This window comes from Homo sapiens, chromosome 1, assembly GCF_000001405.40.
Source record: "Homo sapiens chromosome 1, GRCh38.p14 Primary Assembly".
NCBI lineage: Eukaryota > Metazoa > Chordata > Mammalia > Primates > Hominidae > Homo > Homo sapiens.
In genome coordinates this window covers 168,637,908-168,694,853 of record NC_000001.11, presented here as the reverse complement: position 1 = coordinate 168,694,853, position 56,946 = coordinate 168,637,908, and the positions used below count along the sequence as shown (strand labels likewise).

The 56,946-nt window shown below is 39.2% G+C and overlaps 1 long non-coding RNA gene across 1 annotated transcript; it reads left to right on the top strand.

Annotated features, from left to right (window-relative positions):
- The first annotated feature begins 28,302 nt into the window (after window positions 1-28,302).
- On the top strand, window positions 28,303-56,730 carry LOC105371604 (uncharacterized). Its single transcript, XR_922259.3, has 3 exons — window positions 28,303-28,416; window positions 53,579-53,705; window positions 56,088-56,730. It is a non-coding gene; the product is annotated as an uncharacterized LOC105371604 (long non-coding RNA).
- Window positions 56,731-56,946: the final 216 nt, after the last annotated feature.

Genomic DNA, 56,946 nt, shown 5'->3' with positions numbered 1-56,946 from the left:
TCCATGTCATTGTTTCTGACTCTCTGGCAATTTTAATTTATAATAAGATGCTTCGGTGTTATTTTTCACAAAGGGAGCCATTAATATTTTAGCAATTTCAGCCTGGTTCAGGATGGAAACCAGGAAATAGCCTTAGTTGGGTATGTGGAGCACAGCAGGAAAGGAGACAAGCAATGCTGATTGGCTGACTTGGCATCCATGAAGAAAGCAAATGGCTGGTGAGAGGATGGGGAGCTGGGAGGGTGCAGGGAGCATGGCTGGGGGAGGAGAGGCTGCAGCTGGGAGTAGCCAGGAGACTGCAAGAGGACATAAGTCAAGAAAAAAAACTTCTTTAAAGCAATTCAATAAATAGTGCCTGTGCCAAGTGGAATAAAAGGAGTTTCTACTAAGAAGAAAACTATTATTTGCACGTAGATAGGCCAAGGACAATGACAGAAAAGACATTGTCAACTTGGTTTGAATCTGAATAATTATACTTTATGTTATAGGTCTTTCAATAAGAACTAAGTGTCAGAGTGAATACTAAATCCCAGATCTGGTAACTGCAAGTTTTGTTCTCTGTTTTTTCATTACTCCAAACTTTCTACTAACTTGCTCCACAGTCTTGGATAAGTCACCTCTCCTTTCTAGGCCTACTGTTTAAAATGAGGACATTTATCTAGGTAACCATTGTGGTTTCTCGCAATTCTAAGAATCTCTGAACTCTATCACCTCCTGAATTGTTTATAAAGGGATTTTCTAAGGCATTTTCTTCCAGGAAAGGAGCCTGGAACTAAAGATGATAACCTAGGGCCTACCGCTGGCTCTGACAGAGGGTGGCTGTGTAAGATTAGAGAAATCCCCAAGCCCCCTTCCCCTCATCTGCCCAGTACAGGTAGGAATTCCTTTCTAAACAACTTTACAAGATGCTGGCCACATACAATGAGATAATAGAAAGAGGAGATACATGATTCCTGCCTCACAAGGCCTTCAGCCTAATGGTGAGATGAGAAGATAGATGATGACAATAACTGCAAGAAAGTTTCCTGAGGAAGCCGAGTCTATGCTTGGCCCTGAAGGACAAGTAGGACTTCTGAGGTGAGTAGAAAAGACTGTAAGCTCTGGCGTCAGACTTCCTGGACACAAATCATGGTCCTGTCACTTCCCAGCTTTATGACCTTGGCCACGTCACCTACCTTTCCTGAGACTCTATTTCCTTACCTGTAGAAATATAGTACTTACAACACAGGGTTACTGTAAGAATTAAATGAGATCACATAGTGTCTTGCATATAATAAGTACCCAATAAATGTAGTCAGAGAAGGAAAACAGTGTCAGTATATATTGGAAATAAAATTCCTTAGGTAAGCCGGATTTTAGTAAACGTCAATAATAGGAAACATTTATCAAGCAAACTTAAGTCCCACTTACATTTGCTCAGTAACTGAATCAATAAATTATCAAGTGTTTATTATATACCAACCATTTTACTAGGCACAGTTCCTGCATTCTGGAGAATTATAAACTAAAGGAGTTAGTCAAGCAAACAAACCGTGACAGTACAGTTTGATAAGTCAAGGGCAGGCGGCATTTCAATAGAAGGCGGTGAGAGGTCAGGATAGGAAAGGGGATGGTAGAATTTAAGGCAATGGAAATGATATTATGGAAGGCAAAAAATAAGGTATGCATTTGAGAAAGGTTCTCCAGGAAATACTGGCCTTACCAAGGGGGCCTGGGAGGTCCAACATACAGTCATATTGCTCTAAAGAGAGATTGGTTTCTCACATCAGTACCATAAGGCATTCCACAATTTGGTCATGTTAGTAGTAACTTATTCTATCTATCTGGAACTCAGATGGCCTGGAGAAGTTCTCTCTCCATCCTGGCCCTTCATCCATATATATGTCTTCATGCTTGATTGCTTTAACCCAAACATGAAACTCAACACTTTTGTAAGTTCCTTCAGAAAAATTCATTCTCACAAAAGCATTAGTGCTCACAAATGCTTAAACAGATCTGGGATTTAGTCCCCACAAACTCAAAAACAACAACAACAACAGATTCTGCATATTTCTGTCTTTATAAATGTTCTTGTTCACCGGGAAATCAAGGATTTCCATCTCTCTAGCTGGTCCCCCAGCTAGCTCCAAGCCTACTTGGTTCTTCTCTTATTAATCAGAGAAAATGTTTCTCAACATAGTCCATGACCAAACAGTTGTGCACATCACGGTGGCCAATAGAACAGAGATCACATAGTCAATAGCATCCACTCTCCTTTTAAAGTCTCAGTCAGTTTTAATTAAACCACTTCTGTTTAATCGAACCACATTATTAAGCAGTGCTATCTGAACCTGGTTACCATCCTGAGATCCAGAATTGGTGAGACTGGATAGGCAGAACCCTTGACAAAATGTTGCCTAGACATACTTGGGCATAGCATCCCTTTCCTACTAACTTGTTGAATCTCTGTTATTAAATGCATTCCTTTATAAAGCAAGAATTAAAAAACACACGTACCTTAAAATTTATGGTAAGAAATAATAACATATTCATGCATATCTCAGATTTTCATATCCCACCCATATCTCAATTTTTCATAGAATGAAATATTTCTAAAAAGTCAAAACCAACCAAAAATCCCTATTAATTTTAAAACCTATTCATTAGATGCCACTGTGTCTTGCTAAGCACTTGAATCTACCTTTGTGTGACCTTCTTCTTCCTCTCACACCAATGCAGGCCTATTTATCCATAAGAAGCCCAGTTATAAATGTGAATGAATGACTGTATCAGTGAAAAATGCTCAATAGAAATATTGCAAAATGCAAATTATGAATTTGCATTGTAGCATTTTTTATTCCTTTGTTCTTCTATATACTTTTCTGCCTTCCCCAACTTATAAAAATAATTATCATTGATTGTATTTATAATCAAAAAAGAAAAGTAATTTTAATCTTATAAAACAAAAAAAGTCACCGGCTTCCAGGCAGTTCAGTCCTAGGACAATGTTTCAGCTGAAAGGTGACCATATGGTTACTTCATGGAAAGAAAGAGATTATGAAGCCAGGCCCTTTCATCTAACCGGCCGCCTAATGGGTTATAATTTAATATGCAGAATTACCTGCTCTTTCCAAGGTCTCTAACCATCCCCAGAGACAATGGAACAGATGTGCAGCCTGTCATAAGGCCAATGTGAAACTAACATTTACAGCAGAAGCTGGAAATCTTCTCCCCACGTCTTCCACGCATGGAAGTCCTACTTCAGGGCCAAGTATAAATTCAGCTTCCCCAGGAAACTTCCCTTAGCCTTCCAAGACTGGGGCTCTTCACTCCCTCAGCATTCTGTGTCTTTATCTTCATGTCCCTGAGGACAGGAGTCTCATTTCCGTTTGTTCATTGGTAAATTTCCCATGCCTAGCTAAGTGTTTCACACATAATGGGCATCCAAGACATGTATTTTTAAACTAATCTGGATTTCTGGTTGGTTTCAATAGATCGATCAACACTCTAAGCAACCAAAAACTGAAAAAACACTTTGAAAATTATGAAATTCTATTAACAGGCAAGGTATTATGATGGTACTGTGGTTCTGATGGAGGTTAATACCACTCTTACTCTCTTTATTCATCATTATTGGGTAATCATTCATTTAATCCCTTTAAGAGCTATTCACTAATGATAAGTGAGTTGGAAAGTATAACATACGATCACAATGATCACTTACACATTCAGAAAGTGTATTTTACCATCCTGGGTAACATAACAATTTTGGTGTTTTTATGAACTGTGAACTGTATCAAAATCAACACGTGAGCAGCTAGCACAGTACTAGGCACTTGGCAGAAATGAGGGAAAGTCTCACTGAATAACTCCTTGGGAGACTGGGGGACCAAGAGGCAAAGGGGCTCAGGTTGGTAAAATAGTGTAAACCTGTGAAAATTTGGATGCTGTTTTTAAGTCTCATATAAGCATATGAGTTCTAGGGGTGGGGTGGGCGGGGATTTTTGTCTGATATATCCCCCGCACCTAGAATAGGGACTGACCCATGGTAGAAATTCAACAAATATTTAATGAAAAAATAAAAGTAGAGCCCTAAGACAGACCCTAATGCAGATTATGACTTCATTAACATAGACCTTATAGCCTTTTCTTTTTCTTGTTACTCCCACTGAAAGTGTACCTGTGGGATCACCTCATGATTAGATGGACCAATGCAGTGAAGCTGGTTTTTCAGAATTAGGTAGCTTTCTTTTTATATGGCTGTCTAGCAGGCATTCGTAGACCCTGCTGGTGTCTGGAATCTGTCTTCTCTGTGTCTGGTAGATTTCAGCTGACCTGGGTGTCTCTGTGGGCCTCTTTTGTTGGCAGACTCAAAGGTGAACTCATTAGCCATTACCCCCTTGGAAATATGTTCTGGGAAATCAAACATGCTCTGAGTCACATCTGTCTGCCGCCTACCACAACAGTGTAGTATGCAGACTGGTTCTGCCAATAGGCTTCTGGGAGGAAGAAATGGAAAATCTGTCATGGTATGAACTGCACAGCTCAACTTGGAGAAGGACTTCAGTCCACAGAAATTCACAGAGTGAAGGCAGGCTCTTAGTTCTCTTCATGCATAGGTAAGCCTCGAGAAAATTCCCAGGTCCCTGCAGAGGAGGAGAAAAAACGGAAAGAGGTGGACAAGTGGATTGTGTTGGGCAGGGCGGCGACACTCAGTGCTTTCCAGAACGGCACTTTGGCTTGTTCTAAATGGATAATGTCACATGGCTATGCTTTTGTACACATAAGGTTGATCGCTACTTCAACAAGGTGCCATTAATCAGCTTCCTTGCTCCTGGTACAAACTGAAGAAAGCCAAGAAGCATAAAACACATGCCTTTCCTCAGAGAGATTTTTTATTCTAGAGAGGGAGAAAAGAACAAAAAACTGGAAAGGTTAATGAATAAAAGAAGGCTGCTCACAATCCCACACCCAGTGAGTAATACACAAAGAAAACCTTATGCTATTGCAGAGAGCAAAGGATCACTATGAGCTGGAGAAACAGAAGGCATTAGGACAGGTAGAAGATGAAGAAGACTTATGCCAGCAGCAGAGACTGCCTGAGCAAACCTATGGAAGTGAGGAGGCTCCTCAAGAAGCCAAGAAAAACCTTGGGTCTCCTGAACCCAATTCTCAGGCTGGAGCCCAGTGAGGCAAATGAATTGCCCAAGGACACCTATGAGTAAATGTTGGGGACACTTAGAATTCAAGCCTCTGGGATCTGAGCTTGGTTATATCCTCTGTCAGGTCCCTGTCCAGTGAGTGGTTTAGTGAGGCGAAGAGAGAGGGAGAGAACATGCATTGCAGGCTCTTGCACTCTATGCTCAAACAGGCTTTCCCATTTGCTACTCGCAGATACCCTAGACTGGCATAGTTACTGCCATTTTATAGATAGGTTCAAAGGTCCCCAAAATAATAGGTGACTTGCCCAAGGTCACACAGCTAGTGGAAATGGATGTTGAACTGAAGTCTAGCTGTTTACAAAGCCCAGTCATCTCAGCTATGTCAACTTGGAGTCAAGGGTTTCCACTGGGAGTAAGGAGAGATAACTGCTTTAAACTCTGCTTTTTAAATAATGTTCAATTTGAAATAGTTGAATAATGTCCAATTTTAAAAAATGATTCAAAGATTTATTCCAGTATTTTAAACATTGCCTCTGGAGGGAGAGATGGCACTGTAAGGTGGTCAGGAGGACGTTGTTGGAAGTTAGAACACCAGATGAGTTGTCTGAAAATAATAATGTTGCTACTCGACTGTTTTATATTACTGTAAACATTACCCACTATAATAAAATCAGACACAGGTTCAACATCTCCTGTAGTAATAATAACTCTAGTCTGCCTTCTAAAATGACTCCTAAATAACAAACCCTCCATAAACTCAATCTAACCCAAATAAACAGAATTGCTGTGACAACCGAGATCATAATTGTCTTTGTTTGATCCTTCAGCCTCCACAATTGTGCAGGCTCTCCACACCGAGTCATGGCCTTGTTTATCTTTGCTGTGTGTGCTCTGGGAAGCTTTCTGCCTAGAGAATTAGCACACTCAATAAGCATCACTGTTCTCTTCAGTTGATTAAACTCCAGCATACTCGGTCTGTTAGCAAAATGTGTTGGGCTGATATCACAGTTCTAGCTCACCTCACCTCATGTTGCTCTTTTTCAATTTTATCTTAGACTGTGCAGGTTTTCTGCATCATAAACCAAATTAATCACTGAGATCTGATAGTTATAACAGATTCTAGACACATAAATTATTTTTCATTAGCTTTAATTGCCTGTAAAGGAATTTGGACACTTAATCTAAGGAAGTGAAATAATGTGGTTCAGCTCTATTAGACAATGTAAAGCTCTCACTTATTAAAAAATAAAAAGTGTAGAAAGGTAAGCAAATTTCCAGTAGCTGCAACCTTAAGGTCCTTCCACAGGAAGCCAATCTCTATGGCCACCAACAGAGCTGTCTTTGATGTTACGTGCAACTTCAGTCCACACTGGCTTCAGTGCCTTCAGAGCAGGTCTCTATCTCCTGAAGATCCAGGTCTTTGATTCTCCTATGGCTCTAAATATATATACCAAATAATAATGATGACTACAATTAATTATTTTTGTGCATACTCTGAGCCACGCTCTTTACTTAACCTTTATATGCACCTCATATGAATACTCAAGTAGATTTCCAAAGTGGCTATCATTATCCTTATTTTACAAAGGATAAGACTGACACAGAGGGATTGAATTCCTTTCTCAGGGACATAACAGTACACACTGAAGCAGAACTCAGACTCAGGCCTGGATGAGTCCAGAGCCTGTGCATTCCAGGATATTCTGTGCTCTCCTGAGACTCCAATATAGACTGTGCCATGCTGCCTCCTATAGGAGTAACAGCCGCTCCTGGCGTGTTTTCTCTCACCACCTAGGGCTCAGCCAGCATGAACACCACGTCAACTTAACATGAAAGCTAACTTCAAACATTGAGTCTAGTAGGTCCTTTCCTGGTACACATGGTTCATGACTGTATCCCCAGTACCTCACAGAGTACCTAGTACATTGTTGATGCTCAGTCACAAATATATGTTTGTTATAAATAAATAAACCCAATAAATAATAAATAAATAAAATATAAATATATATACAACATATGAATGGAATAAACTCACTAAGTGAACATTTTTGGAGTGAATGAATGACTTAGTTGATTATTCTTGGTAGATGCTCTAAGTGGCAGTCCCTTCATTCACCTGTTCTTCCCCCAGACTCTTCATTCGTAGTCTTTCAATCCATATTCTTTCACTGTTGCTTTCATTCCCATATCCCCAAACATTTACACTATCTGTGACCTTAGAACTTATACCCCATGGCTCTAAAAAAATGAAAAAGTATGACCACACATATTCCATTTTTTCATAGACTCATGCCTGACCTCCTCACCTTAACTGAACCCTGGCTTTCCCTGCAGTCCTCTTGGTCATGCATTCACATAGGCTCTGAGTCCTGTGGAATCTCTAGAATAATTTTCACCTCCTAAGTAATTCTTGAATTTGAGCCCTTTCATCTATTCTCCAACTGTCTCCTTTATTCAGATCCTTATCCTTGCTTTCCTGTCTCCTTTGGTCTATGCTTTTCTTTAGGAAGTCCATTTAATTGCTGGAGGGAGATTTTTCCAAAACATAAATCCAATAGGTTGTATCCCCACTTAAAATTTTTCCTAAACACTTTCCAAGCAAACCACATAGTCTTTCAGTGGCATAGCACCCTTCACACACACCGCCAGGTTCCTGTGCTCCAGATATGCAGAATTAGTCACGTTTCCCTGAAGAGACCATGTGTCCCTATGCCTCTGTGCCTGTTCACATACAATTTCCCATGCTTGGATGCCTCTGTACCTGTACCTTCTTTCCCTGGAGGACTTTCAGTGGTGTGTTTCCTGGTTTCCAAGGTGAGTTAATAGTTCCTCACTGGTGCTGCCATATACCTGATTATACCTACGTCATAGCACTTGTCACATTTCTGCATTTTTTTCTATTTTCACAGTAACTAAATGTTCTCATTGTCTCTTCATACCCAGTGCCCAGCATATGGTAGGTGTTCATTAACTATTAACTATATAAATATTTAAAGAATGAAAGGAGAGTCTTCTGACACTAGGCAGTCTACAGTTCCATGGAAAATAACCACAAGTAGAACTCATCATCTCTATTCCAGACTACTGCAATGGCTTTCTACCTAATGTAGCTGTCTTTGTTCTTGCTGTCCCCTTCAAATTCCACTTACACACAAATGCCAGAGTGATCTAACATGGAAATCTTTGACTCCAATGCTTACACTTGCCATGTTCCTCATAGTAGATGGGTTTAAACTCAACTTCTTAAAAAGGCATTAATGTCCTCCATGGAGTAGTGTCCTCTGTCTCTCATCTCCTCACTCCCTGCCTTCCTTGATCCCTCTCTGGCTGGTTAGGAGACAGGGAGGAAATACAGGAATCTTAAAATACTGTGTACAGAACACCATCACTGCCTTTGCCATAATGCTTTATGGTGACTTTATGAAAATTATGTTCCCATGGCCAGACAGTAAATTCCTTGAGGACAAGGATTGTATTATATTTCTCTCTAAATCCTTGGTAGACAGCACAGTTTCTGACCCATAGTAGGTGCTCATTTATGGGTATTGAATTAATAGTATCTAATGATAGGCAGAATAATGAGTTGGCATGAAAAATAGCACAATGTGTTGCAAAGGAAAGCAAACTTTTGGACAAAGATCAGGTCTTCCAGCAGACAATAAGCTAAATGTATGACAGAATGATACAGGACGTACATTTCTCATTAAAGTTCTTCAACTGAGAACAATATTTTGTGAATATACTTTGGTTCAAATCAAAATCTTATCATAAAAGGTATGTTTAAAATAAAAATGCAAATTATCTTCATAAATTCAGCTAATTTCATAAAGCAAAAAGCTTCTAGTACACATTTTCAAAACTAATGATACATAACATTAACATGAGTGCATTTACTGGTAGAATACACAGCAGCTAATGACATTCCATTACATGTTCTCTCTCATTGGTAGCCACCACTCGATGTCTCCTATGATTAGGCAAAGATTCAGTCAATTGGTCAACAGTACGAAGTAAAATCATCTTGTGGGGACAGCACCATATTTGTTGCAATAGGGAATAATAAAATAACAGATTTCTAACACTTAGGCATTTCACAACTTATTTAGTGAAAATAAAGGGACACCCATGAGCAATAAGAGATAGCCTATAAATACAAACTGCCTCCAGTCAAATGTGTTCTACACATGATTATTACTAATAAACACAAACACAATGAACAACTGTACAGTTCTTCTACAGGCCTGTGTGGTGGTACTACTGCCCCCATCTTACCATTGAGGGGGTAGGCATCCAAACCTTGTGACCTGCCCAAGTTTACATTGCTATATGAAATAGAACTAAGACTTAAACTCAAGTCTTCTGACTCCTCAATCCAAGCTCTTTTCAGTACCATGCAAGAGGCAAATGTCAGATTTTCCAAAAAAGTATCCTTCGTCCTTCCAAGTTCCCGCCAAAATGAGATTTTATAGACTAGCTCTGTTAGGCAGATTTGGTTACATGTATTGGACTAGGCAATCTATAATGTGTCTTCCAATTTGAAAAGTACATAATCCTCTCTAGTCTGTATTTATGGGCACCTTCAATTCAGCCATAACTCAGCCATTGTGACTGAACTGTTTCATCAGGCAACCAATCAGGGCAATGAAGAAACAAACAATATATCTGACTTATTTAACTGAACAACTTAAGCACAATGGTTAAACTGCTCAAGAGTGGAAAAAAAAAACAGTCTTAGCCAAGCTTAATATTACCTCATTCCTTCAGTGTTATATTTAACACACTGAATCCCTGTTTGTAAATGGCTCTATCCCCTCATAAAAATTGCATTTTGGCTATTAGAGTTTTTAATAAAATTTATTTTGATGACAAACATTTATTAGACTCTTCTGGCTTCCTTCATATCTCTGTACTCTTACATAATACCCTATAGTTTACTTTTTTTAATTTTTATTAAGTTACTGAATGCATTGTCACTGCTATTATTTAAGCATCACATACATTAAATGTCTACAGAATTCTCCACTTTCCTATGAGACCATAAATGTGTCTTGAACTATTAATCTGAATCACTATTCAAAGAGAATCTTCCGGGGATGTGGGGCGAAGATGACCAACTAGAAGCAGTGGTGATTGGAGGCTCCCATCGAAAATAACCAAAACAGTGTGTGAATCTAGCACCAGCAATCCAGGTATCCAAGTTCCATCATCAGGACTGACTAGGCAGCTGGCATGACCCACAGAGAGAAAGGAAGAACAATATGGTACAATGGCTCACCTGAGAGCCACATGGGGCATGGGAGCCCCCAACCCCCAGCCAAAGGAGACAGTGAGTGAGCATGCTACCCAGCCTGGGAAACTGTGCTTTTTCCATGGAACTGTGCAATCCATAGATCGGATAGGAAGTCCCCACTTGTGAGCCCACACCACTGGGGCCTAGGGTACTAACCAGGGAGCCATGTAGATTCTCAACAGCCACTCAGCTAGAATCTGCTTAAGCCTACAGAGTTCCCAGGGGGAGGGGCAGCTGCCTGTTGTCTAAGCTGTCTGAACTCTTAGGGGAGAGGTGGCAGCCAACACTGGGACTGCTAGCTGCCTAACACACTAAGCTCCCAAGGAAAAGGAAGGGCAACAGCCATCTCTATAGCTCCAGGCTGCGCTTTTCCCCTGCTGGAGCCAGGGTGGCTAGAGGGCTTGGCCCAAGACTAATCCCCAAAGCCCAACACACTGGCTGTGGCAGACTGCAGCCAGAGTGTGCTGACTCTGACCCATCCCTCACTGGGTGGGGCCTCTCTGCAGGAACTCCAACAACTCCAGCCAGGGGCTCTGATCTCCCTGGGCTTGAACCCATAGGGGGAGGGGTGGCCATAGTCTCTACAGACCAGCAGACATAGCCTTTCCTCCTGTTAGTTCTGAGGAATCTGGGCAGCCCAGACAAGTGGGATTCCCCCAGCACGGCACATCCACCCCACCAAGGAATAGCCAAAGTGCTTCCTTAAATGGGTCCTACTCCCTATACCACCCAACTGGGTGAGACCCTCCAACAGGCGTTGTCAGACACCCTATACAGGAGCGTTTCTACTGGTATCAGGTTGGTACCCCTCGAGGTCAGAGATGCAAAAGGAAGGAGCAGGCATCCATCTTTGCTGTTCTCCAGCCTCCTTGAGTGACAGCTCCGGGCGCAGGAGCAAACCACGTGAATAGGGCCTGAAGTGAACCCCCAGCAAACCACAGCAGCCCTGCAGAAGAGGAACCCGAGCATTGAAAGAAAAACAAAAAAGTCTTCACAAAACCTCATCCAATGGTCAGCAGCCTCAAAGATCAAAACTGGACAAACTCATGAAGATGAGAAAGAATCAATGAAAAAATGCTGAAAACTCAAAAGGCCAGAGTCCATCTTCTCCAAATGTTAACAACAGTTCTCCAGCAAGGGTGCAGAACTGGATGGAGGATGAGATGGAAGGATTGACAGAAGCAGGTTTCAGAAGGTGGGTAACAACAAATTCTGCTGAACTAAAGGAGCATGTTCTAACCCAATGCAAAGAAGCTAAGAACCTTGATAAAAGGTTAGAGGAGCTGCTAAGTAGAATAACCAGTTTAGAGAGGGACATAAGTGACCAGATGGAGCTGAACTTTGTGAAGCATACACAAGTATCAATAGCCAAATCAATCAAGCAGAAGAAAGAATATCAGAGTTTGAAGACCATCTTGCTGAGATAAGGCAGGCAGACAAGATTAGAGAAAAAAGATTGAAAAAGAAAAAACAAAACTTCTCAGAAACATGGGACTATGTAAAACGACCAAACCTATGATTGATTTGAGTACCTGAAAGAGACGGGGAGAATGGAACCAAGCTGAAAAACACACTTCAGGATATTATGCAGGAAAACTTCTCCAACATAGCAAGACAGGTCAACATTCAAATTCAGGAAATAACAGAGGACACCACTAAGATACTCCATGAGAAGATCAACCTCAAGAAACATAATCATCAGATTCTCCAAGGTCGAAATGAAGGAAAAAATATCAAGGCATCCAGAGAGAAAGGCCAGGTCATCTATAAAGTGAAGCCCATCAGACTAACAATGGATCCCTCAGCAGAAACCCTACATGCCAGAAGAGACTTGGGTCTGATATTCAACATTCTTAAAGACAAGAATCTTCAACCCAGACTTTCATATCCAGCTAAACAAAGCTTCATAAGTGAAGGAGAAATAAAATCCTTCTCAGACAAGCAAATATTGAGGGATTTCATCACCACCAGGCCTGCCTGGCAACAGCTCCTGAAAGAAGCACTAAATATGGAAAAAAAAAACAAAACAAACAAAAAAAAAAACTGGTGCCAGCCACTGTAAAAATACACCAAACTGTAAAGACCAAAGACACTATGAAGAAACTGCATCAACTACTGTGCAAAATAACCAGATAGCATCATGATGACAGGATCAAATTCACACATAATAAAATTAACCTTAAATGTAAATGGACTAAATGCCTCAATTAAAAACACAGACTGGCAAACTGGATAAAGAGTCAAGACCCGCTGGTGTGCTGTATTCAGGAGACCCATCTCAGATGCAAAGACACACATAAGTTCACAATAAAAGGATGGAGGAAAATTTACCAAGCAAATGGAAAGCAAAAAAAGAGCAGGGGTTGCAATCCTAGTTTCTGACAAAACAGACTTTAAACCAGCAAAGATCAAAAAAGACAACGAAGGGCATTACATAATGGTAAAGGGATCAATGCAACAGGAAGAGCTAACTATTCTAAGTATCCAATACAGGAGCACCCAGATTCATAAAACAAGTTCTTATATACCTACAAGGAGACTTAGACTCCTACATAATAATAGTGGGAGACTTTAACACCCCACTGCCAATATTAGACAGATCAACAAGACAAAAAATTAACAAGGATATTCAGAACTTTAACTCAGCTCTGGATCAAGTGGACCTAATAGACATCAACAGAACTCTCCACCACAAATCAACAGAATATACATTCTTCTCAGTGCCACATGACACTTATTCTAAAATCTACCACATAACTGGAAGTAGAACACTCCTCAGCAAATGCAAAAAAACTGAAATTTTTTGCATAAACAGTCTCTCGGACCACAGTGCAATCAAATTAGAATTCAGGATTAAGAAACTCACTCAAAACCACACAACTACATAGAAGTTGAATGACCTGCTCCTGAATGACTCCTGGGTAAATAATGAAATTAAGGCAGAAATCAAGAAGTTCTTTGAAACCAATGAGAGTAAAGAGATAACATACCAGAATATCTGGGAGACAGCTAAAGCAGTGTTAAGAGGGAAATTTATAGCACTAAAGGTCCACATCAGAAAGTTAGAAAGATCTCAAATTGACACCCTAACACCACAATTAAAGGAACTAGAGAAGCAAGAGCAAACAAATCCAAAAGCTCGCAGTAGACAAGAAATAACTAAGATCAGAGCAGAAATGAAGGAGATAGAGACATGAAAAACCCTTCAAAAAAATCAATGAATCCAGAAGTGTGTTTTTTTTAAAAAATAACAAAATAGACCACTAGCTACACTAATAAAGAAGAAAAGAGAGAAAAATCAAATAGACACAATAAAAAATGATAAAGGAGATATCACCACTGACCCCACAGAAATACAAACTACCATCAGAGAATACTATAAACATCTCTATGCAAATAAACTAGAAAATCTACAAGAAATGGATAAATTCCTGGACACATACACTCTCTCAAGACTAAACCAGGAAGAAGTCAAATCCCTGAATAGACCAATAACACGTTCTGAAATTGAGGCAGTAGTTAACAGCCTACCAACAAAAAAAAGCCCGGGACCAGACGGATTCACAGTCAAATACTAACAGAGGTACAAAGAGGAGCTGGTACTCTTTCTGAAACTATTCCAAGCAATGAAAAGGGGACTCCTCCCTAACTCATTTTATGAGGCCAGCATCATCCTGATACAAAAACCTGGCAGAGACACAAAAAAGAAAAACCTCGGGCCAATGTCCCTGATGAACATTGATGCAAAAATCCCCAATAAAATACTGGAAAACCAAATGCAGCAGCACATCAAAAAGCTTATCCACCATGATCAAGTCAGCTTCACCCCTGGGATGCAAGGCTGGTTCAACATAGGCAAATCAATAAATGTAATCCATCATGTAAACAGAACCAATGACAAAAACCACATAATTATCTCAATAGATGCAGAAAAGGCCTTCGATAACATTCAACATCCCTTCATGTCAAAAACTGTCCATAAGCTAGGTATTGATAGAACATATCCCAAAATAATAAAAGCTATTTATGACAAACCCACAGAAAGGGCAAAACCAGAAGCATTCCCTTTGAAAACCAGCAAAAGACAAGGGTGTCCTCTCTAATCACTCCTATTCAACATAGTATTGGAAGCTCTGGCTGGGGCAATCAGGCAAGAGAAAGAAATAAAGGGTATTCAAATTGGAAGAGAGAAAGTCAAATTGTCTCTGTTTGCAGACAACATGATTCTATATTTAGAAAACCCCATCATCTCAGCCCAAAAATTCCTTAAGCTGATAAGCAACTTCAGCAAAGTCTCAGGATACAAAATCAACATGCAAAAATCACAAGCTTTTCTATATGCCAGCAATAGACAAGCAGAAAGCCAAATCATGAATGAACTCCCATTCACAATTGCTACAAAGAGAATAAAATACCTAGGAACACATCTAACAAGGGACATGAAGGACCTCTTCAAGAACTACAAACCAAGGAAATAAGAAAGGACACAAACAAATGGAAAAACATTTTATCCTCATGAATAGGAAGAATTAATATCATGAAAATGGCCTTACTGCCAAAAGTAATTTATAGGTTAAATGCTATTCCCATCAAACTACTATTGGCATTCTTTACAGAATTAGAAAAAAATACTTTAAATTTCATATGGAACCAAGAAAAAGCCAATATAGCAAAGACAATCCTAAGCAAAAAAAACAAAGCTGGAGGCATCACTCTACCTGACTTCAAATTTTACTACAAGTCTACAGTAACCAAAACAGCATGGTGCTCATACCAAAACAGACATATAGATCAATGGAACAGAACAGAGACCTCAGAAATAACACCACACATCTACAACCATCTACAAACATCTGATCTTTGACAAACCTGACAAAAACAAGCAATGGGGAAAGGATTCTCTATTTAATAAATGGTGCTGGGAAAACTGGCTAGCCATATGCAGAAAACTGAAACTGAACCCTTTCCTTACACCTTATACAAAAATTAACTCAAGATGAATTAAAGACTTCAATGTGAAACCCAAAATTATGAAAACCCTAGAATAAAACCTAGGCAATACCACTCAGGACATAGGCATAGACGAAAATGCCAAAAGCAATGTCAACAAAAGCCAAAATTGACAAATGGGATCTAATTAAACTAAAGAGCATCTGCATAGCAAAAGAAACTATCATCAGAGTGAACAGGCAACCTGCAGAATGGGAGAAAATTTTTGCAATCTACCATCTGACAAAGGTCTAATATCCAGAATCTACAAGGAACCTAAACAAATTTACAAGAAAAAACAAACAACCCCATCTGAAAGGGGGCAAAGTATATGAAAAGACGCTTCTCAAAAGAAGACATTTACATGGCCAACAAACATATGCAAAAAAGCTCAACATCACTGATCATTAGAGAAATGCAAATCAAAACCACAACAAGATAACATCTCATGTGAGTTAGAATGGTGGTTATTAAAAAGTCAAGAACCAATAGATGCTGGTGAGGCTGTAGAGAAATAGGAATGCTTTTACACTGTTGGTGGGAATGTAAATTAGTTCAATCATTGTGGAAGACACTGTGACAATTCCTCAAGGACCTAAAACCCAAATACCATTTGACCCAGCAATCCCATTACTGAGTGTATACCCAAAGGAACATAAATCATTCTACTATAAAGACACAGGCACAGCTATGTTTATTGCAGCACTAATTGCAATAGCAAAGAGATGGAACCAACCCAAATGCCCATTAATGATAGACTGGATACAGAAAATGTGGTACATATACACCATGGAATACTATGCAGCCATAAAAAAGAATGAGATCATGTCCTTTGCAGGGACATGGATAAAGCTGGAAGGCATCATTCCCAGAAAACTAACACAGTAACAGAAAACCAAACACCACATGTTCTCACTCATAAGTGGGAATTGAACAATGAGAACACATGGACAAAGGGAGGGGAACAACACACACTCGGGCCTGTCATGGGGTTGGGGGAGAGGGGAGGGATGGCATCATGACAAATAGCTAATGCATATGGGGCCGAAACCTAGATGACTGGTTGATAGATGCAGCAAACCACCATGGCACATGTATACCTATGTAACAAACCTGCACGTTCTGTGCATGTATCCTAGAACTTAAAGTAAAAAAAAAAAAAAAGATATTTTTAATAAGAAAAAAATAGAATATTTGGGTTTTTTTAGTTGTAAAATAATTTACTAAAGACACTACTGTTAAACATCAAACTAATAATTTGTTGCCAATAAGGTACATCATTGTAAACATAACAAAAGTTTAAGAGATATATGGCTAATAAGCAAACAATACAATTTTAAGTGACAGCTTTCCTACTTACAAGATCATGTCCCTTCGAGCCATTACAAGGGCATACAGTGATGCCATTGCTCCCAACAGTTACCTGGGAAGGGAGCTTGGACCTCCAAATTGGTTTGAGATCATGACTGCCAAGATCTTTAAAAGCTCGAAAAGTCTTCACTCATAAAGGTCAATTCAAAAGCTCCTGGGTTTAGAAATCAAGATATTTGCTTTATACTTCCACATCAAAAAGATATAGAGTCAACCCCAAAGACAGTATGTCCAGGCATGAACTGGCGAGCTCTGCTGCTAGCCACAGCATCAAAGAAAATGGAGAAATCAGTGAAATGTGGCTATTGAACATAAGCACCATAATAAACATAGCTCATATAGCTAAAACCTAGATTGTTTCCCCACAAGATAACATTCATTTATAGCTCTAATGCTGAAAGAGCAGCTTTTTAATGTAACAGATGATCTAGGTACAGAAGTCACAGGTTTCTCTTCCTAGGATAAAAAAGTTCAACAAAATACAAAATAAACAGCATCACAGAGGCAATAAAATCTCATTGTACTGAAACATATACAAATTAAGGCTACCTTGATATATGAACGATTTAGAAATTATGATGGAACATTCCCATAAAATTATTTACATATAAGAATTCAAGCAATTTGTTAAAGAATCAGTAGTGGGCCTCAGTTCAAGCAAATTAATATTATCATCATTACATTCAACTTAATACACTTAGCCGCTATAACTAAAGTAACTGTAACCTCACTTCCTGAAATACCACTAGTAATGTTAAGAATCCAAACCTGTCAAAGGGCAAGGTATTACAGCATTTGCCTCATGAATGAAAAAGTCCAATAATTTCAACTTAATTTTTCTAACTAGAACAAGATCCAAACATGGGAAGTTTTTTTTTTCTTCTTTGCTTTTGCGGCTTTAATGCCCTTTTGTTTTTCTGAGCAAGCTGAATACATTCCCTGATAAACACCATCACTGGACAAAGGATCTAAACATTGAGATTTTTACTAAATCAATGTTTCAAGTTGGCACAATGTTCCTACTAAGTTTCAATTAGCACATCTTTCCAATGTCAGGGAAAAAAAGACAAAGGCTACTATGTCCTATAAAGAATGGTGAAATATTCCTAAAGCTGTGAATTTATGAAGAAAAGGTGATTGTCCCTCAAAAAAGAGAATATTTGTAGAGCCTCTTGGAGATGTTTGAGGCAAATTTTCAGCTTTCATCCAACTCCCATATGGTCATTCTTTTTCCCCAAGGTGAATCCTGAGAAGCCAGGGACTGTGGCTTGCTTCCTCAAAGTACCATCAGTAGGAATAGCTTTGAAGGATCTCAACAAGACAGACCTCCTAATCGCAGACCAGAGATTTTAGCCTCAGCTTTGCCCTCAGACCACATGCTAGCTCCACTCTGCATGTGCCAGCTGCCTTCTGCATTCTGCATTGACCTGACTTCCGTATCTGTGCACCTGGTGTAATTGCTAAATTCCTAGGCAAATGTTTTTTTCTGAAGGACGACATTTTAATTTAAAATGCAAATAATCTGCTTCTAACCAAGATCACAAGCCTTAGGTAAATTTCATTCATCAGAGAAAATCAGGAAGGAAATTTCTTCATGATGAAGGCTCTGGCTTCCAGGGGCTAAGTGTGAAACCTCATGCCTTGGACCAGGTGTGTACAGTTATAGAGGAAGTTTTGTAGGAAAATATTTCGCCAACCAGGTTGGGAAAGCAGCAGCACAGCAGAGTTGGGGGGTGTGGGATACAGAGTCAGATTACCTGCCTCTCTTCCCCCTCTACAATGTTCAATCTGCACAGCTTTGGGCAAGTGACTCAGTCCTCACGAGGCAGAGATTTTGTCTGTAAAATGAAGATAATTATAATAATTCCTCTGTACCACACTGCATTCTTGTGAGCATCAGCTGAGACAGGATAAAACATACTCTGAACACCATATGCTGATTCATTATTAGTATCAATTCTACATTCTTACTTGCCGTTTTAGGTTGCCTGAGTAAATCCTTCTTTTCAGCTCCCTAAATGCCTTCAACTTTGAATTAGGAAGGAGTTTGGAAGCTAGTACTCACTGAGCACCAGATGTGAGTGCTACACTCTGCTAGGGGCTACAAGGGTTAACAATAAATAAAAATATGTACATCATATGATGGTCCTGATCTTAAATATCTCATAATCTAGTCACGGAGATAATACAGACACAAAAGAAACAAATACTGAAAAAAAAATCAAGACAATGTCAATTTACATCTAATTAGGTAAGATCACTGCTGTATGGATTCACACATAACAGAGGTGAAAGATGGACAGTGCCGAGGTCTGGCATAGTAGGAGGGTAAGACTTTGTGAAAGAGGCACAGGAGCTTGGGTGTGATACGGGCATTCAGAGAGACGTAGCCAAAGGAAAACTCATCCCATAATTGAGCCACTCCTGAATTGAGGCCAGAAAAGAATGACACCACAATTGAAGAGGAACAAAAAAACAGAATCCAAAATGTAGGCCTTAGCACAAGGATCCCTATCTTCCTAGAAGAAGATGGAAATGTTGGCAAATATATAAGGAAACACTTTCACTGAAGTTGACCTCAAGGATAAATAAGAAACTATAACAGCCAGGCGCAGTGGCTTACGCCTATGATCCCAGCACTTTGGGAGGCCGAGGTGGGTGGATCACGAGGTCAGGAGATCGAGACTGGTTAACATGGCGAAACCCCGTCTCTACTAAAAATGCAAAAATAAATATAAAAAAATAAGCCAGGCGTGGTGGTGGGCACCTGTAGTCCCAGCCACTTGAGAGGCTGAGGCAGAAGAATGGCGTCAACCCAGGAGGCGGAGCTTGCAGTGAGCCAAGATCACGCCACTGCACTCCAGCCTGGGCAACAGAGCAAGACTCCATCTCAAGAAACAAAAAACAAAAAAAAGTAACTATAACGTACTCTGATTGACAAGCTTGGTGAAAAGAAGAGGTGGGCCCTCGGAGTGACACTAAATACAATGAAATACTCATGCATGTAATGCCATAAGACAAATTAGGAAAAAAAATATCTTACTAAAGGATTACATTTCATATTTTCCAGTATCCATATCTTTTTTAAAATGAGTATTTTTTGAGTGTGTAACACATTCAAGTTACCATACTAATGTATAATTTAATACAGCCACCAAATGAACTAAGGATTTTTATATGCCCGTTTTACAGATGATAAAACTGAAGCTAGAGAGCAGTGGATTAACTTGCCTACATAAGTGGCAGAGTCAGGATTCCAAGTTCAATCACCTTAATAAATATTTCTTATATTTCTAGTTTTATGAGCTAATTGTTTATTCAGGTGTTGAAGCACTGCCAATATTTATGGGAGTAATAGCTAAAATCAGGTATCAATCCATTCTGTAATTTTGTTTTCTCTGTGAATTGGGATGTAGCCACTATTATTCTGCATTAGTGGTGGAACACTTTAGCACTAAACATTTTAGTTTTGGAGCGTGGAATATGCTCTCTAGGAGGTTGGTTTGAAGACCACTGCTAAGCAAATGAAAAACTTGGAAAAAGACAAAAGCAAAGATGCTTGCCTGGCACTGAGAACACTCCTGGCAGCAAATGAATTTACTCTCTAGCATTTCTACAATGCCAAGGGCTGGGATCCCAGACAGCACCAAGCAAAGGACTGCTGTGCTTTGTGAGATGTAGTCACCATCAAAGACAGCTGGGTGAAATATGGTTTTAACAATCCCATCTTTTTAAAAACATTACCCTAAATTCCAGCTGGTCACTCTGGATATTTTTCCCTCTGTTTCCCCCATCAAACTGAAAATCTTTCCATGACAAAGGAAAACCATCCTGCCCTCCCACAGCAGCCTCTTCTTCCCGAAAGTTGTGTACAGGCTCCATTAACTTGAGCAGCTCTACAGTGAAGATGAGGGAGGCTGGAATACATGAGGCTTTGTAAATAAAGCCTTTTCTTTACATTTTCACCCAGACTCCACTTCTCATCCCTGGAGGTACTCAGGAATGTGTCCATAGGCCATGGCACAATTCAGTATGGCTAAAATATTATTGAGAAAATACATGCACTTTTTTGTTGTTATTTTGTTTTTATAAAAGTGTTTAAAACTTTGCAGAAACTTTTTGATTTTGCTAGTAAGCACCTTATAAATGAACAACACAGAAAATTGGGGAAATTCAGACAACAGGTCATTAAGACAGTCTTCTTCCCCCAAAACAAAATCAGTAGAGAAAAAGTGAATCTTTTAAATCCTAAAAGAAAGTTAGGTTGCTCGCAAGTCCTCATTTGGCTTTTTGTTTGTTTTTCTGCAAGTAAGGCCTTTCAGTCAGAGGCAGCCCTATGAAAATGGGCCTATTAGGCAAAAGTTAGCCCCTCACTCAACTAGATAGAAGGATTTAGTGCTCCAACACCTTTTGTAGATTGTGTACCTGCAGTAAAGGAGGAGACTAGTGAACAATGGTGAGTAATCATCACAAGTAAAAATAAGCAAAAATAGAGAAGGAAAGAGATTTTTTAAAATATGGTAAACATGTAAAACTGTGCTCCAAGTTAAAATGGCTGACCCAGTTGGTCACAAACCACACTCCATTCTGACACTGGCCCCTGAGTGGAGGGAAGGGATTTGGAACTCATCAGTAACAAAATAAGAGGAAGCTCATTTCTAGAGACAAGTGGTGAAGAGCTGTTGCTATAGACAAACCCCTGAGAAATAAAGCCTTCCTTAAAAGACACAGGGAAGTTAAAGAACAAAGATAGTTTTTAGAGATCTGGCCAGAGCCTCTTACTCTCAGTGACACTTCAGAGGGAGAAACCTGGTTTTTCAGAATCTTTCTGTCTTTCTGTTGGCCTCAATTGGAGCACTTTATAGAGGGCTCTGGCTCAGAAGGACAAGCTATTTCCTTTTTATCCAAGGATCAGATCATTTTTCACAGCCCACACTCATTTCTGCCTTGTTTTGAAGTAGCAACAATAATAAGCCTCTTTGTCTAGGTTGTCCAGATAATTACCTCCATTCTTCCTTTCTCTTGTGAAGCTCTATCAGTGCTTTTTACTTTTGCCTCTAAAATGAAGGGCCAGTTTAAAGTGTGCTGTGAGAGGTATGTAGTGAGGGAGGAGGGAAAAAGTGGAGAAGGAAAGATATTCCTCGGGAAAACCATTGCAGAATATTGGTGAGCAGAGATGGTCATGCCAAATTTAAAAACAGAAGTAAGGGATATCCCACAATGTGAATTCATCCACCAAGTAGTGGCATCAATCTTTTTGGGACCTCTTTATAACATAAGAAGACCAACCACCCCAGTTTGCCTGGGGATTATCCCAGTGTTAGCACTGAAAGTTTTGTCTCTCTAGAACCCTTCCCTGGGATTCAGAAAGTCCCAATGGCAATGGGTATGGGAGGTTAGGGTAAAAGTGAAAAACCCATACTGTGCCTCCAAAAAAAAAATAGGGCTGGAAGTAACACTACTTTTTACATCAAATGAATGTGACACAGATTATCCACCCTCTGTAGTAGCTACTGCTGTTAATTTTTTTTCCCATGACCACTGATGTTGGCAACCATTATTTGCAGCTCACAATGCATAATGAATCATCCATTGTTGCATTGCTTCAAGTGGATTAACTTGTGCTTTTAATCTTGTGGATTAACTACAGTGCTTTGTACTGAGATAGTGCTAGTTTCATTTTTTTAATATTGTCTCTATTGTGACCATGTTTTCTAAGAGTTCGCATAATGAAAATAAGAATAATTATAATAGCTACAGCAGCATGACTTGGACATCTCCAAAAAAGGAGGCTGGATGGCTGTGATATTTTAATAATAGAAGGAAGGACACATACAACTGGACTAGAGAAGTAAATAACCAAAACAGAGCTACTGCACAATCTGGAGAAAAGAACTTAGGGATGGGCATGATGAAGAGGCAATTATGATGAAAGCACTGACTTGGAGATTGAATCTCACAAGTCCAGGATGAACCAGGAAAGTATTAGGTCATAAGAAGTCTGTGTGGTTCTCATCTTGGGTGCTCTGTCTGGCTTTCTCCTTCTTGAATCACCCTCTCTGAGGGAAGCCAGCTACTATGTTGTGAGGACTCTCATTCTCAAGGTGACTGTAAAGAGGTACACATGACAAGAAACTGCCAGCAACCATGTGAGTGAGCTTGAAAGTGGATGCTCCCTCAGTTGAGCTCTGAAATGATTGCAGCCCTGACTGACAACTTGGCTGCTATATGTAAGAGACTCTGAATGAGAGGCACCCAGCTAAAGTTGTGCCAGAAACCCCACCCACAGAAACAATGTGATAGTACATGTTCATTGTTTTAAGCCACTAAGTTTGGGGTAATTGGTTACATTGCAGTAAACAACCAATACAATAGATGTCTTTCTCTAAGTCTTCCTGCCGCAACCCACACGCTTGCTGGCACTTGTATCCCATCCTTTCCCTCTTCCCTCTTGCCACACATAACATATGTGCCACTTGTCTGAGACTAATCATCCCACCAGTACTCCGAACCATCTCCTTCTGTCTTTTCTGGGACCTCACCCTACCGATTACTTATTCCTTCTGTCTTGAATTAGTGTCTTTCTCTCATTTCTATTGTCACAACTTTGAAAGGTTATTCAAAACTTTCCCATAATAAACCCATTCTCAACTGATATTTCCCTTTAGTGACTTCTCAACTGTATCTCTTCCTCTTCAAAGTTGAACTTTTAAAAATAATTATCTCCATTTCCTCAACTTCCAATTACAAACTCCATACCACCTTTATTTGAGAGAAATCAGTTTAGTCTTGCCCAAACTCCATAAACCTAACTCCAATGGCCTATTGTCCATCCTCTATTGGATGCCCTACATCTACCTCACATTCAAAATATTAAAAACTGAAATTATTCTCCTTCACAAATCGGGTATTTCTCTTGTCTCTGTCTCAGGAATGGCCCCATTACTTACAGTGTCTGAAGCCTTGTTGACATTCTCTCTTTCTGCCATCCTGTGCCCAATCACCAAGCTAAGCCCCATCCACCTCCTTACTATCTGATACCTCCATCATGCCCAAGACTCCAGCCATATGGAGCTATTTACAGTCTCTTGAACAAACTCTCCATCTTCTCTTGGATCTGAGGGTTTTTGGGGGGTTTTTTGTTTGTTTGTTTGTTTTGTTTTCTTTTGTTTTGTTTGAGATGGAGTCTCGCTCTTTCGCCCAAGCTGGAGTGCAGTGGCGCTATCTTGCTATCTCGGCTCACTGCAAGCTCCGCCTCCCGGGTTCACGCCATTCTCCTGCCTCAGCCTCCCGAGTAGCTGGGACTACAGGCGCCCGCCACCGCGCCCAGAAAAATTTTTGTATTTTTAGTAGAGATGGGGTTTCACCGTGTTAGCCAGGATGGTCTCGATCTCCTGACCTCGTGATCCGCCCGCCTCGGCCTCCCAAAGTGCTGGGATTACAGGCGTGAGCCACCGCGCCTGGCCGGATCTGAGGTTTTGCACCTGCTCCTCTCTTCACTCTATCCCCTTCCTTAGCTAACTCCTAACATTTGAAGAGGCCTTCCCTAAGCAACCTAGACTGGGTTGGGGGCGCTGCTCTGCATTCCCATAGCTTCTTTAGTTATCCTTATCACAGAACTTATGACACGGTGTGGCAAGTGTTTTGTTTTGCTTGCCTGGTATATTTTGGGAATGTATTTTATTCATTGCTATATTCTCAGCACCTAGGACCAGTGCCTTTCACAAAGAGCAGGCACATAATAAATGTTTATTTTTGTATTTAATACAAAATTAAATATAAGTGTGTACAAATAAGCAATATAAGGTTATGCTTTGGCTTCTTAGGGCTGCCCTAACAAATCACCACAAACTTAGTGGCTTAAAACAATAGAAATTCATTTCTCACAGTTCTGTAGGTCTGAAATCAGTGTGTCAGCAGGGTCTTGTTTACCCCGAAGACCCTAAGCAAGCATCCTTCATTGATTTTTCCAGCGTCTGGTGGCTCTTGTCACTCCTTGGCTTATGGTTTTAAGGCCTAAGAATAGTCCTTTGTGGCTCACAGTTCTACGCTCTGGGCCCACAGCTCCATCACCCCTGAGTCTTTACTTTTAGAAATAGGCCCTTTTCCTATTTCCTTAGCAGCTGCTCCACCATCATCAGCTTCTGGGTCCACAGTTCCACCCCCTGCATCATTCTTTCTTTTCCTTGAATGGTAGTACATATTTGAAGCTGAGTAGCTATAGCAGTTCATTTCTTGCCTATAGAATATTGGGAATCTAATCAATGTTTTTTAATTTTGTCTAGTCTTTGTCCCTTTCAGTCCAAGCTGGCAGTGTTTCTACTGATGTAACATTTCCAAAAACATCATGGGTCTCCCATGTATGTCAAGAGTATTCACTGCATTAGACAATAGAGTTCTCCAGTGATTCTTCTTGGATAAGTTCATTTTTATTCCTGGCTTCTTCTGAAATGGTTGATTGGACCCACGAGTGACATGGCTAATCTCTTCAATAATAAGTTGTCCAGCTATACCCTTGACCTTCTCTCCAGAGCACATTTTCTCAACAGTGAATTCTCTAATTTTAGCATCCTTTGTAATCTGGATAGATTGAGAATTTCCCAAACCATCAAATGCTTATTATTTTTGCTTATCATTTTCTTTTTTTTTATTTTCCAATAAGTTTTTCAATTGCTTAACCATCTCTCCCTCAGTTTATATCTTTTCTGTTTCATCTTACTCTAAGCAGTTAAAAAAAAAAGAAAACAAGCCTAAATATCCAACTTCATTGTTTACAAGTTCTGCTTTCCAACCAATAATATAACACAATTCAGGCAAGTTTTCTGCCAGTTTGTAAAAAAAAAAAAAAAAAAAAAAAAATTATTTCCTTTAGTTCCTAATAATGTTTCTGGTTTTCTTCTGATAACTCCTTAGAAATGCCTTTATATTCCTACCAGTAGTCTCTTCAAAGCAATCTAGGCTTTTTCTTTCATGCTTCTCAAAATTCTCCCAGCCTCTACCCATTACCCAGTTCCAAAGCCGCTTTCTTGTTTGTACATATTTGTTACAGCAGCACCTCACTTCCCAGTACATGATGGGTACAGATTTCTTTTTGTACTGGGAAGTGAGGTGCTGCTTGCTTTTCTTTGCATAACCCAATCAGGGATCTACCAAAAAAAAAAACACACAGATATTATATTGCATATATTGGATAGTGACAGAGAGAGAGATTTATATCAAGAAATTGGCTTATGTGGTCATAAGGACTGGCTAGTTCAAAATCTGTAGGGCAGCCCAGCAGGTAGGAAATCCACAGGAAAACTTTATTCTACTTCAGGGAAACCTTAGTTTTTCTTGTAAAGGCCTTCCACCTAATTGAATGAGACCCACCTGGATTATCAAGGAAAATCTTTAATTATTTTTGAAACAGAATTTCACTCTGTCACCCACACTGGAGTGCAATGGAGTGTTTTCAGCTCACTGCAATCTCCACCTCCTGGGCTTAAGCGATTCTCGTGCCTCAGCATCCCGAGTAGCTGGGATTACAGGCATGCATCACCAAGCCCAGCTAATTTTTGTATTTTTAGTAGAAACTAGGTTTTGCCATGTTGACCAGCCTGGTCTCAAACTCCTGGCCTCAAGTGTTCCACCTGCCTCGGCCTCCCAAAGTGCTGGGATTACAGACGTGAGCCACCATCCCTGGCCAAGGACAATCTTTACTTAAAGACAACTGATTGTAGATATTAACCACATCTTCAAAATGCCTTCATAAAAACACTTATATTAATATTTAGCTAAATAACTTGGTACCATTACTGTATGTATCAGTGTTCTCCAGAGAAACCAAACTAATAGGATATATATATATATATATATATATATATATATATATATATATATATGAGAACATTTATTACAGGGGTTTGCTTATGCAGTTATAGAGGCTGAGAAGTTCCCTAATCTGCTGTCTACAAGCTGGAGAACTAGGAAAGTCAGTGGTGTCATTCAGCTCAAGTCTGAAAGTCTGAGAATTGGCAGGGGGATGATGTGTAAGCCCTAGTCTAAGTCCAAAAGCCCAAGAACTAGGTGTGCCAATGTCCAAGGGCAGATGAAAATGGATATCACAGCTCAAGCAGGAGAGAAAATTTACTCTTCCTTCACCTTTTTGTTCTATTCAGGTACTCAAAAAAGAGGATAATGTTCACCCATATTGATGAAGGCAATCTTCTTCACTTAGTCTACTGATTCAAATACTAATCTCTTCTGCAACATCTTGTACAGTCCTCTATATGACAACATAAAGATACTGGCTCACAAAATTGATTTATTTGACTGTGAAATCTAATAGAAAAAAATACTTAATATTGAATCATGAATAAAGTGCACACTTTATGGTTTTGTTTATAAAAGTATGTAGCAAACCCCTTTTAATGAGGAAGCTAATTCAAGCCAACTAAGCTTACAAAACTCAATTTATAAAACCAGGATATTGATGTGTTAATTTAAAATAGAACTATACTAAGTGAACTAGATGCTGGCATCCTCATGACCATTCCTCTCTTTTTTTCTAGAAAAGCCTCAAGGAAACCAAATTTTTAAGAGGTTACTTGAGGTCTACTCTGGGTCCCAACAGAAGGAAAATATGGAACACAGGGCTCTAGGTAAGATACTTGCTATAGTATGTGAAGGACACATACTATATAAACAAGAAACAAATCATGATGAGTAATCCATGGAGATTTTGCAGTTGATTTTCACTATAATGAAACTTTGCCTAGCCTAACTAGTAAAATGGCATTGCATATTTTACTTGTGATATTTAGGTATGTCTCACAGCAATTTTATTTAATTTTTCAAAGTTTTTGGCAAACACTTTACTGTTGTTTGTCTCCAACAACAATGATCTATGAAGTCATAAATAAATAAATTCTATATATGTAGAATGAAGCTTCATGTTCATTAAGCTAAAAGATACTTACCCAGTTAACCCTAGCTCTGTATATATACCCTGAACTGCCACAAAAAAAAACTGCCATTACTTCAAGCACTTCCATCTAATAATTTTTGCTAAATAATTTGAAAATTTCAGACAGAGCTTATTTATCATATTCTTCTATCAAAGAACTAAGGAAGGACTGGTATTGTACCCAATAAGTGTTTTGTTTGTCTTTTTGTTGTTGTTGTTGTTAGAGAACTCTATAAAGCGTTTACATTAGTTCCTCCTATTTTGTACATGACATAGTTCTCCTTCCCCTCTAGCCCTCAGGCTTGACCATCAACTCAGGCCCTCTAACATTACAGAAGGTATCCCATATCTGATCATATCAAGATTCAGCTTCCCATGATTACAGAAGATATCCCATATCTGATCATATCAAGATTCAGCTTCCCATGAAGGAAAACTCTATGTGTGTGGAGATAAGAAAGATAACTTGAATTTCTTTTTCCCTTCCTCTTCCTCTGCTGGAAGTTCAGCAACACCATCTTGTTCTCTTCTGTCTCTTTTTGTGGAAGAAAAGAGAATGGGGAAGACACCTTGAAGGGAACTTTCCATGTCAAAGACTCTAACTTGCTGGGATTGAGTCACTCTTCAAGAACATACAAAGGCAGGATATGCAGACATTTTGGAAAAAGTACTTGAGACCTGTAGGTACCATAGACACATTATATCTCATTTTTAGAGACTGGAAATTCATAAGTCATAAATATAAACAAGATATACATTATCTTCAATGCATCATTTTCAATGTCATTATATTCAAAATCACAATTATATAAAGGAAATTGGCTGCTGCTTCTAGCTTCTGCTTTTCTTTGATAAGTTCCTTTGAGGACACTTACTTAGAAGCTCCAAAAATTAAGGCTATAAATAGCAATCAGTCACTGCAGAAGAGAGGACTACTCAGCTTAAGGCATTGGGAATGTTGCCACCACGTTACCAAGTCCTTCTCCTCAGTGTCTCTGGTTAGCACCTAGCCAATATTGGCAGCATGCAAGAGGCACATCCCCTCCTTTGTCCTATTACCATCTTATGGCCTTTAAGAGATGTGTTGAGAGTTATTTAAAACCTTTACAAGGGATTTATAGACTGAACACTGCTGTTTCATGAGTATAATGCAAATATAGTGTTAGAATGGGCCAAGGATCCAGAAAATCTTTCAAGGCAACTTTACAATTATCTAGACTAGTCTCTTAGCCAAAGAGAAATCTGTTCCATGGTATCCCTGGCAAGAAATATGTTAAAGGAATGGGATCTTATACACAATATTTAATCACTGTGATGGCCATAATTTACTGAGTACCAGGAATCACCAGGGAATGTGTCCTCACCAAAATCCTATGAGGAAAGTAAGTTTAGTGTCTGTATTTTACAAATAAGTGCCTTGAGGATTAGAAACGCTAAGTAACTTACCAGATATCTCAGAATACTTGAAACTAACTCTGGCATTTTCCAAATTTCATGATCTCTAATTTATATTACTTCTAACAGGTAACCATTAAAGATTATGAAGTAGGGAGTGACATAATAAGCCTTTTAAGAAGATGGCTTTAATAACACAGAAATAAGAGAGTTTATAGAAAGTTAGAGAAAGTCCTAATGTCAAAAAGGGAGAAGAAACAGAACTAAAGCATTATATCAAAGTCTAGATGAGAAATGAAATGGAAAAGAAGGTTTTTGAAGACCAGGCATGGTGGCTTAAGCCTGTAATCCGAGTACTATGGTGGCTCACGCCTGTAATCTCAGCACCTGGGAGGCCAAGACAGGTGGATTGCTTGAGCCCAGGAGTTCAAGACCAGCCTGGGCAAGATAGGGAGACCCTGTCTCTAAAAAAGAAAAAAAGAAAGAGAAAAGATTTTTCACAAAAATCTTAGGATTGCAGTTTAACAATACTTAACGGGAAATATAACTGAAACATATATAATTTATTTTGATAATTCTTAAGCCTTATTTCCCTTTAAACTCATTCCCCTACCTGATGTAAATAGAAATACCTGATATATTTCTCCATAAAGAAGATTCTGTGCTTCTTAGGGTAGGAACTGTATTTTATCATTCTTGCTCTTCATTGTGAAGTCAATGTCTGGCATATACCTAAGTGAGATAGACACTAAAATATAGTTGGTTGAGAAATGATTCAAAGAGTGGCCATTTAGTTCTCTATTGATCTTCAGTTGTCTTATTTTTAAAAAACTTAATTGACACATAATTATTGTACATATTTATGGGGTAAAAAGTGATGTCTCCATACATGTATACCATGGGTAAGATCAAATTAGGGGAATTAGCATATCTATCACCTTAGACATTTCTATTTCTTTATGGTGAAAACATTCAAAATCCTCTCCTAGCTACTTTGAAATATGCAATATATTATTGTTAGCTATTGCTACTCTACTGTGCAACAGAATGCCAGAACTAATTCCTCTTACGTAACTGTACTTTGTACCTACTGAACAACCTCTCTTCATCCTCCCCACTCCCTCTTCCTCCCCAGCTTCTGGTAACCACGATTCTACTCTTTAGTTTTATGAGATCAACTTTTTAGATTCCACATGCAAGTGAGATTATGCAGTATTTGTCTTTTTGCACCTGGCTTATTTCACTTAACATTATGTTCTCCAGGCTAATCCATATTGCTGCAAATTATAGGATTTCATTCTTTTTTTATGGCTAAATATCATTCAACTGTGTAAATACACCACATTTTCTTTTTCCATTTATACAATGATGAACACTTAGCTCAGTTTCCTGTCTTGGGCTATTGCAAATAATGCTGCAATTAACATGGGAGTGCAGATATCTCTTTGACATACAGGCATACCACAGAGATAGTGTGAATTCAGTTCCCAACTGCTACAATAAAGCAAATGTCACAATGAAGTGAGTCACATGGATTTTTTAATTCCGAGTGCATATAAAAGTTATGTTTATACTATAATGTAGTCTAACTGTGCAATTAAATTATGTCTTTTAAAAATGTATATACCTAATTGAAAAATACTTTATTACTAAAAAATGCAAACAGTCATCTTAGCCTTCAGCAAGTTGTCATCTTTTTCCTGGTGAAGCATCTTGCCTTAATGCTGATGGCTGCTGACTGATCAGGGTGGTGATTGCTGAAGGTTGAAATGGCTGTGGTAATTTCTTAAAATAAGATGCAATTAACTATGCCTCATCAGTTGACTCTTCCTTTCCAGCAGAGTTCTATATAACATGTGATGTTGTTTGGTAGCATTTTACCTACAGTAGAACTTCTTTCAAAATTGGAGGCAATCCTCTCAAAATCTGTCACTGCTTTATCAACTAAGTTTATGGACTATTCTACATCTTATGTAGTCATTTCAACAATGTACACAGCATCTTCAGCAGGAGTAGACTCCATCTCAAGAAACTACTTTACTTGCTCATCCATAAGAAGAAACTCCTAATCTGTTCAAGTCTTATAATGAGATTGCAGCAATTCATGAGATTGCAGCAATTCAGTCACATCTTCAGGCTCCACTTCTAGCTCTAGTTCTCTACTTCCACCACATCTGCAGTGACTTCCTCCACTGAGGTCCTGAACTCCTCAAAGTCATCTGAGGGTGGGAATCAACTTCTTCTAAACTCCTGTTAAAGTTGATCTTTTGACCTCCTCTCATTCATCACAAATGTTCATAATGGCATCTAGAACAGTGAATCCTTCCCAGAAAGTTTTCAATTTTCTTTGCCCAGGTCCATCAGAGGAATCACTATTGATGGCAGCTGTAGCCTTATAAAATATATTTCTTAAATAAAATAAGACATGAGAGTTGAAATTACTCCTTCATCCATGGGCTGCCGCATGGATATTATATTAGCAGACATAAAAACAACATTAATCTTTTTGTACGTCTCCATCAGAGCTCTTGACTAGTTGTATTGTCTATGAGCAATAATATATTGAAAAGAATCTTTTTTTCTGAGCAGTAGGTCTCAACAGTGGGCTTCGAATATTCAGCAAAACATGCTGAATACATGATATGCTGTCATCCAAGCTTTGTTGTTCCAGTTATAGAGCACAGACAGAGCACATTTACCATAATTCTTAAGGGCCCTTGAATTTTCAGAATGATAAATAAGCAGCGGCTTCAACTTAAAGTCACAAGTAGCATTAGCCCCTAACAGGAGTGCCCCTCTGTCCTTTGAAGCTTTGAAGCCAGGCATTGACTTCATCTCTCTAGCTATGAAAGTCTTAGATAGCATCTTCTTGTAAAATAAGGATCCAGCATTTCATCTACAATGAAATTGTGTTGTTTAGTATAACCACCTTCATCAGTGATCTTAGCTAGATCTTCTGGATAACTTGCTGCAGCTTCTACATCAGCACTTGCTGCTTCATTTTGCCCTTTTATCTTATAGAGATGGCTGCTTTCTTTAAACCTCATGAATCAATCTCTGCTACATTCAAATTTTTTTCTGCAGCTTTCTCACCTCTGTCCACCTTCATAGAATTGAAGTAAGTTAGGGCCTAGCTCTTGATTGCACTTTGGGTTAAGGGAATGTTGAGGCTCATTTAATCTTCTATCTGGGTCTCTAAAACTTTCTCCGTATCAGCAATAAGACTGTTTTGCTTTCTTGTTATTCATATGTTCATTGGAGTAGCACTGTTAATTTCCTTCAAGAACTTTACCTGTTTATTCACAACTTGGCTAACTGTTTGATGCAAGAGGCCTAGCTTTTGGCCTATCTCAGCTTTCGATAATCATTCCTCACTAAGCTTAATCACTTCTAGCTGTCAATTTAAAATGAAAGACACATGCACTCTCCCAAGACTAAACCAGGAAGAAGTTGTATCTCTGAATAGACCAATAACAGGAGCTGAAATTGTGGCAATGATCAATAGCTTACCAACCAAAAAGAGTCCAGGACCAGATGGATTCACAGCCGAATTCTACCAGAGGTACAAGGAGGAACTGGTACCATTCCTTCTGAAACTATTCCAATCAATAGAAAAAGAGAGAATCCTCCCTAACTCATTTTATGAGGCCAGCATTATCCTGATACCAAAGCCGGGCAGAGACACCACCAAAAAAGAGAATTTTAGACCAATATCCTTGATGAATATTGATGCAAAAATCCTCAATAAAATACTGGCAAACCGAATCCAGCAGCACATCAAAAAGCTTATCCACCATGATCAAGTGGGCTTCATCCCTGGGATGCAAGGCTGGCTCAATATACGCAAATCAATAAATGTAATCCAGCATATAAACAGAACCAAAGACAAAAACCACATGATTATCTCAATAGATGCAGAAAAGGCCTTTGACAAAATTCAATAACACTTCATGCTAAAAACTCTCAATAAATTAGGTATTGATGGGACATATCTCAAAATAATAAGAGCTATCTATGACAAACCCACAGCCAACATCATACTGAATGGGCAAAAACTGGAAGCATTCCCTTTGAAAACTAGCACAAGACAGGGATGCCCACTCTCACCACTCCTATTCAACATAGTGTTGGAAGTTCTGGCCAGGGCAATTAGGCAGGAGAAGGAAATAAAGGGTATTCAAGTAGGAAAAGAGGAAGTCAAATTGTCCCTGTTTGCAGATGACATGATTGTATATCCAGAAAACCCCACTGTCTCAGCCCAAAATCTCCTTAAGCTGATAAGAAACTTCAGCAAAGTCTCAGGATACAAAATCAATGTGCAAAAATCACAAGCATTCTTATACACGAATAACACACAAACAGAGAGCCAAATCATGAGTGAACTCCCATTCACAATTGCTTCAAAGAGAATAAAATACCTAGGAATCCAACTTACAAGGGACGTGAAGGACCTCTTCAAGGAGAACTACAAACCACTGCTCAATGAAATTAAAGAGGATACAAACAAATGGAGGAACATTCCATGCTCATGGGTAGGAAGAATCAATATCGTGAAAATGGCCATACTGCCCAAGGAAATTTATAGATTCAATGCCATCCCCATCAAGCTACCAATGACTTTCTTCACAGAATTGGAAAAAACTACTTTAAAGTTCATATGGAACCAAAAAAGGGCCCTCATTGCCAAGTCAATCCTAAGCCAAAAGAACAAAGCTGAAGGCATCACGCTACCTGACTTCAAACTATACTACAAGGCTACAGTAACCAAAACAGCATGGTACTGGTACCAAAACAGAGATATAGATCAATGGAACAGAACAGAGCCCTCAGAAATAATGCTGCATATCTACAACTATCTGATCTTTGACAAACCTGAGAAAAACAAGAAATGGGGAAAGGATTCCCTATTTAACAAATGGTGCTGGCAAAACTGGCTAGCCATATGTAGAAAGCTGAAACTGGATCCCTTCCTTACACCTTATACAAAAATTAATTTAAGATGGATTAAAGACTTAAATGTTAGACCTAAAACCATAAAAACCCTAGAAGAAAACCTAGGCATTACCATTCAGGACATAGGCATGGGCAAGGACTTCATGTCTAAAACACCAAAAGCAATGGCAACAAAAGCCAAAATTGACAAATGGGATCTAATTAAACTAAAGAGCTTCTGCACAGCAAAAGAAACTACCATCAGAGTAAACAGGCAACCTACAAAATGGGAGAAAATTTTTGCAACCTACTCATCTGACAAAGGCCTAATATCCAGAATCTACAATGAACTCAAACAAATTTACAAGAAGAAAACAAACAACCCCATCAAAAAGTGGGCAAAGGATATGAACAGACACTTCTCAAAAGAAAACATTTATGCAGCCAAAAGACACATGAAAAAATGCTCATTATCACTGGTCATCAGAGAAATGCAAATCAAAACCACAATGAGATACCATCTCACACCAGTTAGAATGGCAATCATTAAAAAGTCAGGAAACAACAGGTGCTGGAGAGGATGTGGAGAAATAGGAACACTTTTACACTGTTGGTGGGACTGTAAACTAGTTCAACCATGGTGGAAGTCAGTATGGCGATTCCTCAGGGATCTAGAACTAGAAATACCATTTGACCCAACCATCCCATTACTGGGTATATACCCAAAGTACTATAAATCATACGTATGTTTATTGCGACACTATTCACAATAGCAAGACTTGGAACCAACCCAAATGTCCAACAATGATAGACTGGATTAAAAAAATGTGGCACATATACACCATGGAATACTATGCAGCCATAAAAAATGATGAGTTCATGTCCTTTGTAGGGACATGGATGAAACTGGAAATCATCATTCTCAGTAAACTATCGCAAGGACAAAAAAACCAAACACCGCATATTCTCACTCATAGATGGGAATTGAACAATGAGAACACATGAACACAGGAAGGGGAACATCACATTCTGGGGACTGTGGTGGGGTGGGGGGAGGGGGGAGGGATAGCATTAGGAGATATACCTAATGCTAAATGACGAGTTAATGGGTGCAGCACACCAGCATGGCACATGTATACATATGTAACTAACCTGCACATTGTGCACATGTACCCTAAAACTTAAAGTATAATAATAAAAAAAAAAAAAGAAAAGAAAGACACAAGACTCTTCTTTCCATTTGAACACTTAGAGATCATTGTAAGGTTAATAATTGGCCTAATTCTAATATTGTTCTGTCTCAGGGGATGAGGCCCGAGGAGTGGGGGACAGGCAGGGGAAGAGCTAATCAATGGAGCAGTCATAATACACACAACAATTAAGGATTAATTTCACTATCTTCTACAGAGGTAGATCATGGCACCCCAAAATAATTGCAATGTAACATCAAAGACCACTGATCACAGATCACCATAACAGATAAAATAATAATGAAAAAGTTAGAAATATTATGAAAATGTGACTCAGAGACATAAAGTGAGCACATGCTCTTGGAAAAATGGCCCTGATAGACTTGCTTGATGCAGGATTGCCAGAGACCTTCAATTTGGAAAAAACACAGTATCTGGCCAGGTACGGTGGCTCACGCCTGTAATCCCAGCACTTTGGGAGGCCAAGGCAGGTGGATCACCTGAGGTCAGTAGTTCGAGACCAGCCTGGCCAACATGGTGAAATCCCGTCTCTACTAAAAATACAAAAATTAGCAGGGCATGGTGGCAGGTGCCTGTAATCCCAGCTACTCGGGAGGGTGAGGCAGGAGAATCACTTGAACCCAGGAGGCGGAGGTTGCAGTGAGCTGATATCACGCCACTGCACTCCAGCCTGGGTGACAGAGAGAGACTCCATCTCAAAAAATAAATAAATACAATAAAAACACACAGTATCTTTGAAGTGCAATACAGTGAAGCACAATAAAATGAAGTATGCCTGTACTAACTTCTTTTTCTTTGGATATACACTCCGCAGTGGGGTTGCTGGACCATATGATAGTTCTATTTTCAATTTTTTTTAGGAAACTTCACACTTTTTTTCATAATGGCAGCACTAATTTACATGACCAACACCAGTGTTTAAGAGTTTGCCTTTCTCCACATCCTCCCCAGAATTTGTTATTTTTTGTCATTTTGATAATAGGGACTTTAACTGGGGTGAGGTGATATCTCACTATGGTTTGATTTGCATTTTGCTGATGATCATGGCATGGGATTTGCTTCAAGAAACCAAGCCTTACCCTAGTAAATACCACCATCGCTTACATTTTTAAAGAATATTTATTATATTTTAATCTCATAACTGCCAAAATGCTTTTATGAAATATGTATTTTAAAAAATTCATATTTGGGCCATTCTTTGTGGAGGGCAATAAACAACTGTAAAGATAAGAAGACACTGAAATTTCTCCATTCAAGCATGTGACAGTCTGAGTTCCCTCCAAGAGCCAGGGGACTTTACTCTGTTCTTTTAGAACACTTGTTATCCCTCACCAGAGGCAACTGTCTCAAATGTATGTATCAAATGATAATAAGCAATAATAAATAGCTCAGTTCAGGGAAATTATTCACAAACTAGAAAACTACATTCAAGGAATATATTCTTTTGATACTGGGTCAGTATTGTCATCTTAGTTTTAAGAAAATAAATATGCAGGGCATGGTTTTTCCCCATGACACATGATGCCTGCGCTATGCATAGTGAACCAGCATGGTTAACTTCATTTATGAAGTACGGCCATTGTTTTTCATGATGTTAGCATCCACTGTTTGGAAACAGAGATTGGATAAATGCAGATTCTCAAGACAGAAGTCAGCTAAAGCTTTTGAAATCAATAATAAGTTATGAGTCACTCAATTCATTTCTAAATAATAGTCTTAATGTCACCGATTGCTGTGATATTGTATAAACCCAGAAAGAAGAGTGGAAAATTATTCCTTGGCTATGACACAAAATATTACAGACCCCAGGATTCTTTATGGGAACTGATGGCTTTGGGAACTTAGTGCCCTAAGAAATAAATAAGTGACTCTCTAATTACCTTTCCACTGGTAGATCAACTATAGGAGACATTGTAAAACTATATTAGTTCAGCTAGAAAACATTTGACCTTATTCTCATGAATCGTTTATTCTGTTGTTCTCGTATTTTAAAGGAAATGTTTTCTTTTCTACAAGGATTCAAAAATAAGCTGCTAACTTGACCTGTTAAACTAACTAGCAAACTTAGTGATGGAGCAATACAAAAACCACCTGAACAGATAGTAAAGTATGATATTATGCAGGAATTGCCTCTCCAAAGCCCTTACCTCATTCATATGCGTATAGAGGAAGTCACCACAGAAGCACAGGGTCATTGCACTTCCTACATCAGCACAGGGTCAGCACACTCCCCAATTCAGCACTAAGTCATCACACTCTCCACATCAGCACTAGGTCATCCCACTCCCCACATAAGCACAGGGTCAGCACACATCTTTATCCCTGAACCTGAACCTGAACCTGTGATTGCGACCTTATTATGGAAAAAACACCTTTGCAGATGAAATTAATTATGCATCTTTAATGAGATCATCCCGGATTATCTGTGTGGCTCCTTAATCCAGACAAGTATTCTTAAAAGAGACACGCAGAAGGATACAGACACAGGCAACAGGGGAGAAGGATATGTGGATATGGAAGCAGATATTGAAGTTGTGCAGCCACAAGTCAAGGAACACTTGGAGGTACCTAGGCTGGAAAAGGCAAAAAAAAGGTTTTCCCCTAGAGGCTCTGGAGGAAGCACAGCCTTGATGATCCCTCATTGTCAGAACCATGAGAAAATAAATTTCTGTTGTTTCAAACCTCCAAATCTGTGATTATTTGTTATGTCAGCCCTGGGATATCCATACAGGGCATAAAAGTTACTTTTTTATTTCATAGAGCTTTGCATGAAGATAAGTCACATCCAAACTTGATATAAATGCCGTCTGATATAGAGACTGCCTGGCATCATTCAGAGCCTCTAGAATTTCAGCTTCCTGACATGTCTAAGTAGAATGTTTGCTTTGTATCCCATGGGAGAGTACCTTGCCTGTGAGAGAGAGAATGGGCCAAATGTTTTGTGGTGAGAAGAGTGCACTGTGGTGATGGTCATTTGTGCTGTTTACCAAGTATTTCTTGTACTCCAATCTCCAGGTACATGGCAGGATTTCATTTCTTTTCTCCCTTATAGTTGAATTGAGCCATTTAAGTAGTGCTAGTAAATTAGTTGAGAGCAAAAGTGACATCTGTCATTTAACTGTAGGGCACTCCATAAAAATAGAGGCTTAATCTGTGTTGTTCATTGTTGTATTCTCAGCACCTGTAACGAAACGTGTGTTTAGTAAATATTCATTAATTGCCAATAAAGTCATTGGCATTTACCGACATGTTCTTCATCAAATTCCTCCTTTTGACTAACATTTTAGTTTGGGGTAGAGAGTCGAAGTAACTGCGCAAAATTCAACTTTATAAAAATACAAGCACTAATTTGAGTTTTTCCATCTTCAATTGGTAATCACTGTGCCTGTCTTTATTTAAAATTTTGACTTTTTTCATTATAGATTTTTGCATTAATCTTAATTTTTAAAAATATAGCATTACAATTTTATTTACCTCAATTACTGAGATTTTTGGTGTTCCCTTAACTTTTGCACCCAAGGCAAGTGTCTCACTCACCTCACCCTCATCCTACTCCTGGAATAGCTATAATTTACATATATTTTCACTTTGTTATAACGAAACCTCCAATATCCAATGAAGGTTGGAACCATGCAGGACAATATTAAAGTGAAAAGTGGTTATCTATTTATATTCCTAGCAAACCACTCATGAGTTATCCCATGCAATCTCAAAACAAGATCCATTCTTAAAAATAGGCAATGTATATAGATAACCTCCTGTCATTTCTCTCTGCTCCAGGATTGCTGGCTCCTGAGACGTAATGTGGACTCTTTTAAAATGTGATGGGTAGCACTATAAACTGGATTCCTCAAAATTTAGGATGCTTAAGAATTACAAAGAAGATGATTTAAAATGCAGAATATAGCCTACACCATCACTACTACCATCAAAACTCACACAATCACCCCTACCGCAGTCATAATTTCATCTATTTAGAACGAGATATAGGAATTTGCAGAAACCCAAGGGATTCTTATGCAGGTAGTCTAGCTATTATGACTTGAGGAAGGTTGCAAGCTCCTTTCTGCTGCCATCTTAACAATTTATTAATGCTAATGGGAATAAATTGGCAGTCATGGTATTGAAAATGATTGGCAGCTGCTTATAATAGATAAACTCCAAAGCACCCATGGTTTGACACAACATTAATTTATTTCTAAAGCACCAAAGTCCAATCATCAGTAGGAGAACGGATTGTGGGCTTACTCAAAGCACCCACTCAGGAACTGGTGCTGATGGAACCTCTTCCATCTTCAAAATATGGTTTCTAAGGTTGCTCCAAGAGCATACATCCAGGGAATGGACCATCAAGGAAAGAGAGTATGAAGGATTACATGGAAGCTTCAGGTAGGCCAGGCCTACAAATGACAGACTTTGCTCCCACCCACCTTCCATTAGACACATAGCCACACCCAGATTTAAAGGTGCTGGGAAATATAGCCCCCTGGTTGGGTAGCTGCTTCCCAGCAAAGACTGTTTGCTATGGAGAAGGGAGTCCAAATTATTGGTAGATAGCCAGTTGTATCTGTCAATGACACACATCTATACAGGAGAATAATGGCCAGGCTTTGGATACAATGAATGGGACAACATTGAGGCAAAGATAAGGACCCAAAGTGAAAAACTGGTCTCAGGGACGAACATCTACAAATTGTCCATTAAGCCAGGAATATCTTTATGGCTACAGGTTACAGCCAAGGCTATCACATTAGCTTTCTTTTAGGCCGTGTTGAAATGTGGAATACTTTGCAATTGATATATGATTCATAGCATCTTCGATCTCATAGCTGGAAGGGAATTCAAAGTAAGATAGTTCCAGTGGTTACGGTGTTATTGTTATACAATTAATGAGTCATTTGAAGCCTATGGTATGCTGAAAAATGCCTCCCTGCAAGAGACACTATTAATGCTTCCCAATCCCTGGAATTGGCAAATGCTACCTTTGTCAGTGTGATTAAATTAAAAATCTTGAGATTGGAAGATGATCTTGGATCAGCCAAGTGGACCCCCAAATAAAATCACATGTCTTCCTATAAGAGAGAGGCAGAGGGAGATTTTTCACACAGATACACAGAGAATGATGTGGCGTGAAGATGAAGCAGAGAGAGACTTGAAGATACTGGTCTTAAATATTTGAAGGATGCAGCCACAGCTAAGGAATGCCGGCAGCCACCAGAAGTTGGAAGAAGCAAAGAATAGAATCACCCCAGAGTCTCCAAAGGGAGCACAACCCTGCCAACATCTTTATTTCAGCACTGTGATGCTACTTTCAAACTTGTGTCCTCAAGAACTATGACAGAATAAATTTATGTTGTGTTAAGCTACTAAATTTGTAGTGATTTCTTATAGCGCCATAAAAAAAAATAAATACAAAGTCCAAGGAGGTTATGTGATGTGACTAAGGACTCACAGATAATAAAGAGTAGAAAGAAAATTAAAATGCCTCTTTTTGCAGGCCTCTTTTCACTACAACATTTACACTGCAGGGATTTTTATTAGATATTCAAGGGCTAGAGGTAGAAATGGGGATTCAAGGGGCTAGAAGATGAGCACGTTAGAAAAATTTATTCCAGTGTTTCCTAGCTTTCTGGCATAAACATTTGGTGGCTTTCAGGACCCCAACTTCACAGTAGGAGAGCAGCGTTTCTAGGGCACTGAACTGGCATCGACCTCCCCAGCCAAGAACATGAGTCAACTCACAGCAGTGAGCATTGCTGGCCAAGACTGCAGGATGAGCCAGCTCTTTGGGTCTTTTCTTTTTTTCTGCTCCAAGTTTGTAGGTGGATCAACATATTTTTCAAGTGAAGAAAGATTCTGGAGTTTGGCAAGCAACATCTATAGATATTAATGGCCCTTTTAAGCTGAGGCTTAATTAATTGACCAAAATGATGAATGTGGCTAAGAGTTATGGTTTGTAGATCCAAGGCTCACTGAGCACACCCATATCAAGGTAATCTGCATCAAGTCATCAACTCTGCAGAAAGTTACCCTTGTTCTTTCCAATTCACAAGGATGGTAGCATACATTCCATTAAAAACTCAGAATCGAATAGGAGCCTTTTACTGGAATTCAGACCTTCCTATCCCCAGGGGAGTCTGAGAAAATAGGAAATCATCAGCTTGGCTCAAGAGTAACATGGTGCATATCAATGAGGGAACTGCTTGAATCTCTGAACTCCCAAATTGCCATGTGTCCCTTTACACAGGACTCAGCTATACCAAGTGACTGAAGATGAAAGAGTGCTGCAGTTGCTTTCAGAGTATCTGGCTTAAGTCCTGGATGTTCTAAAACTGGTTTAGAAGTCACTTTGAACCTCTCAACCTTCTTACCTGTGAAATGGTAGAATAAGAGCCTTTAAAGTTATTCCTGGCTCTAAAGTCTGGGACTCTGCATTCAAGTAATGAACATAATCAGGACTGAGACACTTGGACAAATGCACACATCCATGCCCCAGACTAAGTTTCTCTGGCCCGATAGGTATTAGGTAGACAGGGACTGGGTATTCTCACATGTGTGACTGGAGAATATTGACAGAGCATCCTCTACTTTGCAGATACTTGTAAGCTGTGTTATAAATAAGTGTATATTTATCTGTTACTTCCCAGAGGAACTTGGATGAAGTGTGAATCATTAATCTATTATTTCAGATATGTCTATCTGCTCTGTTGGAAAACAGAAGAGAGATCAGTATTAAAGGAAAGCATGAGGGTCTACACAAATGTAAAGAACTATCTCCAAAAGACTTGTTTTCTTAAAAAGACAAAATTCTAAATTCTATACACACCACTCTAGATAGGATAAGGAAAATGCAGCTTGATATAGTAAAAACACATAAGCAAGCAAACAAAAGCATAGAATTAAAAGACAAATGAAAATTTGGATTCAAATTTCAAAACTGTCACTTGATTAAGTCAGCAAATGAACCTTGGTTTGCTGATGGGCGGCACAAAAGCCATTCAGAGGAAGTGGAGCTCCTCCACATGCTAGGAGTGACAATGAGCAAATTACATCCTCTCAGACAGTTTCTTCATTTCCAATATGAAGATAATAATAACTCATTCATAGTGTTTTCAGGATTTAAAGACAACAATTAGTGTAATAAACTTCCTGTAATGCCAGGAATATCTAAGCTCTCAGTATCCCATAGCCAATGTTGCCAAACATTGAGAACACCATTAATGATGAATGTCAATGGAGAGGGTGTTTAAATGACCATTTCAAGTAGTTTAGCTAAAAAGGAATGAGGAATAAAAAGGAGATAAAGGGATACGTTGAGATAGACGATGTAGCAGGTACCTTTTTTTTCTTTTTTGTCTGACAGTTATTGTGTTTTTTATTCTTATTGTGATTAATGGAGAGAGGACCCTAAAGGAGTCAGAATTCAATACGTTTAACAGGAAAAGGAACATTCTTCCACTGCAGTGGGTGGGCAGGAGGGAGGTAGAAGCAAGAGATGAAGATAACCTGAGCTTGTTGGGGCCGAGATTGCCCAAAGTTGGAGGTATCCTGGCCTGAGGGCCACAGTGCACTGCATGATGTGAGGATTGAGGTTTTTGGGGGAGGAAGGGTATGAGCTGGATGTTCAAGGAGAGTCGTAAATGTTTAAAAACAAGTCACAACCACCCCCTCACCCCACAATGAATTTGTTCACTTTGTCTCAGGGAGTTCACCTGAGATACATAAAAAATTGCCAGGTAGAAATTCAAAACTCTAAATTTGTAGGCTCCAAATCTATAAAATTGTAAACTTTTTTCCAGCAGGTTTCAGCAGCTAAATTGAGGAATATAGAATGCGGGTCATCTGGGTACTTCAGGAATGGAGTTGTCTTGAGTGATTGGAGTGAAATAACAATAACAATATTATAATGCATAGACTCTGTGGACTACTATGAGGGGAGAAAGAGAGGGGACTAGGGGTTGAACTACCTGTTAGGTACTATGTTCGCTACCTGGGTGCAATATACCCATGTAACAAACCTGTACATGCACCCCATATATCTAAAATAAAAGTTTAAATTAAAATAATAATAATATTGTAATGTGCCTACTCTGTGCCAGAAAGTAATTCTGGTTTGGTTAGAGTTTAGAACATACAAGTTTAGGCATTCATAAAATGAGAATAAGAGCATCAATGGCAGGATATTTTTTGTTCATCATTATTAATACTCTAATGCACAAAGGTGATTAAAAATGTAAGCACTGGATTTGCATAGGTTCGCATGGATTTAGAAATGGCACCTTTCACCATGACAACATGGTGAATCCCTGTCTCTACTAAAAATACAAAATTAGTCAGGCGTGGTGGCGCATGCCTGTAATCCCAGCTACTCAGGAGGCTGAGGCAGGAGAATCTCTTGAACCCAGGAGGTGGAGGTTGCAGTGAGCCGAGATCCCGCCACTGCACTCCAGCCTGGCAACAGAGCGAGACTTCGTCTCAAAATAATAACAATAATAATAATAATAATAAAGAGAAGTGCTTCTAATTTAGACAAGGTCAAACACTGGGGCAAGTCGAAGAAAGGGCTCTTCTTTTTTTTTCCCCATCCTATGAATTATTGAAGATCACTCAAAATCAACAGAGTGTGATGCCAGGAGTAGGATCTAGAGTCAGAAGAGCTGAGGCTAAGACCTGATTGACCATTGACTAGATGGTGATCTTAGACAAATTATTAAACCTCTTTCACTCTCCATTTCATTATTTGTAAATTGGGATAAGGATAAAATGACTCCACAATTTGCTGTAAGGATTAATATAGTTCTATACATGAAAGGGCTCTGTAATTAAGCTCAAAAATGCTGCCAAATCTTAGTTGTTGCTAAAAACACATTGTCTTTGTGTAAGTGGTCTGTGTCATGCAGATCCCATACAAGATTCGAGTTGTTTTGTCTTCTGAACAGAATAAGATTTTTGTAGTTTTTAATGTGTTACCAATCTGGGTCATGTTTACATTTCACAAAATGAATAAATGTAATAATGGACTTCAGGTTTCCACAAAGGAGAGTAGGGCAAGGACATTTAATAAGGAGCACAGGCTTTGGAGTTAGACCCAGTTCTAAATCCTGCTTCTGCTGTTTCTTAGCTGAATGACCTTGGAGAAGTTATTTAACTCTGAGTTTGGATACCGAGCCTGTAGAGGGAAGATTAATAATTCCTACCCTAGGGATTTGTTGAAAAGATAAAATGAGAAACTGTGTGTAAAAACATGTGGCTCCATGCCTAGCTCATAGAAGGAACTAAGAAATTGTGTTCACTTCCACTTTGCCATAATTTATTGTGGGCAGCATAACAACTGCCTCTTCTACTCTGTAGGAAAGAGAGCCCAAAAGAGAGTGTTCTTCAAGAAGCTTTGAGTTCAAATGGGATGAGAGAAGATTTAGAGGAAGAGATCAGAGCCTGGAGAGGGAGCGTCACTAGCATAGAGGGTAATGGTCAGCCAGAGATCCCAAGTGAGGATATGGAGTCTGAGGAACAGGCAGGACATAGACCTGTCTTTTGCAGATGTCTCCAAGGCTGTGGTTTTTGCAAGTGATTTTTCCACCTTATCCAGAGTGAGTTGGAAGAGCTCCCGATAACCTCCAAATTCAAAACGTATGGACATACACCCATCTCTGGAGCCAGAAAGGAGGTTTTCAAACTTTAGGCCCAATTCAGGCATGAACTATCCCTAAATATGTGGGGTAGGAAAATGTTCATCAAGGCATAAGCACTGCAGGGAAAGTTAAAGGTTTTTGCACCAGAACTGGTATTCCAAATCTGCTCGGAGGATTGTTTTAATTCAGCTGGAGACTGCTGATGAGTGGTGGAATTAATTTCTAGTTGAGAGAACTCTCTTTGTTTCTCTATGCTCTTTCTTCCAAAAGGAGCTTAACTGTTCCTCCTGATTAATTTCTAACTGTACATATACTGAATAGAATTAAAAACAGGCAGGCAAGCCATAGAAAACATCAAATGAGCTACATCCTAAAATAACTGTCTTTGTTTCAAAGACAGAGTATGGGCTGCCTATGCCAATCTCATCTGAGTTCATAATAGGGAGAAGGACGCAATGAAATCTGAACTGGCCCCGGAGGCCATACAGCATTACCATTGCTGGTGGTGGGTCCATGGGCCCCTCTCATGACAATGAGGGTGACACACTCACTCAGTTTTACTTACAAGAGCTCTGGAGCTTGATGACCCTTCAGTGCTGCCCCAAATTGGGGCCAGATCAAGCTTTTATTCTTCCATATCTACCATTCACTGAATGCAGGCTGACCTGGGAAAGGAGCTGCTACCTTGGGCAAGGGGGCCCTCTCCAGCTAGAGACAAGGCCCAGAGACAGGCTCAAGTCAGAGTGGCTGGCTCCCAACCTTCCCAACAGTTGGGGAAACAAGGGCTTCAGTCCTTAAGCAGGGCAAGGAGGAATTAATTTGAGGGAAACACTACTGCATCCACTACACCTTCTTTCTACATTTTCTCCCATGGAAACCACTCAGGTTATTTCTTGTCTTTAAATTATATTCAACATTTCTCTCCTTTGTCTCAGGTGCCATATGGTGTTAATATTCTGGTTGATACAAATCATTTTAAACATACAACATTTTTGGCATTTTATGGACCAAAAATTAGTTGCAAATGGACTTTTCTACCTTTCTGTCAGTTATGTGGAATTAACCAAAGTCTCTCTGAGCTATGTATAAATGTTACATTAGTTAACAATGAACAGTGCAAAAACATACACGCCTTCAGCAAAATAGCCATTCATTGATGCTGAGCTGCACCAATCTCTTTCATATATTTTCTATCAAATTCCAGAGATATAATGCAATGGAAATTACTTAACACTGCTGAGACTCAATTTTCTTCATCTGTAAAATGGCTAAAAGTTACCTACCTTAAAGAATTCCACAAAAAAAAGGAAGTACAAAAGAAGGCCCAGTAAATAAATGCCCACTATCAGTGTAAGGTGTTAATCATTGTAGCATTGACACCACAACCTTAATTCCACATGTATCAAACAGAATTTTGAAACCCTAGTAACTTAAACCACAGTGACTTCCAGCATATAGTGACAACAGAGCCCACTCAATGTTGAGAACTGTTTTTTTGTGGTTTTTTTGTTTCTTTGTTTGTTTTGTTTTTTTGAGTCAAAGTCTCGCTCTGTTGCCCAGGCTGGAGTGCAGTGGCATGATCTTGGCTCACTGCAACCTCCACCTCCCAAGTTCAAGCGATTCTTGTGCCACAGCCTCCCAAGTAGCTGGGGGTACAGGCATGTCACCACGCCCACCTACTTTTTGTATTTTTTAGTAGAGAACAGGGTTTCACCATGTTGGCCAGGCAGATCTCGAACTCCTGACCTCAAGTGATCTACCCACCTCAGCCTCCTAAAGTGCTGGGATAACTTTATCCCACCTCACCCGGCCTCAATGTTGAGAACTTTCAACAACAGACTCACACTCATTCATGAAGCAACAATTTGTCTGAATTACTTCTCTTAAAAAAATAGTTGTTCAAATAAATGTCAGGTTGCTAGTAATAACAAAAAGCTGGATAAATATTGAATGCCTATTACCAAGTTTAAAGTGTTTGCTTACCTTTGGGGTTTTCTAAAAGCTGATCAATAAAAATAAACATTGGGTTTTGATGTGTGATCACAGGCAACATCAAGACAGAGATTCTCAGCCATTCACTGATCAACACTACACTGGAACACACAGTATGGAAATAGCACTAGTCAAAGGTGAAGGCCTCCTTGCCAAAGAACATGGCAAGTACATTTTAGAAGCATCTGTAGCTAAGGGAGACGGGGAGAGCAAGGAAGATGGAGCTCTAGGTCTTTCAAATGCTTTCTTTCTGCAAACCCACTTTTGAATGGCTACAAACAACCATGGAACATTTTTGCCACCTTTGTCCACCATTTCTGTTATGATTGTATTGTTTCTGTATATAATTTTCCTCTTTTTTCCATTTTCCAAGCTTAAGCCAATATCTTTAGCCCACCCTAACATTGGTGATTAACTAAGGAATACGGTAAAGGAAATAGGTGTTCTTAATTACTCGTTGAGTATTACTTGTTCTGGATAGGTAGATGAGTAGCTTATCTTCAAGGTCAGCTTTAATCAAATTATCAATGTTAACAATTGTAATGATTATCACTAATTTTATTAAGCATGTCTTCTGAGCCAGCTACTATTTGATGTATTATACATTCTGTATCTAATTTAACCTTTACCAAACCTTATGAGATTGGTCATATGATTCCTATTTACACAGGTAAAAATTAGGGCTCATTGAAGATAAGCATTTTGGCCAAGATCACAGAACTGGCAGGTAGTGAAGGCAGAATCAGTACCCAGGGCTGCCTGAGTCTAAAGCCTTTGCTCTTTATATGTTCTTCATTTGGCATTTATTTACTAATATATTGTGAGCACCTGTTGAGTGCCACATACTTGGCTGGGCTGTAGGGACACCATCATGTGCAAAACAGAGTCCTAGCTTTCATGGATTATTTGATCAAGTAGGAATGCCAATAGGACAAATATATCTATATGTTAAAGGATATAAAGGGGGTGTGTGGAGTGTTATGGAAACTTATAACATGGGTATCTAACCTAGTTTGGGGAATCAATGAAAATGTGAAAGAAACATTTAATTTGAAGTCAGAAGAATGAGTAAGAGATAATCAGATGAAGGAGAACACAGGAATATTGGAGGGAAAGTGATAGTATGTTTGAAGGCCTAAGCCAAAAGACATAGCCCATTGGAAAAGATATCTGGCCCAACAAAACTGGAGCACAAACTGCTTTATTACGGGCAGTTGGGTGAGGGGGGATTTGTTACCAGGGGGCCGCAGATGAAGAATGAGAGGTAGTCAAGGACCAAGTCATGATGTACACGTGGACCAGCTGAATGGTATTGAACTTTATAGTGACATAGGGAAAACATCTAAAGGATTTAGGGACAAGATCAGATTTAGGCTTGGAGGAGGGCAAGAGTGGATATAGGGAGCCATGGTCTGCTTTAGATATTTTATAAAGGCACAGGTAAAAGAGAAGACATTTCTATCAAAGGAATTGGAATCTAAAGGGGGATGTAACAACTGGTAATGCTTGTTGAGAACTATGTGCCATTCATTCATTTTCAGATATTTTTTGAGCACCTACTTTGTGCCTGGCACTGTTCCAGGTGCTGAGGAGGCACCAGTGACCAAAAATGACCGTAGTCACGGAGCTTACATTTGAGCACCAGATACTAGGCACTTTAGAGATATTAATTAATTAACCCTCACCATAGCCCTACGACGTAGACTATCACATTATTTCCCTTTACAAAGAAACTGAGGTGCAGAGTAGTTAAGAACTGTCCAAGGTTTGCCTGCAGGTCTGTCTGGCCCCATGAATCTTTTGGTGAGATAAATGCAAGGGAAAGGCAAGAGACCTCGAGTGAGGAAAGCCAAAAGCACAGCATCTAATGTGGCTTCAGCGGTGAGAGCAACTCAGGATCCTACAAAGGCTAAATCTACAAGCTTTATTTCCAGTCTTGTAAATGACCCTTTTGAAGCTTTATATGATCTTCTATTTTGTTTTGCAACAAAACCACCATTGCCCTTTAATTACAGTATTTCTGTTGGGTAAAGTCCATTCTCTGTTTCACATGGAAATTAGCTATACTCTCTAGAGACAGTACTCTCAATAGCCAGGTTCCATGGAGCAGGACGTGATGAATCAGTTTGAGATGTTCTGGCAGGGTGATAATGCCTGTAGGTGCTCTATTGATTTTACTCTCATCCTGCTTCTTCTTCTCCTCCCTGAGTGTTTAATAAAGGAAACTTTGCTTTGCTTCGGTCAAGAACCAGATCCCCTCCTTGCTCTTTCTGGACAATTATGCCTTCTTAGCTCCTTAGTTCTCAATGCACCTCAGGAACCCAGACCAGGATTAAAAGGCCATTTTAGCATTGGTTTCTGGAAGAATGTGCTACAAAACACTTCCCTCAAACTTATGGTATAGATGCTGGCAATAAATTTCAAAATCAGATGTATTTGTAGCCCATAAATAGGCAAAACATGGCCAAGGATGGTGTTTCTCCTCCATTCTTCCTGCCCCCTCCCTCCCTGATCTCCTGTCCAGCTGAAGTCAGTTGGCATGGTTTTGCTGACATTGTTCAGCCCCTTTAGCCATGTCTTCAGACACCTGTGAGAGGTTTTGTGATGGTTAATTTTATGGGTCAATTTGAATGGACTGTGGAATACCCAGATAATCAGATACTCTAATGAAATATTTTGGGGGAATGTCTGCGAGGGTGTTTGTGGAAGAGATTAGCATTTGGATCAGACTGAGTAAAGAAACACCACCATCACCAATGTGGGTGGGCATTGTCCAATCTCTTGAGGGCCCAGAAAAAACAAAAAAGTAGAAGAAGGGTGAATACCCCTCCCCCGACCCTCTTGATCTAGGACATTCGTCCTCTCCTGCCCTCAGACGTCAGAGGTACTAGTTCTCAGGCCTTCAGACTTCAGGATGTACACCATCAGCACCCCTCCCTCTCCCCATTCTCTGGCCTTCAGCCCCAGACTGGGACTTATGCCATCCATTCTCTTGGTTCTCAGGCCTTTGGACTCAGGCTAAATAACACCACCAACTTTCCTGGTTCTCCAGCTTGCAGATCACATTATGGGACTTCTCGGCTCCATATTGCCATAAGCCAATGCCCATAATAAATAGGCATTCTCTTCTTATCTATCTACCTACCTGTCTATTAGCCTGTCCATCTATCTATCTATGTCTGTCTATCTATCTGCCCTATTTGTTCTGATACTCTGAAGAACCCTGACTAATGCCAGTTTTCAGAGAGAAGATAGGTAAAAACCACTTTCTATTTTGTATATGAGAAATTGAAAAGGGGTAAATACAAAGACAAGTACTTTCCCCATTACAGTCAAATTAGGCAAGAATTAATTTGCTTCTAATTTACTCCTGAACTAAGTGATAAGCTCCTCAAAGATGCTGTATTCTCTTCCACTGAAGGATGTTTACACATGAGGTTCCCTGTGCTAGGAGCAATGCTCTTCTACAAATCCCATCCAAACTTCCCTTTACCAGCTAACTGCTATCCATCTACCAACTCTCAGCCCCAGATGTCCTCAGCCCAGGCTAGGTGGTATCCTCCATGTGTGCTTTCAAGGAGTAAGGCTCTTTTCCACCATAACACTTGCCTCATTTTGTGTTTATGCCTTTGTTTGTGAGATTCTGTCATTAATCCAGTGTTTCCCACTAAGCCATAACAACAGACTGGTTTACCTACTCCTGATTCCCTGGCACAGTGCCTGATACATAGGACACACTCAAAAATATTTGTTTAATAAGTGAATGAAACCAAATTGCCAAAAGAGGAGTCTCTTTTCAAAAGAGGCCCTGAGTAGTAATAAGAAAAGGCATGAACTATATAAATCAGGTATAAATGGAAGTGTGCAGTGAGGCCCTGAGGACAGAATGTAAGGATAGGCCTTGAAAGTGACCCAAACACACATTCCCATGATGTTCCCTTGTTTTAACAACCTTTAATATGGTATCCACCAATTCAAGAGGGTTATCAGGCGCTCTGCCATTCCACATATGCCTACGGAGGTAAAATTTATTCTACCAACCTCTGGGGTAAAGCAATTTGATTAGTTAACTTGGATCAACAGGTATTTATCATTGATTAGGTATTGAACAGTGATCTAAGTGTAAGGGATTATAGAGAAAGTATTAACAGAAATGTGGCCCCTGCTCTCAAGAAGCTCACATTACAGCATATGGGCTTTGAATCCAAGTCTGATTTATTTCTCCCTGGTTGGCTGAGGAGTGAGTGTCAATTCACTGGGAATATAAATTTGAAACTTCTGTTTCTTCCAATGATGGTCACCAACTGTGCTATGTTGTTCCTATCTAACTCAGTTAGGGGTCCCTTAACCACTTCATGGCTTAATTTCTTAATTTTTCTAAATATTGTGGTTTTAAGAACTGCCTCCATTTAGTATTTAAAGCTTAGTCCTGTTTATTTATAAATCTTTTCTTGGAATTGAATTTAAAGTTATCTCTTCCCTTCACAAACCTCAATGCTGGCTGGAAATGCCTGTGGCTCCAGTGGGTTGGCCAGACATCATCCCTAACAGGGTGAGGTTGCTGCCCACTTGTGGGTTAACTGCTCTAGCTCATTGTCTACAGGCCACGTCATGATGTGCGGTCACTGCAACTGACCCCACTGACAAGTCTTGCTCATGCACAGATCTCCAAAGCATTAGTGATCTGCCATGAGACTTGGCCTCCTTATCAATCTGACCTCCAGCTTTATGACCCAACCTTCTGATGGGCATACATATTTGCCTCAGTCCCACCCTGATATGGTTTGGCTCTATGTCCCCACTCAAATTTCATCTTGTAGCTCCCATAATTCTCCCATGTTGTGGGAGGGATCCAGTGGGAGATAGTTGAATCATAAGGACAGTTTCCCCCATACAGTTCTCGTGGTAGTGAACAAGTCTCACAAGATCTGAAGGTTTTATAAGGGGTTTCCACTTTTGCTTCTCTCTCATTCTGTTTTGCTGCCACCATGTAAGAAGTGCCTTTTGCTTTCCACCTTGATTGTGAGGCCTCCCCAGCCATATGGAACTGTAAGTTCATTAAACTTATTTTTCTTCACAGTCTTGGGTATGTCTTTATAAGCAGCATGAAAATGGACTAATACACACCCCAAAGCCTATCAACATATTTAGGTTGCCCAATCTCATCTGTCTGCCACAGTGATGGCCAGGAGTATGAGCATGTGTAGTACATCTCTCCATGCTTCCCTAGAACTGAGAACTTGAAGAGCCCATCTTGGCATCCTTCTTGGGCAGACTGTCCCACATACCATCTTTTTTCCAATGCTGTTTTCCTTATTCGTGTGGTACAAGCACAGGTCATAGAGTCAGCTTCAAAAGCAGAAACTAGCTGAAGAATGAAATGCCAATAGTTTCCCTTCATGCCCAAATCCCCAATCTTTACAATCCTTGGACAGCCTTCTTCACTTGCCTGGGCTTCAGGGAGGGAAGTCTTTCCCATGGGCAGGAAGGACAGGGTTTCTCTTAATTCCTTCTGCATCCTAAGGTGACCTCCACTTCTCTGGGCCTATTATATTGGCAAAGGAGGGAACAGGGATTGGTAGGAGAGCCTCTCTAATAAGCCCATTTAGGAAGGGATCTGATAGGTCTTTTAACTTAGAATGCTGGACACTTACAGCCTTTTGTCTTCATCTTTGGGCTTTACCTCCCCTTTAGGAACTACAGGAAAAGCTGACTCAATGTCTAGTGACATATTCTGTAAAGGAATAGTAGACAACGCATGTGGCTCTGAATGAAACAGGTCTGAATGAAACAGCTTATGTCAATTTCAAAGTTTTTATGTCCAGCCTTTCTTCATTCCCATCTGAATCAAGTATAAAATAAACTCCTTTTTTTTCATAATTAATCCTTCCTGCCAACCTGACTCCTTCACCTAGGAAATGAATCTCCTTTCTCAGGATTCTTTACCTCACACTAAAGATACACCTAAATGTTCTCTGTGGCCATAAATGCTCATTAAAACTTTTCTGCTAAACTAGTTAAGTAAACTTTCTTTATCTTGCCTTCCTTTTACCCCAAATTCTCAAGTCCATCACTAACTTTCTTCACTTCTGCCTTCCTTTTACCCCAAATTCTCAACTCCATCACTAACTTTCTTCACTTCCAATTCTACTCACCACCCAATTCTTTTCAATTTCACCTTAGATTTTGTTACTATTCTGAAACTTTTCTCTCAAAGATTCTATGGCATAACTACAAAAGTCATTTTTTCCTCATTCTGTAGGAAATTACTGAGAAAAATTGGCATAAATATAAAGGCTAGACAAGTAAAAGGTGGGATTGAGGTTGGGGATATGTAAACAAATATTCTGATGGAAGTAAAGACGGGAATGAGAGCGAACACAGGTCGGGAAGAAACCAGGAAGGTTCCAGAGAAGGTATCTGTATGGCCAGCTGGCCACAAACAATACTCATGGTCAGCAAGTATTTGTGTGTTGGGGCATCAAATTAGCTTATAGAACGAAGAGAAAAACATTTCTCTAAGCCCTCAAGTCCTGTGGTTTTTGTAACTTTGCCCCTGGAGCATATTTGTAAGAGCCAAAGCAAGATGAGAGCCCACTGCTCTGATGACTAGTAATTGTCCCACATATTTACACATATAAAGAAAAAATCATATATCCTTGAATTTTTCCTTCTTATAGCAGTGGTTGCAAGAACTCCTTGACCAGTGTTTCCCAAAATCTGTTCCTTGATATATCCCTATTCGGCAAGAGCCATGAGGATGAAGATTTATCTGCTGGAATCTCCAGTGTCTGGACCCGGCACAAAGTAAGTGCTCAGAAATACCTATTGTATGAATAAAGAAATGAATGAATGTTGCACATATAAATACATCTACCAACATTTCTTTGGTAAAGTTTGGAAAAAGCTTGGTTGAGCAAAATTCCTTTGCTGAAGGACTGCTTTGAACCTTTACATTATGATACAATAGAGGGCATTTCTCAAATGCTTTTATGCATGAGATCATGTTTCTCTACATAGCTTCTGAACATATACATTTGGAGAAAAATTCCCTAAATAATTGCTGGTAGTGCAGCGCTAGGGCCAATTCCTCCATCTCCAGTTTACCTGCCCTCTCCCTTCATGCAGTGCTCACTTGGATCTGCCAGCCTTTGTGATGTCCCGTTCTTCATATGTAAACAAAACACAACACACACTGTAAGAACAAGGGAGTTTAAATTAACTGCCTATTTAACTGAACCACATCTCTTGGTTTTCCTCCAAATATCTATGTAAAAATGCAGCCCACACAAGAGTACATGTAACGTTTAGAAAGGGATATGGTGTTTACATTATTAGCATTTGTAATAGGTATTTGTGAGTATTGAAAATTTTATATGGCTGTTGTGAGAACTAAATCAGATTATATATGTTCTAGTACATTATACACCCTCAAAAACCAGGTGTTAAAGCCAAGTAGATCTGCAGGGCACAATGTTGGAAATTATGAATAGCATGAAAGAGAAGGGTTCTAAAAATATGCTGAATTATGGAAAATTATATATCAGTATTTGACAAGACTAGATTCAGCTGATATGACAAATTATGCCTAGATAAAGGTCAATGGAACATCATTACATCCTTATTTGGTCAAATGTCAATGAGATAGGGCACTCAATTTGCCTTTGTCAAAAGTTAAAGATGGACCACTTGATTTATCTTAAATGTTGGTTAGGAAGGCCAAAATAAAGATAGCGGTAATGACAACTTTCTGTGTAAAAATTTTTTCTATCATAAATAGTTGTGCCTTTGACTTTTCTTTAGTCACTTACATTAGTCAAAGGATCTAGGCATTAGAGACAAATGTGACACTTCCTTCAAGACCTACTAAACTTGTCTCATTTACTCAACAAATATTTAATTTATTCTACAAATATTTATTTTGAGCATTTACTAGACAAGACAATATGCTAGTTTTTCTGGAGGTACAAAGAAGAGTCAGACATGAGTTATTAAAGCCTTCAAGGTTCTTATAAACTAAGAGAATAGCAAAAGCAGGCATAGATTGACAAGATTACAAAGAAATTTATATGTGCCATAACTAACGTGCTGATAAAAAGTTATACAAACTCCTAGTGGAACACATTTTATTGTATTATAACTCTTAATTTACAATTCTGTCTCCCTTTGAAGATGGATTTTATCTTTTATATATCTGCAGACAGACATCATACGCTTTCAACAAATGTTTAATAAAAGAGTGAATGGTTGAACGAATGAAACTAAAGACTCTGAGATTTAGTTTTCAAAATAGTGCTACTATAGAATCATCTTTCATTTGCATATTTTTTAGGAAATAATTATTTTCTTGAAGCAAAGGACCATGTCATGTCTCATTGTAAATTCTATATAGAACCTGGTTGGCACAGTTAATGCAAAATAAATATTTTCTGAATAAAATGACTTAATTAATCAGAAAAGACACTAACAATGCATAACAGATAAACAATTCCAATGTTTTTGTTTAAACTCACAGACTTCTATGCAAAAAAGAATGCATTTTCATGTATATAAATTTACCTCAATAAACTTAAAAAATAGCTAATACTGTACTGCATACTTGAAATTTGCTAAGAGATACATTGTAAATACTCTAGGAAGGAAGGAAGGAAGGGAGGAAGGGAAAGAAAGAAAAAGAGAGAGAAGGAAGGAAGGAAGGGTGGGTGGGAGGGAGGAAGGGAAAGAAAGAAAGAGAGAGAAAAAGAAAGAAGGAAGGAAGGAAAGAAAGAGAGAAAGAAAGAAAGATAGAAAGAAAGAAAAAAGAAAGAAAGAAAAAAAGAAAGAAAGGAAGGAAGGAAGGAAGGAAGAAAGAAAGAAAGAAAGAGAAAGAAAGAAAGAAAGAAAGAAAGAGAAAAAGAAAAGAAAGAAACTATTTGGGTGATGGATATGTTAATTAGCTTAGCTTGAATGTGGTGATCATTTCACAATGTGTACATTTATCAAAACTTCAAGTTATATACCTTAAGTATATACAGTTTTATGTTAATTATGCCTCAGTGAAGCTGGGGCAAAAAGAAAGTTCATTACGCCACAAAGCAAGAACTCTCGAGATAGGGTGACTGCAGAGTCAGCTGATTTAACAGCATTAGAATCCAATTTCTTTCTCTCTCTATGTGTCCTGACATTTTGGATGGGTCATTTTGCCCTCAGATTCGTTTTTCTCCTGGTTTCAAGATTCTACAGTAATTCCAGACGTGACATCATCCAGACAAGAAAATGTTTAGAGGAAGAAGAAACCATTTTCTGTCTGTATCTTTGTTAAAGCAAGTTAACTTTTCCTAGCTGCCCCCAACAGACTTTTCTTCATGGTTCAGTGGCCAGAATTATCATTTGCCCTGAACCAAAGACACCTAAAGTGCGTAGAACCACTTTGATTGGCTTGGAACATCATTGTCAACTCCCTCAACCTCCATCCCTGGGCTGGCCCGGGGACCAGCCTTCCCTAGACACATGGCTCTCCGGACGTGGTTGTTTATACTAACAAAACCAAGTCTGTGAGGAAGTAAGAGCGGAAGAAAAGAATGTTAAAGAGGCACCCAACAGTAATGCTACATGGAATGGATTTTCTAAATACTAAAAAATTAAAAGTGCATTTATGATGAGAATAGAACCTTAGGTTCCAGGACAAATTCTCAAGAGAACTTGGATCCAAGTAAAGTAATTTTTGACACTTCCTCATCACCTCCCTCACAGATGACCCTCTCCTCCCTCACAAATACCAATCCCCCTCCCAATGTTTCACCTTCAAGCTAACCTCTAGTTGCCCGGGATTCCCAAGATGTCTCATTTAGACCTCTACTCCTGCAGCCAGACCTCACTCACATCTTCCAGCCATTACTTCTCCTCCTATCAAAAATTACCTAGAATCCCACTTATTTTTTAGAACACTATTCTCAGCACTCCAATAGCTTACCTCTTTTTATTTTCTCATTTTCTTTTAAATTGTTTGCAGGAAACCTGGTCATACTATGTGAACAAAGACATGTACATTTTGACAAGTTCCTATGGA